At 35.9% G+C, this 72,089-nt stretch overlaps 2 protein-coding genes and 1 pseudogene across 2 annotated transcripts; all 3 read left to right on the top strand.

Moving 5' to 3' along the window:
• Positions 1-27,182: 27,182 nt before the first annotated feature.
• Positions 27,183-44,945, top strand: LOC148938518 (inactive serine/threonine-protein kinase TEX14-like). The gene is made up of 2 exons (XM_089107732.1): positions 27,183-27,313; positions 44,576-44,945. The coding sequence occupies exons 1-2, from the start codon at positions 27,282-27,284 to the stop codon at positions 44,943-44,945; spliced, it is 402 nt and encodes a 133-aa protein (XP_088963858.1). The 5' UTR covers positions 27,183-27,281.
• Positions 34,603-34,807, top strand: LOC148938519 (U2 spliceosomal RNA; annotated as a pseudogene).
• Positions 44,946-44,991: 46 nt separating the features above from the next.
• On the top strand, positions 44,992-65,977 carry LOC148938517 (uncharacterized). Its single transcript, XM_089107733.1, has 2 exons — positions 44,992-45,125; positions 65,711-65,977. Exons 1-2 carry the CDS (start codon positions 45,012-45,014, stop codon positions 65,975-65,977), a joined length of 381 nt encoding a protein of 126 aa, XP_088963859.1. The 5' UTR covers positions 44,992-45,011.
• The last annotated feature ends 6,112 nt before the right edge of the window (positions 65,978-72,089 follow it).

Here is a 72,089-nt window from a genome sequence, read left to right as displayed (position 1 = left end):
GTCATTATTGTTATTTTTAAAGCAAAAACGACAGCCAGGCATTGAATTGAGCCATCGTGCAGAAGTGATAGCAAATTAAACGAGAAAAAATAAAATAAAGCAACAATACTAAAATGAATTGTTATTTATCTTAAAAGGGATTGATCCTAAAAAAGATTGGTAATATTTTTATTTTGTAAAAAGTGTCCTTATTTGGTTTGCTTTTACTGTACCAAAACTCATATATTATTTTATTTTTTCAGTAAAGCGCTAGTTTTCTATAATCCTAGAAACACAGGGAAACATAATTAGTTGGTTTATTTGTACTAGTTTGATCGATCTATATTAAATAGGCTGTGAAGCAATAATTTTTGCCTGTTTTAAGTTTCAACTTTGCTCTTTACTTCTCTTGGAAAAACTTAGTTTTTTTTAAATTAATTCAAAACAGAGGCTTGCAGCAACATTAGCTTATACAAAATTGTAAAACAAGAGACAATACAATGAACAACGAAGACAAACTTAAAGAAAAACATAAATTAATGAAATAAAAGATTTTTGCCATCCTCAGGCCCTTCAAAAGTGTACTCTCATTTGCAATTTTTTGAAAACTAAACACATTGCTTGAATTTATTTATGTTTAACAGTCATTTCTTATAGCCAAGAAATGAATAAATTCAAAAGAAAGAAACTATTGTGAAGTATATATTACAAATCAAACAGTTCGTGGTAACGAACTGTAAGTAAGGAGCGACCCGGCTCAATGGTAACCGAAACTCAAGAAAACGGGGTTTTGATATCAATAGATACATCAAAAGAATCAGATTTTAAAGCTGATTTCAAATATATAAGTTTCATCAAATTTAGTCCGACCCATCAAAAGTTACGCGCCTGAGAAAATTTGGTTGATTTTCGAAAAAAGGGGGAAAGACCCCCTAAAAGTTATAGCCCTTAATGAAAATCCCACCATCATATTCAGCGTATCAGAGAACCCTACTGTAGAGGTTTCAAGATCCTATCTACAAAAATGTGGAATTTTGCATTTTTTGCCAGAAGAAAGATCACGGATGCGTGATTATTTTTTTTTATTATTATTTTTTTTTTCCAGGGGTGATCGTATCGACCCAGTGGTCTTAGAATATCGTGGGAGGGCTCATTGGAACGGAAATTAAAATTTATAGTGCCTTTTTTTATTGACCAAAAAAATAGAGGGCAACTAGGCCCCCTCCCAGGCTCATTTTTTCCCAAAGTCACCCGATCAAAATTTTGAGATAGCCATTTTGTTCAGCATGGTCAAAAACATGATAACTATGTCTTTCAAGATGACTTAATCCCCCCCCCAAGTCCTCGGGGGGAGGGCGGAAAGTTATGAACTTTACCCAATGTTAACATATAGTTTTGGTTATTGGGAAGTATACAGACGTTTTCAGGGGGGATTTTTTCTGGTAGCGAGGGGGGGGGTCCGGGGTTATATGGGAGGATCTTTCCATGAAGGAAGTTTTCATGGGGGAAGGGACATTGCTATGAAGGGGACGCCGTATTTCCCAGCATTATTTAAAAAAAAAGATCAGAAATTAAATTTAAAAAAAACAAATTTTTAAGCTGAAAGTAAGGAGCAACATCAAAACATAAAACGAACAGAAAAGTATAGGATTGGGTTCGCCACCTAGGCAATACCTCGCTCTTTAAGCCGAAGATTTTTCAGTAGTTTCATAAGAGCTATTTATTCTAATTACCGGCCTCTGTGATTAAGAGGTCATTTTTAAAGAATTGGAACAAAATTCGAACTTTAGCTTAAAGAGCAAGGTGTTGACTAGGGGGCGAACCCCTTAATATACGTATTAAAAAAAATATGAATATAGAAGTTCGTTACGTAAGTTAATTCATAAGTTACGTATACTTATTACCAGTTAAAACGTTTTTAAATAAAATTAAACAACTTTCAAGAAAGACATTTAACCAAATAAAAGTAAAATTAATATGCAAATTTTGTTTTAATTATTCATATGCGGTGAGCCACAATCAAAACCTGTATTAATTCAAACATGTTTAAAAAATTAAATAAAAAAAACAAGTTTTTTTTAACTGAAAGTAAGGAATAACATTAAAACTTAAAACGAACAGAAATTATTCCGTATATGAAAGGGGTTGTCCCCTCCTCAACGCTTCGTTCTTTACACTAAAGTTTGACTTTCTCACAACTCTGTTTTTTCTTTAAATAAAAAAATTTAGCGTAAAGAACGAAGCGTTGAGGAGGGGACAGCCCCTTTCATATACGGAATATTTTATTTTCGTTTTAAGTTTTAACGTCGTTCCTTATTTTCGCTTAAAAAACTTGTTTGTTTTTTATTTATCGTACTAATAAAACTAAATTGATCATTGGAAAATGTAATAGCACAAAAAAAGAGAATTTTTGGCTGTTTGAACAGCGTTTTGTTTTTCTTTTTGAATGCTACAGTGACGAAGAAAAATTTGCACAAAGATATGTAGAGATGATTTTTTTTGTGGCCAGATAATCCCAGGATGGCAATTTTCCAAAAAAAAAAAAAAAAACGGAGATAATAGATGCGTTTCTGAAACAAAAAATTGCCATGCTGTACTGATATATATATATATATATATATATATATATATATATATATATATATATATATATATATATATATATATATATATATATATATATATATATATATATATATATATATATATATATATATATATATATATATATATATATATATATATATATATATATATATACGTTTCTATTATCTTTGAAAGTTAACTACCAAGTGGCATCTATAAAATTTCATTAAACGTATTATACCCATATAACCCTGGCCAATGAAAGGTGTCGATCTGCTTTATATGTTTATTTACAGTATACAGCCTAAATTCCAAGTCACGGTGATGAGGATGATGAGACATCAAAAAATGACAAATTGTTGGTGAATGATATGGACTGTCAAGTTAAAACAAGTATTAAAAATTCTAACGGAATATGGTGATAAATATGACACCTTTGGTCAAAAGTACACGTAGGGGGTCCTTGGGTATCCCCCCCCCCCGAAATTTCGAGATTTTTTTCGATTAATCCGATTCTTAGGCCCATTTACAATATTCTACTTTTTACATTTTTCTTTTGCCTCAATTCCCACAAATGCCCCTCGTAAGTGCTTCGGGTTATTTAGTGGTGGACAGTACTACTATTTTTGGAAATTGGGCACCACAAAATCTAGCTATTGATGTTCCATATTACTCAGAGCCTCACTAAATGGTTCTGATTATGTTTACGACAGAGATGAAAAAAGTGAAAAAAAAATCCCTTTAGAACTTGAACTCATCCTAAACTAAAGACCAAATTATCAAAATACTAGTCAGAATAATTCTTGTTACAGTTGGTTTCTGGGCACCTTTTTCTTTGTTAAATCGAACTGTTAGTTTTTAATTTGTTATTGTTAGTTAGTTAGTGTTAATGTTATTTAGTTTTATTGTTATATTAGCTAGTGTAGTATGTTATTGTTAGTTGTTATTTAGTGTTATTTTTCTTGGGAATACTTGGGAGTATATCTTTTTTTCTGAACTATCTTCTTCTCAGTACAAGTAAGCAGGGACCCAGTTAGAGAAAAATAATGGGTTTACCGCAAATAGGTGAAAACTCATCCTCCATACTTTAATGTACAAAATCCAAGGAAGAAATTTATTGAGAATTGTGTACAAGCTTAGGCTCTAGCAAGGCCGTACCCGGGGGGGGGAGGTGGGGGGTTTAGGGGGGTTAAAGGGGTTTGAACCCCTCTCGAAATGTATTTTTGACTTGTAAAAACGTAACAAAAATGGATATAAACAAATTTTGTATGCGTTTTTGAGGGTTTTTTGTGTACCCCCTTCTGAGGGGCTAATATTTCACCGTCGCGGGTGTCCCTTCCATGGTGCCTCCGGCTGTGCCTCCGTGCCTCCAGCACACCTGAAACAGCGTGTTCCTGGAAGCGAAGGAACACAGTTTTATCTTTGACTTGTGGAAAGCGTACGGCGCATTTTTTACGACGGCAAACTTTCTCCTCTTGAGAGGTTATCTTTACTTGGTCGTGCTGTTTACTGCCTGGGTCCTAAAAAGTGGACATTATGCTTTGAACGAGGATTTTATTACCACAAACCTTTACCATTGCCTAGAGATAAATAGGCATTCCCTAGTGCTTCTCATTCGTCGATTCAAACGGCTTGGGCTCGAACGTCTTTTCAAACTCTCCGACATGAATAGCCAACCGTGTGAAGATTTTTTTAGATCAAATTCGCACTTACAGTACTCAAACCAACACTTAGAGTACTGTAATAAACTTTTCGTTCCTCCAACTTCTACATCGAATTCGTCGATATGAAAGTATAATGGAATTTGAAGCTCAATATTATAATGAACAGTTGTCCTTGCCCAAGGCCAAGCGAGTTAGATCCATTGGTGTTGTGTCTGTCAGTTCCGATTTTTCTTTGCCCGGGGATGAGGAAATCAAGCTCGAGCTAGGGCGAGCTCGTATTGAAAGCCAGCGAATAATGAAAGCCTTGATACCCGACGACGTTCTTTCTGCTTTCGGTCACCAAGTACCGGATGTTCGTCTTTCTGTACTTCACGACAGTGACTCAAACGATGACTCAGAGGAAAATACTCTGTCCGATAAGTAGGAAAAGGCTTCCGCGACTGACACTGAATCGGGCTCGGAAAGTGACAGCATCTTTGAAGATTTGCCAGTGATTTCTTACTCTGTGAAACACCAAGTTGAGAAAAATTGGGTTAGTGAGCCTGTGACGAACATGAAGAATTCTAGGTTTTGTCTTGTCAAGACTTCTGACGGCTCCATAACACCAATAAAAAATCCACGCTGTTGTGGCGTCTGAGGGTAAGCTCCGAGAAGCTGAGTAGTGACCGATTAAAACAGGTGATGGTCCAGGGCCGACGAGAAGGACTACGTGAGTCGCCACAAACCAATGCAGAGGTCGGTGTGAAATCAGAATTGCGTATCGGTGAATGGTGCGTTTACAGACCGGTTGGCAGGGGAAAGAGAGTATTAGTTGGCCGGGTCATACAGTTTTGCTACTTGTCTGGGCGAAGATGCCACTCTGTTGACATGCAGAATATGGCGATTCCGTTCCCTGACGACATAGGAATTCTGTGCCAGTGGTTCCGGCTGAATGCCGATCTCAAATTAACTGCCACATTGGTAGACCAGGGTTACCGTGACTCCAGCCTGTATGTCATGCATTCAGCAGAAGCCGTTTCTATGGAAATCGGCACCAACATTGTCTTTGGCTTTGACTCAGACATCTTCACGAAGCTGAATTCATTTATCCAGAAGAAAGGGTTCCACTTTTTTGATGTCTCGTCAGCATCGCAATCATCATGTTAAAAATGGCACCTAAACTCAAAACTGACCTCAAGACAATAACCACCACCATCGCCATGTTCTGTGTGTCAACAGACGGAATTTTGTTTAACATTTTTCAGAGGTAGTTGTTATTTTTTTCTCTCTCCTCCTCCTCTCCAATCGGTGATATTTTAATACAAAAAGATGTAAATCTTGCAACTTTATACATTATCATATCACCTAAACTTCAAAAAAAATAAATTATTATAAACCAGTCAATGTATTAGTGGACATGAAGGCACACTACCATTTCACTTTTTTCTTGCCAAATATCTATCGCTCCCCCCGTTCCAGGGTATCCTTCCCCCTCTAGGAGACGCTTACCCGGTGGCATTTTTACTTCAATTTCTTAAAATGCATATCCTTCAATTTTCACTAATACGAATTTGAATTTTAAAGGTGGTCTTCCAAAAGGCTTACTCTTACAATTTAAAAATTTTTTAACACAAAAAAAAGTATTTGCTCTCCCTTAGACTGGTCGTCCTCGGTCCACAAGAAACCCATTCTTGCTGTGGCACTTTTTTCCTTTTTTTTTTTTCTTTTTTTTTCAGCCCTTTTTACGACCAACCTTAATCAACAAAAAAAAAAAAAAAAAAATACAACCAACCCAACAAAAAAAAAAAAAAAATAACCTTAAAACCGACTTGCATGAGGGTAGATAACCGAACAGAATCTTGAACCATGTCTCCTACGGACGAGGAGGCCACCCACGGCGGGGCTGGTCCTTCCACCTCAATTGCGTGTGCCCCTCGTACCCCATTCGCTTGAGTTCTTGATATAATTTTATGAGTCTCGAATGCATTCCGAGATCTAGGGCAGCGGAAGCGATGAATACCATCGGAAAACTTGTTATGCTCAGTAGAAGACTTAGTAGTAGAAGACTTGTGCTAACCGAGCTTAGTTTGATTTACTGAAGCTCATTTGTCCAGTTTCTTAGGGTTGTCATTTGAGCTGTGATTATCGAGATGATTACTGAAACGTACCAATAAATATCTGAGAAACCAGTTGTTTTTTTTTAGTTTGTTGCTTTACTTAGCGCTTTTTACTAATAACTCGGTAGTAACAGTTTTTCTGACTGTTGCTTTACAGTTTTCTCTTCAAATACCCTAAGGCCTGGGTTTAATACCAAGAAAGTTGGATTCTAAGTACATTCGGGAAAAAGGGATCTGTGTTTCTTCCGGATTCTTTCGTGTCAAAGCAGCAGATTCCTTTTTTTTTTAGTACAATTAAGAATCCGAGATCCAAGGGTGCGTCAGTAGTAACCGTACAATTACTTGAAAGCTTACATACATATCTATGCCTTAGGCGTAAGTTTGAATGTATACTTTCAATGCATTGTACGGTTACCAGGGTCATTTGCGTACAAACAGGTCTACAGGTATTTACACTCTAGGAACGACGTACTTTCAAAGTTCATTGTCTTTTTTTTTTTATTTCAAAAAACCGGTGTCTCTTCTTTTTTACTCACCTATTATTTTCTATATATAATCAGGTTCAATATTTGATTCTCCATCAGTTTCGAGTAGTGTTTTTTCGTTTTATCAATTTTTTTAATAAAAATAAAAAATTGATAAATATAAACATTTTCTTGTGTGTAAAAAATATTAGCATTATTAAAAATAAATTGTCATTAAGTTAAGGAAGAAATTCTTTCCTTACACTAGAACTAAGGGATACTTATACACTTAGAAGCCTGTTGTTTTTAGGAGCTGAAAAAACCTCTAATTCTCTTATAGGTTGAAATTTACGGTGTGATTTTTTATCAAGATCAGTGGTCTTTTAGATGTTTTTTTTGAAAAAAAAAGTGCTTAGCTTTTCGATCTGTAATTGGGGGTTATAATAAAATGTTGATTTTTTAATGTATTAATTTTTACAAAATCTTAATTTTTTATAAATATAAGTGGTTTTTTTTTTTATATGAATTTTTTTTGAAAAAATTACATTCCATTCTTCATTTAAGGTGTGTTTTTTTTTTTTCGTGATAAATTGGTATTTTAGATGTTTTTTTGAAAAAAAAGTTCTTATCTTTTATTTCGTTAATTTTGGAATTATAATAAATTTATTATTTTTTTATTTATTTTTTTTTAAAAAAGCTTCCTTTTTCTATAAATATAAGTGGCTTTTTTTTTTATAAATATCAGTGTTTTTTTTTTTTAGGTTTTTTTTTTAAAATAATTACAGGCCAGTATTCATTTTTTGTTTTATTTTTATAATTATAATTTAACATTTTTTGGTATTTTTTTTAAAAAAAGTTATTATAAATATTTAAAAAAAAAAAATTGTTTTTAAATAATTTAATTTAAATAAAAAAAATTAATTATTTTACAAAGCAAAAAATGCATTTTTTTTTTTCAATGAATTGGAAAAATGCAATACCCCCTTATGAACAGAGGGCCCGATATAGCGAAGGTGTACTAATGCAAGCTACAAGACCTTCAGTTATCAAATTCTCTACTAGAACTACACAAGACCAGCCAATGCCTGCGAATCTTTTAATGACAGGGACCTCTGACCCCCGTGTTAGCTCCATATCAGCTGGAAGGAACTTGAAAAGTGAGTGGACTGCCTTATATAATGCCTCAGCTCAACCTACTGAAGATTGTGACCTTAACCCCCCTCAAGTATTACAAATTAGTTCAGGTATAGAGGACCAGTCAGAATTTGTATGTATATACATATTTTTTTTGTTTCTATACCTATTTTCAAAAAATAAGACAAAATTTTCTCAGGGGCATAGCTTTTTAAAAACTTAAAATTTGTTTTTAAGCTATTTAATTTTCTTTCATTAACCAAATTAGCGATATATATAAAGTAATGATTATCATGAATTTCTATAACAAAAAAAAAAACCTTACATCTTAAATTATAAATAAGATGCTTTATAATGAAATATTAATTTTAGACAAAAAAAAAACAAAAATTTTAAAAAAAAAAAAAACGAAATTTAAAAAAATTTCTACTAAAAAGTTAAAGCGCACTTTTAGACTGGTATTTTCGTCCCTAATGCATGTGAATACATCCGCTATACTTATCAGATCTATCATCGCCTTTCAATCCGATATGAATTCTAAGTAGGGTCGTATGCAAATTGGACTTTAAATACCAAGAAGTATATCTTCAATAAGCAATTTACACAGGGAAAAAGGTTTTTTTGATAATTTCCAAATATGTCTTCGCGGTAATGTTAGGAAACATTATTTGGGTGAAGCCGGTTTTGATCATATCATTGAAACACTTAGGTGTTTACGAAAAAGAATTTGAGGTTGTTCTAGTTGAACAGTGTTGTGCAGGCCAAGACCTCATCCCCCAACCTCGACAGTGTATCGATCTTCCTCCATCGAAGGAAGCTCCCGGGTCCCAAGGGTCCGCCCCGGGAGAGGGGGAGGGGAGGGAGGGTTCTAAAAAAGGACCATCCAACATTTTAATTGCACTTTAATTGTTGATATGGATGGAGAAAAAAGTTCTTCTCTCTCTTACAAGCATTTATTCAGCCCAGGTCAACTTCAAACAAATCCATTGGCAAAATACACAGGAAAATACGGATTATTGAGAAGGTAGCACCATCAACCACCGACATATGGAGTTTATACTTTTAAAAAATACAAAGTTCAATATTCGAAACTATCTTCAGCAGGAGCTTAGGATAGTAGTGATGACAAGTGAGATATAAGGAGCACTTGCCCCCTATTTTTGAAAAAAATAACAATTTGTGGCATTTATACTTTAAAAAAAAATAAAAAGTTCAATATTCGAACCTATCTTCAACAGGCGCGTAGGATAGTAGTGGGGGCCATTGCCCCCCTTTTTTAAAAAAAAACGTTTTGTTAAATTTATAATTTTAAAAGTGAAAAATTTAAATATTATAATGGTTAGTAAGACGGATCTTTTTTTATTTTGGTGTTAAATTTATAATTACTGCTCATTTTCCCCCTATTTAAAAAAAAAAAAAAAAAAAAAAAAAAATACCTTTTTTTGTATATTTAAATTTAAAAAAATAAACTTTTAGATATTCAAAGATATATCATGACGGAGATTATTTGATTTGTGATTAATTTTGAGTTATCTGTAGCAATTTCCCCCTATTTTTTAAAAAATACCTTTTTTTGTCATTTATACTATTTAAATATAAAATGGTCAATATTTGTATCTATCGTCAGCAGGAGCTTAGGATAGTAGTGGGGGTAAAACAATCGAATTGGAATCATATTTTTCATTTTTTTTTAAAAAAAATAAAATTTTTTACAAAAAAAAAAAATTTTTTATAAGAAAAGGAAAAAATTTTCCTGACTAAAAAAAAAAAAAAAAAAAAAAAAATATTTTTTAAAATTTTAAGTTTAAATTATTAAATAAAAAATAAAATTTAACTTTTTTTCTTCTTCTTTTAATTTTTTAGGTGATGGTGATGGTAGTGTTAAAATGACTATGAGAAATTGACAAAGTTTATTAACTATAAAAAAATTTACATAAAAAATAAAACTTTTTTTTTTCTACAGATTAAAAATATAGCACCACCACAAGCGACACCATCGAGTGATGGGGCAACTATCTTTACAGGATCAAATCTGTCACCGCTAGCAGGGTTCAGGGATGAAGCTACACTGGTCCTAGAGAATATGGAGTGGCAAAGTGGATTCCTTAACGATGTTTTTGGGGAAATGGCCAGCCTGGAGGACTTAAGCTGTGATATTGACATGGTTGAGGACCCAGAGTGGGCTGATAATTTCATACGTGAATATTTAGATGATGATGTTACAAGTAAATCTGAACCGGGTCCTCAGAACTAAATTAGATCAGAGGACAATACAGGCTGGCTCGACCAATTGTCCCCAAACACCTTGGAATATGTGCTAGGGGACCTCATGCCACATCCCCCCAATATGATTGAACAGACTGGGAGTGGTGTTATTGACAATTCTCTGTCACCCGCCACCGCTCCACTTAATGCTAGAGATAGAAGTAGTAGTAATACAGCAGCAACAGTATCCCCTCTTCCGGATTTTTTTCTCTCCAACTATGCCTTGCATCACACATTTGTCTACAGCGCAAAATTCGGTGACCACTTAAACTCTTTTGTGTCGTGGGATATAATAAAAGGTCCCCGTGCCTTTACAAATTCCTATCCTTATTAGAGTCGATAATTTTTTGAACAATAAATGAGGGTTTGGGGGGCGGTTTATAGTTTAACATCATAAAGAGAAATAAAATAATTTTTTTAAAATAAAAATGCAGTTGAGAGATATTTAAAGTACGTTAAAAAAGATATTTTGTCAATTCACCTGCTTGTCTTGAAGTACTGGGAGGTTTTTCTAACTTGGACTACGAGTATTCAAAGTAAGTGGGATATTATAACGAGGGGGGTAGTGGATCTGTGGTTTTATTTATAGAAAGTTTAAATTTTAACATTTTTAGGTTTAAAAAGGATTTTTTTGTAAGAGGTGGTGGGGGTGGGGAGAGGGCTATAGTTTTAAAATATCATTCAGATTTAGAGGGGTGTAGGGGGATACAACGAATCTGTTTCGATACGAGGCTGCAGTGTTTCAAGTATGCGTTTTTAATTGCGGCATACAGACCTCTGCGCGATGATGCATCTAAGAAGAAGTTGGATAAAATGTCAGTTAATGGTAGGGAGGGTTCAAAGTTCCCCAAAGTGGATTTTAATTGTTTAAATGGTCAATACCCCGGGAGACTAAAATGAAGTAATATGTTGGAGCGAGCCGGGGTACGTTTAAAGATTGATCTCATATCGCTACATTCTGACACTGACTTTTAAGCGAGCCACTATTCTGAGAAGACAGGGGTATTTTTTCTAGTGCAAACTCCTTCAATTGAATATGTACAACACTGGGCATCGCTTCTATACATCCCACCCACAGACTCCGATTCAATTGGTCATTTCAATCCGAGTACCGATATGAGTTCGGTTCTATGTGAGGGTAAAACGGGGCGTGGGGGTATGTGTTTTTACTATCCATCATGCTTCTCAAGATTTCGCTCTGATTTAAATTTACAGCATCATATGAAACGCTGTAATCTTCATGGATACCAGGCTGTGAAGACGGTAAGCGCAGATAGAGCGATCTTACGTTTTAAAAATTTTCAAAACACGCTCCTGCAGAGCAATAAGATCGCTTTGGACTGCGAGGCTAAGCTGACAGACGTGTGCGATCTGTCAAATTCAAATCATGGTAAAATACATGAAGCCATAGGGGTCTCTTACGCTCACGCGCAACGAGATTCCAATAATACCAGGCAAGTGCTGGAGGTAGTGGAGATGTTGAGTGACGGTGAAGACTGCATGCGCTCGGCATTGGTCAGTCTAGTCAAAACAGCGAACGGTGTAATTTCGCGCCTTCGTTATACAAACTATCCTATGCTCCTATCACCAGATGACATAGTTGCCATTAAAAATCGTAAAATGTGTTGGGTTTGCAAGGGAGAATTTGATGATGGTGTTGGGAATGGGGGAGGAGGAAGGTGATTAATTATTATCATTTGTGGCAGGATAGTACGTCGAGTGGAAGTGAATTTAGAGGGGTAGCTACCCAGTCATTTAATTCAAACGTTAGAAAACAATATTTCGTACCTGTTTTTACACACAATTCTAATTACGAACTAATTTTCGTTATACCGGTGTTGGCCCACATTGCCAAGGGGGGAGTTGTAGATGACGCATGGATAGATGGTTCTTTTTCATATAATATCATACCCAAATCATCGGAGAAGCTACTTCTGCTAGAATTCATTTGGAAAACAGTTGACAAGGGTAACAAGTGCCTGAATAAAATTCGATATTTAGACTCTTTCAGCTACTTCCCCAAATCTTTAAGTCAATTGATTCAGGTGCAGAAAAGTGACAATTTTGATAGCTTCCCCCTCATCAAACAGCGCGTCCCCGATGATAAAATGTATTATTTATTAACTTGAAAGGGTATATATCCATATGATTATTACAACTCTGGTTCGAGGCTAGATGAGATGTCACTACCACCCATTGAAGCTTTTTAAAATTCTCTTACTGAGAGTGAGTGCTCCACTAGCGACTAAGAATTTGCTAAGAGGGTTTGGGTAAAGGGCAGATGTAAAGATGGGTGGGATTATTGTAAACTTTACTTGGCCAGTGACGTACTCACTCTTCTGGATATTGTGTGCAAAAATACGGATAAAATCTATGGGGATTTTGGGTTGTATTTTGTTTTTTATTTTGCCACTCCTCATTTGTTTTTGTACTTTATAATAAAAATAAGAAATAATTATTAATTCCTATCGCATATATGTATATGCATATTTTTTTATAGAGATCAATGAGAGTTGGGTATATTTTTCATGGGGATCGTATCATGAAAACTGATCCGAGTGGAGAGCACACCGATGAAAAGTCGGACGCAGTTTTTTTGGATATGAATTCTCTTTACCCATCGGCAATGTCTCACTACTGTTTATCGTGTGGCAATTATAAATGGATTGACAATCCCTGTGCTTCGAATTTCCCCGACATTGCTAGTGTTGAGGATAATGGGCGCAGGGATGGTATTTTGAATTTGACGGTGAAAAACCCACGGATATCCATGACTCGGTAAAATAATTTGTTTTTCCATGCATAAATAGACCGGTGGATCGGGACTCTCTGAGCCCCTAAAATTTATCTTTAGTTGAAGATGGCAGTAAGCACTGGGTAACTTCAAAACAAAAACTAATTGCCGAGCTCACCCCAACACAGAAGCTCGCTGTTCAACACGTAATCTTGATGTGGATGGTTTTTAATGATTTAAAAGTCAAAAAGATCCACAGAACACTCCAATTCGATAAACAGCCATTTTTGAAAATTTTTGTTTATGCTTTTGTCAGTAAACGATCAAGAGCAGACACAAAGCTTGAATAAGAATTTTTCAAGCTCATATTCATCTCAGCTTTTGGTAAAAAGTGCAAATGCAAACGACATAGACGTTTATGTGACGTTGTAAACCACCCCACAGAGTGTGCTCGAATCATTTTGAATCCAAACTTCATATCGTGCACAATCATAGACTCCCATATGGGGCTCCTAAATCGCAAAAAAAGAAACATTGTATTAAATAAAAATATTGCGGGCGGAAGTGCAATAACCGAAATATCCAAGAAACTCATGTTGTCATTTTATTATAATGTATGTAGGGTACAGTGGCCGATTGAGGGACAAGTTCAAGTGTACTACGGGGACACTGATTCACTCCTGTTAAAAGTCAAACCTGAAAATCTTTTGAATGATTTGGAAAATGGCGAGTACATAAGCTCACGAATGGACTACACTAATTGGGACGAATCCCTCTACCCAGAGCTAGTGAAACGCCAGGCCCCAAATCAATTGTTAATGTTAAAATCTGAAACGGGTAGCGATCTGATATCCAGTGTTGTGTTTCCTGGTCCGAAGGTATACTGTGTGGAAACGCACAGCCAGGATATCAAACAAGTTTGCAAGGGGGTACCTACACACTTTGTAAAAAATAATTTCGACATGAGTGTGTATAGAAACTGTGGGGAACGTAGTTTAGTGCCAAGGGCGAAAGTCATGGCGATTCGCTCTTTAAAATTTAAAAACTACACAGTTAGAGTCGAGAAAAACGCCATGTCTGCCATATCGGACAAAGTATTTGTACTTGAGGTTGGTGTTAAGTTATTGCCACACGTTAATTATTTAATTTCATACCTTTTTTAATTTACATATTAAATAAAACAACTCGGTATAAAAAAATTAACTTAAATTCACTAAAAAAAAAAAAGTATAAATTGGGTGGGAGGTATTTTTTGGGTAATTAGGTTTTTTTTTTTAATTCTTTTTTTTCTCTATCACAATCATTTTTCTATGTGTGTGTGTGTGTGTGTTGGCAAGGCATATAATTTTCCTGTATTTATGGCGTCCCCCGGCCGGGGCCAGCCCCAGCGGGCCCCCGGCGCCGCGCGCGCCCCGGCCCCCCCCCCCCCCGCGGCGGGCCCCCCCCCCGGGGGGAGGGGGGATTCCAAAATTTAAAATGCTGTAAGTAAAAGTGTATGATATTTCAAGCGCACATTAGTCCAATAAATGTTGTATTTTTTTTATAAATAAATAAACAGAAAAAAAAAGTGTATTTATTTAAGTGTTTGTTTTTTTTTTTCTAGTGGTTATGTAAATGTTTTTTTTTTTTTATAAATAAATTAAAAAAAAGTTTATTTTTTTTTTATTCATTTTTAATGTGCCTTTTTCAATGTAGTATTTTTTTTTTTAAAGTATTGTCACCTTTTTTATGTATATAATAAAAGAAAATATTATTCTTTATTCTTCTTCTTCTCGTTATTATTCTTGAGCGGAGTAGTAGTAATAGGGAAATTATTTAGTCATCAGACGGCCATAGTCTACAGTTAGTTGTCCGGGTGAACTGTTGAAGGGAACATGTATCAATTTAAAACACCATTCAGATCGTTTCTGTGTGGACCGTCAATGTCGGGCAAAACAACACTCTTAACTAAAATAATTAAAAATTGTGATAAAATGTTTGCGAAAAAGCCTAAAAAAATCTACTATTGCTTTAGTATTTGGCAGGAGTCATATGATAAAATAAAAGCAATTGCTACCACGATCGGGTTGGTGCAGATACAATTCATACAGGGACTTGATGTTTTCAGCACTATTGAACAAAACTCTTCGTTGATCATTGACGATCTGGCTGAATCTATTGAACAATGGTCCCAGGAAATGCTACAACTGTTCACTGTTCGCTCTCATCATGAACAGATTTTAGTTACTCTGGTTCTACACAATCTCTTTCATCAGAGCAAATGTATGCGAACACTTGCATTGAACTGTACCTACTATAACATCTACAGAGTTGTTCGTGATTCTAGCTCGCTCCTCACTCTCCATAAACAAAACTACCCAGGAGCCCCCAAATTTCAGCTCTCCGCATAAAAACAGGCAACAAATAAACCCTACGGCTACATCCTATTGGATTTTAATCAAAATACACTCGAGGATCTACGTGTAGTCACAGATATTTTTGACAATGAAAATACAGTATATCTCCCTGTGAACACCAAAAAGACCTATTAGGTGCTATCATGACACTGAAGAAACTACATGAAAATAGACATTTGTTTTCAGTTCTAAGCACTTTAAGACCTCCACTCAGAAAAGCAATACTCAAACATGGTATTGACAATGATTTCATTAATATAATATCCGAACTTTGTTTAAATTTGATCGACGGTAATGTTCAAGTGTCAGAAATAGTTAAGCAGCATGCAAAGCACCATCGTACCAGTGTACGTACATGGGCCTCTAAAAAGAAAGAAAAGAATTTCAAAAGGAAACGACTTCTTCAGGCGGGCGGTAGCTTTTTCACAATTTTACTGCCAATAATTGCAGGACTTGTAAACAGTTTTCTCTAAAAGAGAGAGAGAGAATGGCAAAAACCTATAAATTGACTCCAATATAACTAGCTCTCTCGCCCCTCGAACACTTTGAGAACACTCTGAGTAAATTCCTTGACAATGAGAATATTGAGGATGATAAAAAAATACTTTTACTTCTTCGCCAAGTGGAAAAACACACTTCCTATCGGTCGAACACCACTGTTGATGCTGCTGACGACCCCAAAAAAAAATAATCTCCTCAGGATTCTGCGGCTGCTGAGACACACTAGCAGAAGCTGTAATGGTATTCGTTGTTCTTGACATTTGGAAATAATAGGCCCCAAAATTATGTCGACACAAGAACACGAGTCAGAGCCTCTCTCCTCGCCCGTGATCGGAGTAAAGTGGGGAGCAACGGTACAGGCATTTTAAGTCGGGACAAGAGCTCTAATCCACCTGATTTGATCCGTGATCTGGTAGCACATTGCAGAGGACTATTATCATTTGACACTCATCTATAAAACTTTATAAATACATTAAACTTCCAAAAAAGTATTATTGTAAATATACAAATTATAAAAAAAATAAATGAACCGGCATCATCGTCATCAATAACAACATTGAAACCAACAACATAGACAAAATTAAAAAATGAACTTGAAGAAGAATATTTTAAATAAATTTTTGAAAATACTAGCACACCACTGATAGCTAGACACAAGCGAAGACGCATAAACTCATCATCATCACCACCCTCCCTGATCCGTATACAACAGGGGAGTGGTCGTTACACAACGTGTTTACGTTCAAAATTGTTGAAGTTCTGGTAGGTGTTTATGAAAGTCTTGGTGAGGCGGTGAGTTTAAGTTCACCCACAACTCTTTCCAAAGTCACTGGTGTTCGCACTAAAAATGTACAAGACTATCTGCAGAATGAATCAAGTTACACTCTGCATAGAAATCATAGACTTCGTGCCAATCAATATCGAAAAACTAAGGCCTTTTACCGATTGCATATAATGCAAGCAGATCTCCTGACTCTAGATGAGGTTCAACGACGTCACAATATACCGTACAAGTACATCCTACTTGCAATCAGTGTTTATAGTCGTTATGCATATGCAATTCCATTGCGATCAAAGAGAGGTGTTGAAGTTGCTCAGGCCATTGAAAGTATTCTCCAACATGATACGTATAAAAAAAATTCACACGGATCGGGGTAGTGAATTTGTTAATCCCCATGGTGCAAAAGTACTAGAAAAATATAGTACACTGCTGTATTATAGTCACAGTCCTATAAAGGCTGCATTGGCCGAACAATTGATAAGAACTATTCGACTTTTAATTTCAAGATATTGTACATTGAAAAATACATCGGCTTTTATTCATGATCTTGATAAAATCATGTTGATTTATAATCAACGACCTCATCGATCATTGTCCAACTCTACGCCAACGGAAGTTCATCATTCTGATCATGATACAATTTACACCTTTTTAAAACAGTATTCCAACGAATCGTCGGCTGTCAAGAAGAAGAAGAAGAATAAATTCACTGTTGGTAATACTAGTCGAGTTAATAGAACAACTAATACTTCTGAAAAGGGAACTTACTTGTGGTCCACCAAAATTTTTAATGTGGCAAAAATCCTAGACACTAAAGCCATCGTCTGCGTGATACCAAAGATGAGGATAGTCTCGGCGGGTTTTATGAATATGAATTGCAAAAAGTTAAAAATGTTAGTGAAATCTATCAAATTTAAAAGATATTAAAGAGACGTTCTCGTGGGGGTAAGAAACAGTTACTTGTTCGATGGCTAGGATACAACTCTGATTTTGATTCTTTGATCGGTGTTGAGGATATTGACAATGCCCAATGATTTCTATGTAACTTTCATGTCCAACGTTTCCGATCCTCTCTACAATGACTTGAATACGACAAGTGATTTTTGGACAAAACTTTCCCCCGCCATCAAATTTGACGGTGCATATGAAGTGGCTCTTGTCTAATGTATTCTCAAAAATAACTATGACATCCTGAGAAAGGACCTTAAATATGAAATAAAAATACGACCGTTTGAATTCGGTGATGAAGGTGCAATGGCAACTTTTGACTCTAATCAGTACCCTATTGCTAACATCCCCTACAGGGAATACAATAACATGCATGACCTGTGTCGAGTCATCAACAAAAAAATTGCAAGTCGAAAAAAAGGTGGTTTCACTTTCAATTACTCGACGGAACAAAGGAGAATTTATGTTACCAATCCAATTGAGAATGAAAGAATTTTCCTCAATGAGAATGTACGAGAGTTTCTTTGTTTTAAAAAACGTATTATTAAGACAGAAAATTTCAGTGGTGTTGACCATGTTATCTATGCAGACTATGCATCCAGCTTCTTCACAGACACTTGTATATTTCTCTACGCTTCATTTGTTGAAAGATCTCGGGATGGTAATTCAAATGTTGCCCTCCTACGAGTTCTTGAACGAAAAACCAATCAAGAACATGTTCACCACTACAATATAAAGCATCTTCAGTATAGTCCCGTAAACACTTCCTATTTGGAACTCTGTCAGTTAAAACTAATAACTGAATTAGGTGATCCAATAGCAATTTCAAAAGGCTTAGCAGTGATTACATGTCTTTTTCGACCCATTGTCAACGACAACGACGGTACAACAACCTAAAAAATGAACAATAGAAGAATTCCATTTGTCTGTCCCGATATTGACTGTTATGTTGGTGCTTTGAGTCCACGTCAAATAGGCAATGGATTGGACTACTACAAGGGACGTACTACAATGTCTGGCTACGGCCTTGGTAGCTGGTTTGCTAAGCTATTTCGTTCTGCACTACCCCTTGCCAGAAAATATCTTATACCTGCTGCGTTGTATTTTGCTGCATCTACACTACAGGACTTGGGGTCGGGAAAGAATTTTAAGGAGAGTGTTAAGGAAAATATTAGATCTTCAGCAAGAGCCGTTGGTGAACAATTAAATTCTAGACAAAATTGGGAGGGATTGAAAAGGATGCGTTCGCGTCATTCACTCATCAGTCTCCACCCAGGCAGGAAGCAAAGGACATCAACAAGGACTTTGAGAAATAAAACAACGAAGGCCAATAAGCAGCAGCAGAAGAAGAAAAAGAAAAAGATTGTTAGATCAAAGAAGGATTTCTTCTCTTAAGATGACTTATCTCCCCCACAAGGAATCATATCCATCAATTAGGTCCTCATTGAATCTATTCAATGCTGAAAATGTTGATGTCAGTGTCAAGTATGGCTACTATGAACAATTTCACCCCCACCAACCCCTCTCGGAAAATAGACACGTTCAAATATTTTCCAATGAAGACTAGTTCATTGATTTGTCGTCAACATTTATTGATTTAAATGTTGTGGTGAAGAAAAAGTCAGATAATACAACTCCGAATGCCGGCGATGGTCTCTCCTATGAAAACTGTATTCTACACAACCTATTCAAACAAATTAATGTATTTATTAATGGAACATTGGTGAGCACTAGCAATAATTTATCCAACTATGCAAGCTACATACAATTTATGATGATGACACCAAAGGCATACAAGGAGATGAGAGGACAATCACTGGGCTATGAATATCGAACAGGTGTTGATACAGACGTTGAGTTGACTACATCAGTGACCCAGGAGCATCATCTGGTTGGAAAATTAAATCATGAGATATTCAATATATCCCAATGGCTACCACCCAATTTCAAGATTGACATAAAGTTACAGATGGCCCCATCGAATTTCATTTTGAGAAAAACACTTCCTGCAGCACCCGATGCAAATGTCATTATCACATTGGCAATTCTCCACGTCCGAAAACAACAGGTTATGAGCTCTGTTGCATTGGCAGTGGAAAAACTAAGAGCCAATGGTAGCAACATTAAACTTCTTGTCCCCCATACAATCACCAATCAACGTCACAGTGCCACCGGCTCTCGTAGCTATAGCGATTCATCATTTATCGATGGAGAAATCCCATCAAAATTGGCTTTGGCCTTTGTGAAGAGTGGCAGTTCCGTTGGATCCTGGACTGAATCCCCCCATGATTTTAATTTTTTCGGACTATCTAGCCTCGTGTGCAAAGTGAATGGTATTCCACTGTACTCTCTATCGTTTGAAAAAAAATCCTATAGAACTCTGTACGAGTTGACCATGCAATCCCTAGATCATGACTCTCAACTATTTGAAAATGGAATAACCGATTCAATGATTTCAAAAAATCATGGGGTTATTGTTTTGGATTTGTCAGGCATACAGGATATGAGCATAGTACGAACTGGGAATGTACGTTTAGAGTTTACATTTGCCAATGCTCTGACAGAGAGTATCACACTACTATCAATGAGTCAATTTGAAACCTATTGGAAAATCACACCCGACGGCAGTGTTCTACTAGACCTAGCACCATGAACACAAACCAAATAATCAATGTATTTAGTATGGATCCAGACATGTCCCAGTACAAGTACTAGTTACTACCTTCGGACTTCATTGAAAAAATTCCAAGTGTTAACAAGACCCTGATCATTGTTAATAGCAGTCCGTCGACTTTGACGACCGGTCATTGGCTAAGCATCTTTCGAACAGCGAAGAATATTGAATTTTTTGATCCTCTTGGCCTATCGTATAAAGTCTACGCTCCATACATCAGCAACTTTATTGAAAGCAGTGGGAAAACCATTATTCAAAATCAACGAAGAGTACAGGATTTAATGACTAAGACATGTGGCTTTCATGCACTACTCTTTTTCATGTTCAGATGTCGTGGGTACACCTACAAACAGTTTCTCAACATCTACGTTGACTTACCTCAATTGAACGACTTTATAGTGGATAATATACTTACATGTTTATTTAATTTTGATTTTTGTGCCCTAATAATAAAATGTTCTAAAGATGTATGTTAAATTGTTTATTAATAAAAAAAAAAAATTATCTACATGATAAAAAACGAATATTATACTCTTTAGATTTCGTCCACTACTAGGTATTTGTCGACAACAACTAGTGCAGGTCGATTATGTGAATTAAAAGTATACTGATTCTGATGTAGTGCAATTTCAGGGTCACATTTTCTACAGTAGATTGTGAGTTCACTCTTGTCATATCTCTTTGTATAGTCAATGATACTATTCACATTCATTCTAAAGAATTCACATGTTTCAATTTGCCTATTTGAAGCAATTTCACAAACAGTGTCCTCAAGTGTCGAATCACATTCCGTCACAGCCAAATAAAAATCAGTGGGCTTATAATCATAACACCCATTATCTTCACAACGATGACGTAGAAACCCTATTCTTTTGTTGTTCCAACAGTTGAATCGTTGACCCGGGTCCTCCTCCCAGAACAATCTAAAACCACGACGATACCAATCTCGTAGTAATAAACTGACATCACGGTTAGGATTCTTTCCAATCATACCGGTATATGTACTCTCCCACTGCTTACATTTATCATAATGACAATTGGAGCATAGGTACCCTCTAGGATGAGACTCACACACCTCTTCAAGACAGGAATTACAACCTTTAATTTGTACAGCATATCCTCTATGCAATTTACACGGGTTGCATAATCTACACTTTTCATCACACTCATCAATCATTGTGCAATTCTCACATGATGACCAGCTGCCCTGTGTGTACATACATAAAGGACATGTATGGAACATTTTGTCATGTGTTATCGCTCTCACTGCGACAATGAAACTAAGCTAGCAACAAAAAAAAAATTGCCTGAGATATAGAGAGAGGAGTAAATCATCCTTGAGCATTATCTTTCTTATGAAAAAAAAAGTCTTAAATTTATAAACTAATGTTTAAAATCATATACACAATGTAATTTTGTCGTGTCGTGATCAATATATCAATAAATTTTGTAAATGCATTTGGACCACAATGTAGAAGCTTCATGCAATAGTCTAATGATGGAGAATCAGTTTTCATTATATCGACAAGCATTCCCCGAGAAAATATCTTCCTTTGAATATAAAACTCTAGAAAATCATCATCTATAATTAAATGTTTTTCCATAATAACTAGATTCCTCATGACTCGAACTTTCTCGAATCTATCCATTTTTTTTTTTTTAGTCATAACTCTATCACCACCAACTTCAGACTAATCAGAATTTATTTTTTCTAATCTAGAAAATATACCCTTGTCTACTATAGAAAGAAAAAAAAATACTATTGATTTAGAAACATTTTTATTGAACATAATTACAATAATAATATTCACTGATGCATTTTGTTCTCATCAATATATTTCGATAGAACATCTAATGCTGACCAAAGTTTATTTATACGGAGAATATTTACTTTTCCAGTAAAACACAGCTGCTCCTCCTGCTTAAATTTGCTTAGTGATATCACATATCTTGCATACATAATGTCCCATTCAAGACATATTCTACAGCCAGCGGTTATTTCCACAGCTACATTAGGTACTCGTATATCACTGCTGCTGTTGCTGTCGTTTCCATCATTAATCCCCAAAAGTGTAAATGAACCACTCATTTTTTTTCAATAATATACAATCAAATAAAATATTATCTTTGAATTAAATTATCTTACTAAGATTAAATAAAACGAAAAATACCCCTTATATCCGAATCCAACTACTAATCAAGTAGTTAGTGTGACCGTCGCTCTCTCTCTCTGGCTGTCCTCCAAAAATGAGTGTCATAATAGAAAACATGTCTATCAACACATGTAGAGTTCATTGTAATAGGCAAATGACCCTGGTAACCGTACAATGCATTGAAAGTATACATTCAAACTTACGCCTAAGGCATAGATATGTATGTAAGCTTTCAAGTAATTGTACGGTTACTACTTGCGTCTTGGCACAGCCACTAAACAGAAAAGCAGGTATGATAAAAGGGAAAAGGACGTGTGAAGACGTGATAAAAGGCGACTTTTACCGCTGGCCAAGCCATATTGAATAGGGCTGCGAAGCGTGACGTCAATTCTTGGGCGGGAAATTCAAATAACGATGAAATGTGGATGCGTAGACACGTTTTTTCAGAACTTTGGCGAATTGTTTTGGCCTAAAATATTTGTCGTAGATCCTACTAATCCACCAGAACGTCTTCACGTCGAAATAATACTAGGAATATTGACAATCAGATGTTAGTTACAACTAGAAACCACGCTTCACGGTACTTTGAATTTCGCACCTTGCTTTTTATGTCATCACCGCGCAGCCCTATGTTGTATAACTTAAAAACCGTGTTCCGGGATTTTTTTTTAAATTTCGAGATATTTTTTTTGAAGAAAAATAGGAATTTTATTTTTGAGCTGGTGGCAACGCTGCATGTGTAATAGGAAAAAGTGACACCATCAGTGCCATCGTAGGGCTACCTAGTTTTTGCATGGATATCAACAACTTGCAGTCCTCTGTTCTTCTTCTTTAGGTACATATCAGTTGTTTTCAGTCTTGGAGGTTCTTTTCCTTGCCAAATAAACCCGTAAATGATTTTTTCCAAGTTTTAAAAGATCGCTTTTAAAGATGCTGAAATATTCGACAGATACCGAATAAAAGGCAAGCTGTTTATATTTAAATATTGCGCCCTTTAGAATATGCCTCCGGCATGCCTCCGGAGGCATGCCTCCCGCGTGCCTCCGGCGTGCCTCCGTGCCTCATGCCTCCAGGTGTCCCTCAAAATGCCCAGTTGTTAACCCCTAGCCCCCCTCCCGAAAAAATCTTTGAGTAAAACTCCCTCCGAAAAAAAAATCATGGGTACGGCCTTGGACTCTAGCGATCACCCAGTAAAATCGGGTTCATTTGTTGTTTATGGGATTTCTTGTATCTTTGAACTTAGTTGAGGTACTTAAGGTCAATGCTGTACCCAGGATTTTTTTTCGGAGGGGGTTTTGCTCAAAGATTTTTTCGGGAGGGGGGTACACAAAAACCCTCAAAAACGCTTACAAAATTCCTTTATATCCATTTTTTTACGTTTTTACGAGTCAAACAAACAGTTCAGGGGGGGGGTCCATACCCCCCTAACCCCCCGCTGGGTATGGCCTTGCTTAAGGTTCACGCACATACAATTATTTGGACGCAAAGAAGCCAGGTTTGCGTGTGGTGTGTGGATTTCTGATAAAAATCTATCCGATTTTCTAAATTATTGTTCTAGCTCATAAATCTCTACTTATCCGATATCTTAGACTGATAAATCGCATCTGCATTACTGAAATAGGCTGAACACAATGAAGACGGATATTGGAATGCGATGTTGAAGTCGTTTTTTTTTTGTCATATCATCAAAGAAAAAAACAGGATAAAAATCATATATGTGTAAGCCCTGATTTAGGGGAACAAAATTTTAAAAAAAGTATCCAGAGGCTAAATATACCAAAGAAATCGTTCGAGGTTTCAACTTCCACACCATTCCCCCAAAGCTGCGGCACCAATTCAAGAAAGTATAGGAGTAAGAGGGAAGGAGTATAGGGAGTATATAAGAAGTATAAGGAGTATATAAGGAGTATAGGGAAGCAAAGATGTTTTCAGTTTTTTTCATGAAAATTTAAACATTTTTTCTTATAAAATCTAGGCTGGTGATTTGTTTTTGTTTTTTACAATTTCTCAAGTAAAAATACAGACAAGAATATTTTCAAAATCTAGAGGGGTACCACCCCTGCCCCCGCCAATACCTTCCATTGTTACAAAAGGGCTGACCCTTAAAAAGTGTATTAAATTAAATAAAAACATCAATATGGCTTCAAGTCCTACTCAAAACACTGATTTTTTATTTTTTCTTTTAAACGTAAAATTAAGACGTTTTGACTCAGATCATTTTTCTGAAGCCAAGTTTTAAATTTTAAGAATTATCTTTTATGCAATCTTATGAACAGGGGTTCCAATCAGGGGCGTAACTTGCTATAGAGAAGGGGGCAGCTATCCCCTCCAGACCCAATTCCCCTCCCCCCAGAATTCAGTTTGCCCCCAGCTGAAATTTAGTTGCTGCAAGAAATCTTGTCAAAACTAAGATAACCCTGCATAATTCAAGTATCCAGATAAGCAGGTCACTTTCCTTTCATGGGCGTACGTAGCTTCTTGTCTAGGAAGGGGGCGGCAGCTGACTCTGTAATGAAGGGCGGGGGGAAAGCTGAAGTTATATTGTCAGTTCACAAAACCTTATATTGCCAGCAAGTTCCATCATATCTATGAAATCTATATTAATAAGTAATTATCATAAATCATCAAAAATCTTCGGCATGAATCTTTTTATATTAGAGATAAGTCTCACCTAGACATTATGGATAATTGCTTCTTATTTGACTTTTATTCTGTCATTCCAGCTGTTTATTTCCAGCTTTATCAACCATCTATCTTTTATCAACTGCTTTTTTAGCCATATACCTTTTTTAAACTGCTTTTTCAACCTTCTGGTTTTTCAACCATTTGCTTTTTTAGCCATATCTAGTGTAAATTTGAACTTCTAGGGGGGGGGGCGAGGAGCCCTCCTCCGTATGCCCATGTTTCTCTTAGTATATCTTTGCCTTTATGGTAATATATGAATCATTTTTTAGTTTTCACTGTCATTTTCACTTGATTTGGGAAATTGACTCCAACTTTGCCCCTCCAGGATTTTGACGAAATTACGCCAATGGTGCCAAAGAAAATGCAAGGGAAGGACAAGGAGTTTTGTAGTATTCTTGTAATGAAGATACAGAAAAGTATTTTCACAATTTAGGGAGATGTTGAAAACACCCAAAAAGGATTTATTTCAGAATCCTCGACCCTAATTAGCAACTCTGCTTGTAAACCTTGGAAATAGAGAAGGAATAGGGATAGGATAAACATGTCTTCCTTCCTGGCCCACAATTTTGGTTCTGAACTATTTCAGTGACCTGGTATAGCCTAGTGTTTAGTACCACGTGGACGTGGAAAGGTTGGAACTAGAAACCTCCAAAGATCTTCCTAGGACATAATTTAAGCTTTGGCTCTATTCTTGAAAGTTTATTTATCTAGCTCAACCACTATCCAAGATAGCAAACAAAAACGATCGTTCTTCATTTGACCCGCCGTACAGTTTCATGTTTCAGCTTTATTTCCATTCCATGAAGAAGGTATAACGCGGTTTTTAGAATAGAAACAGATCTCCTCTAAACTAGACCTATACTGGGTATTTTTATAGAATTTATATACATCATTTAATTTCATGGAATTTTCGACCGCTTAAAATCGGATGTGAATACTTTAAAGGTCCACTATAATCTCATATAATAATCGTCACGCTAACTTGCGATTTCCACGCCTGATTTTTTTTTCTCGCGATATTCCACAAGGAAAAAAAATAGTGTTGACCTATATGTGTGAATGGAGTTTGGGTGTGGTAAATGGAATCCGAGGAATGAATGCAGAGACTAAAATATATCTCAGAAAGGTTGTTCGAAGTATTTATTTCCATGCCTTCCTCTCTGAAGCTATGATACCATTTCAAGACAATATGGGTGAAATGGAGGGGTACAGAAGATTTTTAATTATGTTAATGAAGATATGTTAGGGGTGGGGGCGCGCGCCCCCCACCCCTAACATAGTCTAAAGTATTGTATTTACCTAATTAACGCATGTTTGTATTAATTAAATTTGCTCCTAACGCAAGTTTATCGGATCAACTTGTTTTGCGCCCCCCCCCCTCTAAAAAATCCTGGGTCCGCCCCTGTACATCTACAGCACAAACGTGATCCAAGGAAAGTATATCAAGTCTCATAGCTTTCCTAAATCCTGATTTTTATGATTTTAAGTAACTTGGAAAAAAACATGTCTTAAATTAAAAAAAAAAAAAATATGTATGGCTTAAAATCCTGTTTATATCACTGGCATTATAATTTTGCTTTAAACCTAAAATCAAAAAAAATCAGTTTAAAACTAGAATTAAAGAAAAAAACTGAAGGTCTTAAATCAAAGTTAAAATCCATCTTCTGTGCAGTCTTATCAACAGGGGTGCCAGTTCAACAAAATGCGGGGTAGGTGTAAGGATTTATTTTCGTATTTTTAGAAATGAAGATACAAAACCAATCTTTTTAAAACTTACGCAGTCAGCAATTTTGTTCCTTTTTTTATCTAAAAACCATCCAAAAGGTCTTTTTAAAATTCCCCCCCCCCCATTATCGGCAACTCTCCTTGTTAACCTTAGAAATACAGACGGAATAGGAGCCGGGAAATACCTTCACAAGGCAGGATCTAAGCTTATCTTAATAAAAGCTTATCTTCTAGGAGTTCACCCTAAAACGTTTTTCCCCTAAAATTTTTCCTAGACAAGGAACAATCAGTGACAACCAGTAAACCCGGTTATCACATCCCCATCTTACGTGGTGATTAATTAAATTCCGCCTTGGCTACTTCTTAGGCGACTCTAGCTGGCGAGGAGGCGTAGATGGTCAACATGTGGCGAAATCCACTTGTTCTTTAATTGCGCTTTAGCCGCCGTGATAGTAAAGTCAAGTTTAATGATAAAGGATACTCATTGATGTGAAAAATGCCTATAAGTTCTAATGGTGATGAATATAGGTAAGAAATTTAATATTTTTATTTGAGTATATAACCCTAATGAACTTTCTATGGAGTAAACGGTAATCCTGCATGAAGACTTGCTTACTCCTGAGCATGGGCGTAGGGGGGGGGGGCAGCTGCCCCCCTTGACCTTCAAATTTACATTAGATAGGCTATGGCTGAAAAAGCAGATGGAGGGAAAATAAGTTGACTTAAGGCCCTCCATCACACTATCGACTGCCCCCCCTAGACAATATGCTGCCTACGCCCATGCTCCTGAGGAGGAATAGAGATAGGCCTATATTAGCAAAAGAAAGTAGGGCCATGATTGAATACCCCATTTATCACTATTTCCAAATTTAATCTAAAAAAACTATAATTTACCCCCCCCCCCCTTATGGGACCAGCTACAATCATAGGCGATATACAAAACAATGAAATTTTGTTGTTTTTGTCTAGGCTATAGCCTAGCAAGGCCGTACCCAGGATTTTTTTTTCGGAGGGGGTTTTACTCAAACATTTTTTTTTCGGGGGGGGGGGGCGGGGAGGTGGCACAAAAAAAGTTCAGAAACGCATAGCCTACAAAATTTGTTTATATCCATTTTTGGGTAGATATTTACCAAATCATATTATTGAGTTACGACTAAAGTGAATATAGGTTACCACTCGATGCCTTTTTTATGCTCTTTACGAATATTATAATCATTTTTGTCGGAAATTAATTTTAGCCCCCACCCCTATATATAGCGAACATGGTAAAAGAAACTAGTCAATCTGGTTATTTCAACGGTGAATTCCTATGCCGAGCATTGTATCCCGAGCGTTCTGGGCGGCCTGCTCTCCTTAGTTCTCTGATATAGTTTTTCATAATTTTTGTTACTAAGCATTATATTTTCATCATATTTTGGTATATTTCATTATGATTGACCTAACTTCACTCCTTGAGTGTGGTCGGGATAACACGTAAGTACCAAAAGATTTAATTTTTTTGCTCTGAGGCCAAAACTAAAGCCGGAACGTACGCAAGGGGCCAAGGGCCTACCCGCGAAATAATAAATCTTCCCGAATTCCTGGGCACTTTTTATTCAAATTATAAAATAATAGTATAATAATAATACTTATACATAATAATAAATATGAATAGTTGATTAATAAATTTTAAAAGTGCATCCCAAGAGCCATCGGTTAAGTGAAAAAGCTGGAATTTATTGTTCGAATTGGAATAAGGTCAAAAATATTCTTATAGATAATAACTGCTAAGGAAGCCAAGATTGGTGGATATGTGAGGATATAACCGACGTAAATTAAGGTATTAAATACCCATACCATAGCTGATCCCCCTTCACTTTCACTTTCCAGTCAAAACCCTCACTTTCTTGTCTTGAATTTTAGCTAGACCATTTTCGCTTATTCACATGTTATCCATTTTGTCAGTTGAAGTTCAATGAGAATTAACCCTTCTAAAACCTCTTATTAGGAACACGGACCACAAAGGTTTAGCATATGAAAATTATCGGTGCCGTGTCAACAAGACAGAACAGACCAAAACCTTATTGACAAAAGGCGAGGAGAAAACATTATCATATAAAGGCATAAAGCCACCAAACTACAACTTCATGATAAAACTGGAGGCGTCGTATTGACATGGCAAGACTTAATGGGTGATTTGCAAAATCATAAGAAAGCTGCAAATGTGATGAAAAATTGTAAATGTTAGCCCAAAGCTATGGCAGCATAAGGATGTTGTTTGAATTAAAAAATTGAGTTTAAAGTAAGGAGCGACATTAAAACTTGAAACGAGCAGAAATTATTTCGTATATGGGAAGGTTGCCCCCCATCCTCAATTCCTCGCTCTTCACGCTAAGGTTTTCTAGTTCTTTTAAAAAAGCTTCTTATTCTAATTAAACGGCCCTTGTGTGTCAGGAGTCGTTCTTTAAAAAATTGGGGCAATCAATCAAAATTTAGCGTAAAGAGCGAGGAATTAAGGAGAGGGGAAACTCCCTCATATACGGAATAATTTCTGTTCGTTTTCAGTTTTAATGTTACTCCTTCACTGTCATCCCTACTGTTGTGTCAACCCAGAAGTTTTAATACCTGATGTTTGAAATATTTTTTATTTTATTTGACTTTATTTATGCATTAAATTCTTATTTGATGCATTTGGGGAAAAAGGGCGTGGAGGGAGGGGGCTTCTTGTCCATTGATCTCTTTTGACTCTCAAAAACTGAAGTAAAACTTACACTTTCCAAACAAATGAGCCCTCTTTGAAGTTTATACAACCATCCCTTCCACAAGAACCTTAAATACCCCCAGGGCATAACTTACAAAGCCTGTCGCGGGGCCCTGGGGGGTTTATACCAATAATAAAAGAATCCGTTCATCAGTTGCTAAGAGATTTCCAACTCTCTTGTTCGCCAAAGCGAGAACTTGGCAAAAGCTATTTGCAAAATCATATAAAGTAAATCTTTGAAGAGGTTTTGGAAAAGAAAATAAGTGTCAACAAACTAAAGTTAAAAAACTGTATAATTTTTTTTTAACAAAATGTCTATCTCAAAATTTTCATCAGATGGCTTTGGAAAAAAAAGGCGTGGAGGGAGGGGGTGTTAGTTGCCCTCGGATCTCTTTTTACTATTAAAAACTGAACTCGAACTTTTAATTTCCAATCAAATGAGCCCTGTCTGAAGTTTATACGAGCATCCCTTTCATAAGAACCATATATGCCCCAGGGCATAACTTATATCGTCTGCCCCCGGGCCCTGGGGTTAGTGCCGACACCTGAATTTTTGTTATCCGACTTTTGAACAATTTTTAACTTAATGGCTATCTAAAATTTTGTATCGGATGCGTTCGGAAAAAAGGGGGTGGGGGGGGGGGGGTTGCCCTCCAATCTCTTTCGACTCTCAAAAACTGAACTAGAACTTTCAATTTACAATCAAATGAGTCATCTCTAAAGTTTTTACTAGAATCTCTTCCATAAAAACCATATATTCCCCCAAGGCATAACTTACAACGCCTGCCCTCGGGCCCTGGGGGCTGTGTCGACCCCGGAGTTTGCGTTATATGGTCTTTGAACTATTTTTAAATAAATGAATACCTCAAACTTCTTATCAGATGGGTTTGAGAAAAAAAGGCATTGAGAGGGATTTGGGCTAGGTCCCCTCCAATCTCCTTTGATTCTTAAAAAGTGAACTCAAACTTTAAATTTCCAACCAAATGAGCCCTCTTTGAAGTTTATACGAGCACCCATTCCATAAGAACATATATGCCCCCAGGGCATAACTTACAACGCCTGCCCCCGGGCCCTGGGGGTTGTGTCGACACTGGAGTTTTTGTTTTATGATCTTTCAACTATTTTTAACAAAATAGCTATCTAAAATTTTTTATCGGATGCATTTGGGAAAAAAGAGCATGGGGAGGGGGCTGGTTACCCTCCAATATCTTTTGACATTAAAAAGTGAACTAAAACTTTCAATTTTCAATCAAACCCTCTGAAGTTTATAAGAGTATTCCCTCCTTAAAAACCATATATGCCTCCAGGGTATAACTTATAACTCTTGCCATGAAGACTGTGGGGGAAGTGTTCTTCTCAAAGATATAATTTCCAGAACTTTCAACTGCGTTGAACAAAATGGCTATCTCGAAATTTTGATGGGATGTGTTTGGGGAAATGGTGGGCGTGGACGGGGTGTTAGTTGCATTCCAATCCCTTTTGACTATTAAATAAGGCACTAGTCCTTTAAATTTCCAATCCAATGAGCCCTTTTTGAAGTTTTTACGACACCGCTTTCTATAAAAAAAACTTACATGCCCCCAGAGCATAACTTACAACCCTTGCCCTGAGGGCTGTGGGGGGGGGGGCGTGTCTACCTAAAAGACCTAATTCCCTGAATTTTCAACTACGTTTAACAAAATGGCTATCTCAAAATTTTGATTGGATGTGTTTGGGGAAAAGGTGGGCGTGAGAGGGGGGTTAGTTGCCGTCCAATCACTCCCGACTATTAAAATGGGCACTAGCCCTCTGAATTTCCAATTGAATGAGTCATTTTTGAAGTTTCTACGACAAAGCTTTCTATAAAAAACCTTATATGCCCCCATGGCATAATTTATAATTGTTGTCCTGAGGGCCGTAGGGGAATGTCCTCCGGAAAAGCTTAATTTCTATCTGGAGATTACCTAAGCTGAACAAAATGGCTATCTCAAAATTTTGATTGGATGTGTTTGTGGAACTGGTGGGCGTGGAAAAGGTGTTTGTTGCCTTTCAATCACTTTTGACCCTTATAAGGGCACTAGAACTCTTGATTTCCAATTAAATGAGCCCCCTTTGAAGCTTCTACGACGACCCCTTCCATATGAGGTGCCTCTAGGAAAGAAAAAATAACAATAAATAATAAAACATTGGAGCCGTATGACCTTTACTATACGCAACGCTATAGCGTTGCCTCTGATATGAGGGGTTTCCTTCCTCCCTATGGAAAGGAAAGATGACATTTGAATAAGGAAATTAAAAACATTTTCTCTTTTATAAAAACAAAGTACCCTGTCTTTTTGAATACCCCCTCCCTTAGGTGTTATTCAACATTTTTTTCTTTAAACAGCACTTGTTTTATTTTTACATCTATTCCTTTGAGCTGCATGGAAAATCGATCGGTGAATTTTGTTTTAATTAGCGGGGAAGCATTTTAATACATGTTGCATTTTCTTGTTTCGGCGTTAACATTTTCAATGCATGCGACTCATGCGTTAAAAATCTAACTTCAAGTTGAATCTTGGTTAAATATAATTTGAAAAACATTTTATAGATAAATGAAAAACTAATAAAGAGTTTTTAATGAAATTTTACATGTGACAATGTAATTTAAAATCTATGTATCGATTTAAATAGTTGAGTATTAAATTGTTATAAATACTGTTAAGGATTCTTATTAAACAATTCTCAGTATATAAATGGATTAAACAATTTTTGAATAGCCTCAATAGGGAGATCCAGTTAACGCCGGTCTCGCTATATTGAGGCTTCGACTAGCACATCCAGGGTCATCACTTACCGCCAGGTTGGACTATTTCCCACCAATTGGGCTATAAAATTTTCAGCTTCGTGGGAAAAGTTACTAAAAACCCGCAAGGCGGGTTTTTGGGCTATAATGTTTTAAATCTCGCTACTTTTGGGCTATAAATTGAATTCGCTTGAAACCCAAAAAAATCATATTTGAAAATTATACCTATTTGGTCATTTACCGTCTTTGTAGGTTTGAACCTCAATATAAATATAATGTGTCTTGACTGTGGTTATCCCCTTCTAATTTTTGGGTACCCCACCCCATATTTTCATCACCATTCCATGAAAATAAAAAAATGTAGAACATCTACTCTACGTCCCAATAAACATAATATATTTTAGTCTCTCGAACTACCAAAGATTTTAGTCTCTTTGGTTCCTTATCTTGTTTCTAGACACAATGCTCTGTGTGACAGGAGAACGCGATTCAAGAGAAAGTGCTCTGTGTGAAGGGAGAACGAGAATCAAGAGGCAATTCTCCATGTGAAGGGAGAACGAGAATCAAGAGAAAACAGTCTGTGAGGAAGGAGAAGTCTGGAGCCTAACTGCAACTAACGCAAAAAAAACCTGTGATTTACCATCTCAAAGTTTTATATTCGTTGATACATCCAGAGAGTCTGAAGTAGGGCATTTTGAAAGCTTCACCAATGATTCGTTGGCCCATAAATTAAAGTCTTTCAATGAAGGGTGAATTCATTGAGTTGATGATTAAAGTGCATTCTTTAAGAGATTTTGGTACAAGGAATTGGTGTAGCCAAGGCTGGCCCTTGTTTCTATTGCAGGCTTTGCTGCAGAACCGTCCTAAATTTTACAAAAATCTATTTTTCCCCAGACGAAGGAGACTTTGTGAGGGCTCATGGGCCTGAACGACATTGGAAGGAAGCGATTCTTGTATTTATTTGTTATGTTCTTAAATGGTGTAAAAACGAGCTAAGTCCAAGCTAAGTTCAGTCCTCTTTTGTTTCGTCTTAGAAAGAAACTATCGCTGGAATTGTTATCCTTGAAGCAGAGCCGCGTAATTTATCTAGGCTAAAATGTAAAGGGCAAATCGTTGCTAAAAAAATATGAACAAAACTAGTACAAGTCCATACAGAAAGATAGCCCATAAGGCATTACTCCTCTGCATTTGAAAAATCAAAAGATAATACCATCTTGGAACGTAACTTCCCTCGTACTATCTTGTTTCTACTAAGTCTTTCTACTTCAGCTCCAGTCCATCTTTTTCCATGGACTGGATTTTTTTCATCTCCAGGACTTTTTTCCATTTTCTTTTGCTTTTCCAGGGTTCAAAACTTAAGGTGCTTAAATAGGTTTACACTCAAATTCTGCTATAAAACTGGAATTTTACTTGAAGGCCATCTATTCTTCAATACAGTCGACTGGTTACATTGTTCATAACAAGATAGAAAAATAGAATTAATCAAGTAAATGGAATCATAAAAGGATACATACTAATAAAATTAAAGCAAGCAATCGTTTATCTGAAGTCTCACTGCTTCGTGTTTGTGTATTTTGCTTATGTGATTAAAAATTCAGCTTTTGTTTCCAAATTTGAAGCAAATTTAATGATTTCATAATACAACTTGCATTGTTACCAAGTAGCTTATACGAATGCCAGTGGCTTGTGTTTTTCCTGCAGTCCCCTTCTTGGATTAAAACAAAATCTTTTCGAGGTTTTATCATTGAAATGGGGCTTGTTTTTTTTTTAAGTATGTTTGTTAAAGATATTGAAAAGAACAAAATTCTCCTCCCTGGACTCTGAAAAATACTCTGTTGACCCCCCCCCCTCTCCCCAGGGCCGTGTCTATAATATTGTTTTTAGGGAGGGATACAAAATAAGTTTAAAAAAAAACATCGGAAATTTGTTTAAATGCATTGCGTTTTAACGAGTTGGACAAAAATATCGGGGGGGGGGGCACTAGATCCGGCCTTACCCCCTAATTTCCATGATTTGACGCTCTTCATCAACACCAGTGGTATCAACTGGCGGAGTGACAATTTTCATTGCAAATGAGCGTGTTTTCTTGGGTAATTTTGGGACAATTTTGTCCAAGTCTTAATTGGAAAATTTTCCGTCTACCATTAGAATTTTGAAATAAACTTTGATATTATTGGAAATATTTTTTGCTGTTTTGAAAAATCTAAAGACAAATTGATAAGTTTGTATAATGAGTATTGCAACCGAAATAAAATTTGCGACAAACTTTGTTACTCGTGTTCTTATAAACTCTTTGACAATCCTTGTTAAATTATTGTTTCTTGGCCTTTTGGCTAAGATCCAAGTGTAACATCTGTTCCTATCAGCTTAATTTCTGATACGGTCCCTACATGGGGCCCAGAATATAAAACCGATTTTTGGAAACCGGAGGGATGTCGGGGCTTGCCCCGCTCCCTACACGCCTTGGCCCAGTATTGCAGTCTGTTATATCACTTATACCGCGCTTTGCGTTAAAATACCGCAATTTGGAAAGAAATGCCGCATTTTTTTCTGATTATACCGCAATTATACCGCAAAATGACTTTGATCAGCGTATTTATACCACGAAATGACTTATCACTGAATTTATCTTAAGTAATGTCACCGTACGGGAAAAGGGTCAATTGTTTGCTCTTTACTTCTAATAACATATGGCTGGATAGGTTACTGCGGAATTCGCGAAAATTCAAACTAGTAATTAACGTGCTTCCAAGAGCAAATATTTTACATATCAGTCAGGTGCCAGAATGAAAGTAATTTTCAACCATTAGTATGGTAAAGGTGTACAGACACTGCAAAGCAGAGCGAATACTATAGTAGAATTTAGTAAATAAGTAGTCCCGGGCTATCCTATCTTGCTTCTTTTGGGCATTGTCTTTCCATTTTTACAGCCCAATAGACTGAACAGTATACAGTAAAAGAAGTTAAAGTTTATAAACAAATAAATAAAGTTTCAAACAATTATGTTTTGGGCACTTATGTAGACAAGGGTGTCACTACTTTCTTTGCTTCGGGGCGAGGGGAGGAATAAAAACATGCTGACAAATTAAAAACCGAATCATGCCGAGGATTGTTTAAAGCAAGTAGGCTAAATAATATGCTCTCTCGAGAAGTTGAAAATTGTAGAAAGGCATCATTACAAATTTTTATTATTCTTTACATTAGTTTTTTTTAAAATATATTTTAAGGACATAAGTTGTGTAAAAACTGCTTCTGTTGCGCAAAGCGTCTAAAATTAAAAAGAAGAAAAAACGAGCATCTGGTTCGAAAATGTCGTTTGACATTTTTGAAATGTTTTGACGTTTGACGTTTGACGTCAAACGTCGTTTGACGTTTGAAATGTCGTTTGTCGTTTGCTGAGCCACTAAAAACTTTTTAATCTAGCATTCTCGCCTTTTGGAGTGTGTCCAACTGTCTACTTTCTTTAAAAGAGAATGTGGCGAAAGACTGGAAGTGTAGACTGGCACATTTGTCTCTTTTTTTCGTTTTCAAGGCCGGTAGCCTATATCAGAGGATCCAAAAATAGAAAATTGGGACAAAACGACGGAATACACAGTACTTCTAGAGAAAGCGCCAAAAATAAAACAAATATTGATAAATTAACATTTAATCTAGTTTAAAACAGAAAAGAGTACATTATCCTGCTTATTATTTTCTAGAGAACGGATGGTCTGGACGAGCTATTAGTGATGAAGAACGGGTGAGAGTGCCAGAAAGTGACAAAAGGGTAAAAAATTATCATTAGGGACTATTTTTCCCTTTTTTATATGGGGTGGATATCTGGGGGATGTCTCTTTTTATTTTATTCTACCTATCTTGTTCAAAGTCCATGGCAAAATCTACCACTTACAAAAATAACAAAGAATAGTATCCATTTGCTAGAAAAGTAGCAAGGAACTAATTGCTTTTCAAAAGTGAGTTTTTTTGTTGAAACTAGTTACAACGTATCTGCATTACGGGTACCAAAATATACCATAAATTATACCATGTTTCGGTGAAAAGGATACCGCAAAAACACCGTTTTTTTCATTGACCGACACCACTTTTCGGTATCGGTCAAGTGGCAACACTGATTGCAGTACTTCTGGGATCGGCACACCCGTTCCGAGGGGAAACCAGATCTATTATAGGAATATTGCGTTTTTCCAACTTAGAAACCACTCCTGTAATTTCCTAGTTCTTGAATATATTAAAAATCATGTTTTTTCATCTAAAAAAAAGGAGAAAAACTGTTATCTAGTTTAAAAAAGTTTATGGTGAAAAAGCCAATAACCAGATATGCGAAAGTGACAGTTAGAGCGTGTCAAAAAATGAAGACCAAAGACACACGTGGTTAGAAGAGATGTGGCCCCAATCATTTGAGCCAGTCAAAAATGAAAATGAAGAGCAAGGACACACGCGGTTAGAAGAAAAGCGGTGACGTGTCAAAAGTAAAAGAAGAGCAAAGACAAACGCGGTCCCAATAGGAAGACATCATTACCGCAAAGTATCTTGAACATGCATCCTTCCTAGTCACTTGGGGCTGAGGCTGTCGCCTTGCCACAGTGCTGCGGTAACTGTTAACAGATAATGTAACATTGAACATGTGATTAATATGGATTGAAAGAGCAATTGGTGAAGAGTCGAAATCTGTAAAACCTTTTTCTGCAGACAGTGTTTAAAATTTCCAATATTTCAGCGAATGTTATGGCAAGTTAAATTTTCTAAAAATTGAATTATTGCAAAGATTTCAATAACACAATAATTTGGTTCTTAGAAAATTAAACTTGGCATAATCTTCCCTGAAATTGGAGAAATTTCAAAGACTGTCTGCAGGAAAAGGTATTTGCGGTAGTTTTACGCTTATAATATTATTTGAATCTATTTCCGCTCATTTTTGGCTTAATGGAGCTCTTTGCTTTTCTTTGAAAAATATATTTTATGGAAAAAGTTCTTAAATTATTAATGAGTGAAACGGCCACTGGGTTCTCGGATAATAAAAGTTTCGACTATTCAGTCATGTTGATAACAGAGTGAGAAACCCCTGATTTTTTTCTCAAAAAGGTAAATTTGTATTCAAACGATTAAGACGTTTGACTATGAAAATTAACTCAAAAGATCCTTTACTGAATATAGTTAGAAGTCTTCTCCAAGCTTCGCAAAGTCTGGGCAAGTAGAGTCAATCGTTCTTCTATATAAAGAATGCTTCGTTCATGTCTATCTTGAAAAGTTAAACAGAGAGTAGAGACGTGTTCTTTTTATAATAAGTGAGGCAGATTTGGATTATAATCAGTCTTTAATTAATTTTTAGAAGTGTGTTGCAAATTTAAAATTGAAGCTGACAATCCTTCCTTAAATTTTTTTTTCCAATTCTACACTGATATTGACTCGTTTATCTAATTCCAGTGCCGTGGCAGAGCGTTAGTGTTCTGAGTTGAAAATAATAAAAACTCCAGTACGCAATAGACTCAATCCGAAAACCATTTCTGAACTTCTGAGCTCTTGCAAGTGAGGAGAGGGATCCTTAAACCAAGTTTTTGGGAAATCCCGGATACTCCTGTAAGAAAAGCAAGAAAGTGGAAAGACTAAACTCCCTTGCTAACCATGTTCCCAAATTGATCGGGTTTTATCTTCTAAAAATAAAAAAAAACAAGTTTTTTAAACTGAAAGTAAGGAGCGACATTAAAACTTAAAACGAACAGAAATTATTCTGTATATGAAAGAGACTGTACCCTCCTCAACGCCTCGCTCTTTACACTAAAGTTTTTTTATTGTTTAAAAAAATAGAGTTGTGAGAAAGTCAAACTTTAGTGTAAAGAGCGAGGCGTTGAGGAGGGGACAGCCCCTTTCATATACAGAATAATTTATGTTCGTTTTACGTTTTAATGGCGTTCCTTACTTTCAGTTAAAAAAACTTTCTTTTTATTTAATTTATGAACGTTTTGAATTAATGCAGATTTTGATTTTGGCTCACCGTACACGAATAATTAACACAATATTTGCATATTAAATTTGGTTAAATGGCTTTCTCGAAACTTGTTTAATTTTATTTACGAACGTTTTTATTAGTAATAAATATACGTAACTTAGAATTAACTTACGTAACGAACTTCTATATTCATAAATTTTTAACACGTATATTAGGGGGTTCGCCCCCTAGTCAATACCCTGCTCTTTAAACTATAGTTCGAATTTTTTTTCCAGTTCTTTAAAAATGACCTCTTAATCACAATCAGTTGATCAGTTGAAAAACTTGTTTTTTTTTATTTAATTCCTGATCTTTTTCTTTAATAATGCTGGGAAATCCGGCGCCCCCTTCATAGCAATGTCTCTTTCCCCATGAAAACTTCCTCCATGGAAAGATCCTTCCATATAGCCCGCGGCCCTCTCCTTCCCCCACCTACCAGAAAAAATCTCCTCTGAAAAAGTCTGTATACTTCCCAATAACCAATACTATATGTTAAAATTGAGTAAAGTTCATAACTTTCAGCACTCCCCCTGGGGACTTTGGGGGATCAAGTCATCCTAAAAGACATATTTATCATATTTTCAACCATGCTGAACAAAATGGCTATCTCAAAATTTTTAGCGGGTGACTTTGGGAAAAAAATTAGAGTGGGAGGGGGCCTAGTTGCCCTCATATTTTTTTTGTAAATAAAAATTAGACCTTTAGATTTTTTTGGCCTGTAAAATTAGCCCTTCCTAGAATTTATATGCCCCAGTGGTCGTACAGAACCAACCTGGGTAAAAAAAAAAAAAAAAAAAAAAAAAAACAAACACCCACGCATCCATGTTCTTTCTTATTGCAAAAATAGAAAATTCTACTTTTTTTTAGATAGGAGCCTGAAAACTCAATAGTAGGGTTCTCTGATAGGCTGAATATGATGGTGCGATTTTCATTAAGGTTTTATAACTTTTAGGGGGTCTTTCCCCCTTTTTTCGAAAATCAGCCAAATTTTCTCAGGCACGTAACTTTTGATGGGTAAGATTAAACTTAATGAAACTTATATATTTGAAATCAGAATTAAAATCTGATTCTTTTGATCTATCTATTGGTATCAAAATCCCGTTTTTTAGAGTTTCAATTACCATTGAGCCAGGTCGCTCCTTACTTACAGTTCATTACCACGAACTGTTTGATATGGCCTTTACTATTCTTTAAAAAAAACTTTATTTTTCGTAAAGTTTTCGTAGTATATATATATATATATATATATATATATATATATATATATATATATATATATATATATATATATATATATATTTATATTTATATCGGCGCGTACAAACAACTCCTCTCATTTGATCTGCCATTAGCGGTCCAATTACCCTGGAACACGTATTTTGGCAGAAACTTTCTCAAAATGCCTTTGAAACCAACTTGAGACTTCGAAACCTATTTTTAATTCCTAAAAACATCTAATAATAACATTACACTACTAACTACCGATTTTCATGTATGTATTGGAATAAATTAATTTAAAATTAGTTTCTTCAAAATTAGTGTTCCAACGTTGAAGCCAAGTTTCGCGTCCAAGAGAAATCTGACTTGTCTACCCGCGAAAAGAGCTGATAACGCCTATGTTTCTATCTGCAAAAACGTTCTCCGGAGCACTCGCACCCCTGTCCGGGTTTTTATAATGGGAGAGATAGAGAATGATCATACTGCTAATTCTATAAACTGTGGAATTCAGACACAAAATGTCGCTAGATTTATTGGGACTTGACATAGTCTTCAGATATCCACGCTACATATTCTCACTAAGCCTTCTAAGTCGCTTAGTCTGCAGATTAATGTACTCCTGAATATTAAAACGAATTGAGAAATAAGGCCCCTGCCCATTGTTACGGACGAAGAACCTAAATAAAACTTTATTACCCATACATCATTCGCAACCCTCCTTCCCTCAATTTAAAAAGGTAATAAAATTGAATTGTCACAAGTTTGTGAAAATGCCCCTTACCAGTGAGCAAGTATAATATGCATTATCCTATACCATTTATCGAACTACAAAAGAGAAGGTGACAACGTCCAAAGATCCAAACCTTATTAAAAAAAAAAAAAAAAAAAATAAGGTGCTATATGGATAATTAAAATATTTTTTGCGTATAAAAGATACGATTACTCGTCGCTAAACACTTATTACCTTCTCCGATTGGCAGAAGATATTTAATATGGGAGCCACATCATTAGCCACATCGATGAAAGAAGAGACCGGAGAACGACCTTAGGGGACGGAGAGATTTAAGTCAAGCAAGTCAACTAAACATCAGGTCAGGTGGCAGGGAAGTGATAGGGCCATTCCCTTCTTCTTGAATCTCAAAATCTTATAGGATTTGCTTTACAATTTCTTGTAAATACAATTCCCCTTGTTATTTTTGCGTTTTCATACTCTTTTTTTTTTGGCCAAAATTTTGTAATTTTTACACTTCGTTCTGTATTATTTAAAAAAAATATGGTTGATAATGTATTCAATTATCATCAGATGTAAGAGACGTTGAAGTTTTTAACATCGGACAGAATTCATATTTTGTTCTATTTTTTGTTTACTGATTTAATAATCATGTTTACTCAAAAGATCTTATACGGAGAGGTTACTTCTCCTAGACAAGGACAACTTCAGGAGGGAGAGAATAACCCCAAAAATGTTCCTTGGATTCAACCTCCTTACCTTACAGCGTTCTAAGCTGGTGCTTGCGCTTCACTACACTATAACAATTGCACAATGGGTCATTCAAAATACTTTATTGGTTATTCAACAATTTTCATTTTTTCGTTGAAAATATCGAAAGTATGTTATTTTTTTGTACGACACAAGCAACCACTTTAAATTTGCAGAGCATTGAGAGGGTTACAATCTATTCTCTTTCCTTGTTTTCGTGACTGGTTTCCTTGTACAATATATAAAAGTGTCCGTATTACGCACCAGTACCAAAATATATAACGGTAATAATTTTTAGATTCGACCGACAAGAATAGGTCCCTAAAATTATCTTAAATGTCCAAAGAGAAAATCAGATTACGGTAATGATAATAATAAACAATGGTTAACAGAATTTAATACAGTTACATAGCAGACATTGAGGTAACTAAAAGGGAAGGGAGTACAATTTTTCTCTAATTTGCCATTTTGTTCATGATTCACCTTTTGGTGGTTTAAGCTGTCCATCAGTGAAATAAATTTCAGATTATATGCAATGGTGCTGATTAGGGGGAGGGGGAAACATCCAACTAGATTTTGAATGAATTCCTTTTTGTGTTTTTATTGAAAAAAAAATTCATCCCCCTGAGGAAGAATCTCAGAATTTTCCCAATAATTCTTGACATATTTCAATATATTTTGCCCATTTTGATTTTGCCTCCACTCACTAAAACAAAATCCTACAAAGGGTATATAGCGTTGTTTTTTTTTTCCAATACCAAACTACCTTTTCATTGAAAAAACAACAAAGAGCTCCAAATAAGGATATTACAAATTTAGGGTGTTTTAACGCCCTCTTCTCTATTGTAATGGGCACTCAACTTACCCTACTTTAGAAAAAATATTGTCTTTGTTTACAAATGGCATCATATTTAAATAGGGAGCTGAAGTCATATTATTATCTAAATAAATGATTAATATCAATGGGCCTCCATTCTTCTTACGAAAATTAGCGGATGCCCACCCCTGGCCCCATAATATATAAACTAAAAAGTTAACGGACTTGTGCCATGGATCTTAAAGTCTTGGACTTAGGCTTTTTGAAAGCGTCAACCGCCTTGGAAGATCCTGAAGTGGCCAATTCCCGGTAGGATTCAATCACAGCAAGGATTTCCATACGCTGAGCTGGTCTGTTAAGGTACCCAACTGCCCAATCACGGGGAGTTCTTCCAAACTCGTCCCTTTAGCTGAGATCACCACCAGCTTCCACAAGATATGTGAGTACACGAGGGGAGCCACTGAAACATGCTCCATGCACTGGGGTATATCTAAAGAACTGTCCACAGCCTTTATTAGGGTCTGCCCCAAGCTGTAGTAATTTTACCAATGTCTTTTCACTGCCCGAGAAAGCGGCTACAAATAGTGCTGTCTGGTTAAATTTGTTTTTGATATACACTGGTACGCCCTTCTTCACTATAAAGTCTTCGACCTTTTCTGCTTTGTCATCTATGATATACACATGGAGAATTTCTGAGGCATTAGCCGTCTATAAGTTGGAAACTCGTGTGGGTATTATGCACGGCGTTGAGGAAGAATTGTACATCTTTCTACGAATAAAAAAGAGAAAAAACTTAGCTTCTGCTAAAAAAAAAAAAAAAAAAAAAAGTAAAAGATCGAAAGGAACCTTTCTTAGAATTATATGGAAGGAAATATTTTGCAAAATCTAAAAAAATCCAAAGAAAAACAATTATTGGTAGTTTAAAAAATACAGTAGAGCCAGTCTACCGTTTTAGAGAGTCGGTAAGAAAGAGATATGAATTTTACAAGAGCATTGATTAAAGTTCTTCAAAAAGAGAAATTTCAAAGAAAACAGTGATATAAAACTTAATAGTACTAAACACTAAGCGCAGAAGCAAAGAGCCATAGGCCTGTTTAATCCAAAAACAACCTAATAATCAGTCAAACTAAAAACAAACAGAAATTAATACGAATTGACAAATGAAACCCAAATCAAACACAATTAAAGTGAGTCAAACTTAGAGTGAACAGAAATTACGACCAATGAAAGGTGGGCTGCCTTCAAGGTTCTGGCTTTAGAAAAGAGTAACATGTCCATATTTTCTATTATTGTCAATCTACACGTAAAGAATGAACCAATTGAAAAATTCAGAACCTTTATCCTTTGAGGATACCTGGGTCAGGTTTCTTTCTAGGCAACTTTTATGGACCTTTCAAAATCTCGGAATGGAACGGTTAACTCGAAATTTAGAGCCAATACTAATGGGGGCTAGTCACTGCGAGGGCTAAAAATAACATGGGAGGGTCAACTATAACGAAAAGGAAAATGGGATAATTTGCAGAGGCACCCGATCAGGGGTGGCAATCTCGCCCATCCCCACCTAGTGAGCCAAGGTCAGAAAACAATTCAAATATATCAAAATTTTAAGCCAGGCATTCCGTAGCATCTTAGATTTTGAAAAATATAATTTTGTCATTTTCGTTGGAAAAAAAATCATTTCATATTTAAAAAAATAAAATAAACTTATTTCCGCTTATATTCAGGTCAGCTGATGCCCCTGACCCCTGAGCAAGCTTTTGGTTGACCACTGAACAAGCATCTTTCGTCTATAACATAGTAGAAGATGGAGAAACACTTTAACTGAAATGAATTAAGTATATTTTTTATTAAGAAGTGCTTTCAAAATCATTTATGAAGTCAATGATTTAAAAAATAATTAATGAATTAAACTTTTAGTTTTTGTGCCTTATTTGAGAGTCAGTGCTGTAGCATTGACATTGAAAATAAAGAGGGATGAGTCCTCCATATGTTTTCTTTTTTTGGCTCACCACTTCATCTACTGCGAATTGTCCAAGAAAGTATGAAGTCTGGTACTCTTTGCAAGATTGAAAGTAATCGGAAGGCTAGCAGCCCCCTCCCATTTTTAGCCCCGGCAGCGACTAGTCCCCATTAGCATTGGATCCAAATTTCTAGTTAGCCGTTCCATTCAGAGATTTTGAAAGGTCCATAAAAGTTGCCTATAAAGAAACATGACCCAGGTATCCCCAAGGGATAAAGGTTCTGAATTATTCAATTGGCCCATTCTTTACCTGTATATTTACAGTAATAGAAAATATGGACATGTTGCTCTTTTCTCAAACCAGAACCTTGAAGGCAGCCCACCTCTCATTGGTCGTAATTTCTGTTCACTCTAAGTTTGACTCACTTTAATTGGGTCGGTTTTGGGTTTCATTTGTCAAGTCGTATTAACTTCTGTTTGTTTTTAGTTTGACTGATTATTAGGTTGTTTTTGGATTAAACAGGCATATGGCTCTTTACTTCTGCGCTGAGTGTTTAGTACTATTAAGTTTTATATCACTGTTTTCTTTGAAATTTCTCTTTTTGAAGAACTTTAATCAATGCTCTTGTAAAATTCATATCTCTTTCTTACCGACTCTCTAAAACGGTAGACTGGCTCTACTGTATTGTTTAAAATATCAATAATTGTTTTTATTTTGAGTTTTATAGATTTTGCAAAATATTTCCTTCCATATAATTCTAAGAAAGGTTCCTTTCGATCTTTTACTTTTTTTTTAGCAGAAGCTAAGTTTTTTCTCTGTTTTAGTGGTAGAAAGATGTACAATTCTTCCTCACCGCCGTGCATAATACCCACACGAGTTTCCAACTTAGAGACGGCTAATGCCTCAGAAATTCTCCATGTGTATATCATAGATGACAAAGCAGAAAAGGTCGAAGACTTTATAGTGAAGAAGGGCGTACCAGTGGATATCAAAAATATATTTAACCAGACTGCACTATTTGTAGCCGCTTTCTCGGGCAGTGAAAAGACATTGGTAAAATTACTACAGCTTGGGGCAGACCCTAATAAAGGCTGTGGACAGTTCTTTAGATATACCCCAGTGCATGGAGCATGTTTCAGTGGCTCTCCTCGTGTACTCACATATCTTGTGGAAGCTGGTGGTGATCTCAGCTAAAGGGACGAGTTTGGAAGAACTCCCCGTGATTGGGCAGTTGGGTACCTTAACAGACCAGCTCAGCGTATGGAAATCCTTGCTGTGATTGAATTCTACCGGGAATTGGCCACTTCAGGATCTTCTAAGGCGGTTGACGCTTTCAAAAAGCCTAAGTCCAAGACTTTAAGATCCATGGCACAAGTATGTTAACTTTTTAGTTTATATATTATGGGGCCAGGGGTGGGCATCCGCTAATTTTCGTAAGAAGAATGGAGGCCCATTGATATTAATCATTTATTTAGATAATAATATGACTTCAGCTCCCTATTTAAATATGATGCCATTTGTAAACAAAGACAATATTTTTTCTAAAGTAGGGTAAGTTGAGTGCCCATTACAATAGAGAAGAGGGCGTTAAAACACCCTAAATTTGTAATATCCCTATTTGGAGCTCTTAGTTGTTTTGTCAATGAAAAGGTAGTATGGTATTGGAAAAAAAAAACAACGCTATATACCCTTTGTAGGATTTTGTTTTAGTGAGTGGAGGCAAAATCAAAATGGGCAAAATATATTGAAATATGTCAAGAATTATTGGGAAAATTCTGAGATTCTTCCTCAGGGGGATGAATTTTTTTTTCAATAAAAACACAAAAAGGAATTCATTCAAAATCTAGTTGGATGTTTCCCCCTCCCCCCAATCAGCACCATTGCATATAATCTGAAATTTATTTCACTGATGGACAGCTTAAACCACCAAAAGGTGAATCATGAAGAAAATGGCAAATTAGAGGAAAATTGTACTCCCTTCCCTTTTAGTTACCTCAATGTCTGCGATGTAACTGTATTAAATTCTGTTAACCATTGTTTATTATTATCATTACCGTAATCTGATTTTCTCTTTGGACATTTAAGATAATTTTAGGGACCTATTTTTGTCGGTCGAATCTAAAAATTATTACCGTTATATATTTTGGTACTGGTGCGTAATATGGACACTTTTATATATTGTACAAGGAAACCAGTCAGGAAAACAAGGAAAGAGAATAGACTGTAACCCTCTCAATGCTCTGCAAATTTAAAGTGGTTGCTTGTGTCGTACAAAAAAATAACATACTTTCGATATTTTCAACGAAAAAATGAAAATTGTTGAATAGCCTATAAAGTATTTTGAATGACCCATTGTGCAATTGTTATAGTGTAGTGAAGCGCAAGCACCAGCTTAGAACGCTGTAAGGTAAGGAGGCTGAATCCAAGGAACATTTTTGGGGTTATTCTCTCCTTCCTGAAGTTGTCCTTGTCTAGGAGAAGTAACCTCTCCGTATAAGATCTTTTGAGTAACGAGGATTATTAAATCAGTAAACGAAAAATAGAACAAAATATGAATTCTGTCCGTGTTAAAACTTCAACGTCTCTTACATATGATGATAATTGAATACATTATCAACCATATTTTTTTAAAATAATACAGAACGAAGTGTAAAAATTACAAAATTTTGGCCAAAAAAAAAAGAGTATGAAAACGCAAAAATAACAAGGGGAATTGTATTTACAAGAAACTGTAAAGCAAATCCTATAAGATTTTGAGATTCAAGAAGGGAATGGCCCTATCACTTCCCTGCCACCTTCGAACCTGACCTGATGTTTAGTTGACTTAAATCTCATCCCTCCCCTAAGGTCGTTCTCCGGTCTCTTCTTTCACCGATGTGGCTAATGATGTGGCTCCCATATGAACTATCTTCTGCCAATTGGAGAAGGTAATAAGTGTTTAGCGACGAGTAATCGTATCTTTAATACGCAAAAAATATTTTAATTATCCATATAGCACCTGATTTTTTTTTTTTTTTTTTTTCTAAATAAGGTTTGGATCTTTGGACGTTGTCACCTTCTCTTTTGTAGTTCGATAAATGGTATAGGATAATGCATATTATACTTGCTAACTGGTAAGGGGCATTTTCACAAACTTGTGACAATTCAATTTTATTACCTTTTTAAATTGAGGGAAGGAGGGTTGCGAATGATGTATGGGTAATAAAGTTTTATTTAGGTTCTTCGTCCGTAACAATGGGCAGGGGCCTTATTTCTCAATTCGTTTTAATATTCAGGAGTACATTAATCTGCAGACTAAGCGACTTAGAAGGCTTAGTGAGAATATGTAGCGTGGATATCTGAAGCATATGTCAAGTCCCAATAAATCTAGCGACATTTTGTGTCTGAATTCCACAGTTTATAGAATTAGCAGTATGATCATTCTCTATCTCTCCCATTATAAAAACCCGGACAGGGGTGCGAGTGCTCCGGAGAACGTTTTTGCAGATAGAAACATAGGCGGTATCAGATCTTTTCACGGGTAGACAAGTCAGATTTCTCTTGGACGCGAAACTTGGCTTCAACGTTGGAACACTAATTTTGAAGAAACTAATTTTAAATTAATTTATTCCAATACATACATGAAAATCGGTAGTTAGTAGTGTAATGTTATTATTAGATGTTTTTAGGAATTAAAAATAGGTTTCGAAGTCTCAAGTTGGTTTCAAAGGCATTTTGAGAAAGTTTCTGCCAAAATACGTGTTCCAGGGTAATTGGACCGCTAATGGCAGATCAAATGAGAGGAGTTGTTTGTACGCGCCGATATAAATATAAATATATATATATATATATATATATATATATATATATATATATATATATATATATATATATATATATATATATATATATATATATATATATATATACTACGAAAACTTTACGAAAAAGAAAGTTTTTTTTAAAGAAAAATAATGGTCATATTAAACTTAAGATCAGTAGAAATAGAAGCCTACAATAATTCAAACTCAAAACGACCAGAAATTATTATTAAAGAATAAAAAAGGAAAGGAGAATAATTGGTATGGCGGTAACACTGCATATAAATTTATATGAATGTATATATAGTGGGCTGTAATAATTCAAAAGGTAAATATAACATTGGTTTAAGAATGGAAAGAAAGACGATGAATAAATTTACGACGATAATCAAGTTAAAAATAAGTTTTATTTGAACAATGCCATAAAGCGATGACATTTGATTATGATGTTTGGTGCTTCGCATTGATATTTCAGTTTTAAAAGTTTTATTTTAAATGATTTTTAAAAAAATTTACCCCTTTGTTCAAAAAAAGAGATAATCAAATATTTAAACTACTAAAACTAAAATAATTACTTGCTAGTTTATTTTCCTTGATAGGTACGTCTCTCGATTTCTCGATTCTTAAATTTTACTTCGTAATATGCACGTGTGCGCAAAAAAAATCTTATAAACTGTTCAAAGGGGAAGTCCTCGCAGCCAGTTTCCCAATTCATGTCTTTGCACTCAAGCCATATTCGATTGATTATATTTTTCGGATCAACGTATTTTGTGCCCCCCCCCCCTGAAAAAATCCTGGATCCGCCCCTGAAACCATCACACCTACCCCACCAGTTACTAGAAGAAGAAAAAATTCCCTATTTTCACAAATTTCATCAACCCCCCCCCGCCCCCTTTTTTATAAAATCCTACATAGGCCGATCAGTTGAGTCCACGTAAATAATAGATTAAGTCATAATTTGTATATAAATTAATTCCTACCTGTGAGATGGGACGCTTGCAAACCACTTGGCTGGCTCACCAAGTTTTTTTCTGCTTTCGCAATTACGAATAATGCACTTGGTAACCATTTCTCAGTGATTGACGATAACAGACTAATCCGCTAAGGCAGAAACAAGTGGGAGGAGCTTTTTGTTCGCACCGAGACCGAAGACCAGAAATTATCTGCGATAAGCTTACTGTCTATAAACTGTGCTGAATTCTTAGGAGCATTTCTGTTTTCCATTTGAAATTCGCTTAGATTTTACATAAGCTATTTTTATAATAGTAGGGTAGATATCTAATAAAGCGAAATTAAGACAATAGTTGGCTCATAAATCAAAACCCAAGGAAGTAAAATTCAGAGTTTGCTTGTGTGTTTATTACTATATGGCACCACTCAAATTAACTGAATCCTTTGTTACGCGTCCCTTCCCACTGTGTACCTTAGATGATTGGTTGACAGGCTGGTTTGCCTTCTAACTGTAAGTAAGGAGCGACCCGGCTCAATAGTAACCGAAACTCTATAAAACGGAATTTTGATACCAGCAGATACATCAGAAGAATCAGTTTTTTTATGCTGGTTTCCAATATACAAGTTTCATCAAAGTTAGTCTTACCCATCAAAAGTTACGTGCCTGAGAAAATTTGCCTTATTTTCGAAAAAAAGGCGGAACAACCTCTAAATGTCATAGAACTCTAATGAAAATCACACCATCAAATTCAGCGTATCAGAGAACCCTACCCTTCAAGTTTCGATCTCCTGCCTGCAAAAATGTGGAATTTTGCATTTTTTGCCAGAAGAAAGATCACGGATGCGTGTTATTTGTTTGTTTTTGTTTTTTGTTTGTTTGTTTTTTTTATTTTCCCAGGGGTGATCGTATCGATCCATTAGTCCTAGAATATCGGGAGAGGGCTCATTCGAACGGAAATTAAAAGTTCTAGTGCCCTTTTTAAGTGACCAAATAATTGGAGGGCAACGTGGCCCCCTCCCATGCTCATTTTTTTCCAAAGTCAATCAATCAAAAGTTTGAGATAGCCATTTTGTTCAGCATAGTTGAAAACCTAATTAATATGTCTTTGAGGATGACTTAATCCCTCACAGTTCCCGGGGGAAGGGCTGCAAGCTATAAACTTTGCTCATTGTTTTCAGGAGGAATTTTTTTCTAGTGGGGGGTCGGAGTAGGGGGAACGGGGGAGGATCTGTCCATGGAGGATATTTCCTTGGGGGAAGGAACATTTCCATGAAGTGGGTGCCAGATTTCCTAGCATTATTTAAAAAGCGATCATAAATTAAATAAAAAAACAAGTTTTCTTCAACTGAAAATAATGATCAATATTAAGACTATAAACAAACAGAAATTTTTACGTCTATTAGGGGGTTTTATCCTTAGTCAATACTCTACTGTTAGATCTGATGTTTTTTTATAGTTTTAAGATGGTTATCTCTTACAATACAATAATAGGAATGATTCTGAGGTGCGTGATTTAAATAAAATTAGAACTTTAGCGCAAAGAGCATGATCTTGACTAGGGAGCGAACTCCCCAATACACGTAATAAAAACATACGAATGTAGAAATTCGTTACGTAAGTTAATTCGTAAGTTACGTCAGAATAAAATTTCGTGAAAGCCAATTAGTAAAAAAAAAGAAAATTAATATGCGAATTCTCTTTTAATTGTTCATGTACGTTGAGGCAAAATCAAAGCTTCATTAATTCAAAAACGTTCAGAAATTAACTAAAAAAAAGTTTTTTTAACTGGAAATAAGGAGCGACATTAAAACTTAAAATGAACAGAAATTATTCCGTATATGAAAGGGGCTGTCCCCTCCTCAACGCCTCGCTCTTTACGCTAAAGTTTGACTCTGTCTCACAACTTTATCTTTTAAAACAATAAAAACTTTAGCGTAAAGAGCGAGGCGTTGAAGAGGTAAAGAGTGAGGCGTTGAGGAGGGGACAGCCCCTTTCATATACGGAATAATTTCTGTTCGTTTTAAGTTTTAATGTCGCTCCTTACTATCAGTTAAAAAACTTGTTTTTTTTAGTTAGTTTTTAACCAAGTTGACATAGGTCTGTAGGACCTGAGAAGTCGTTTTAAAACAACCAGATCGAATGCCATATATTAATATCACGAGGCCATCATCAACTCGGAGTTCATAGACTGAAATCTATCAAGTTTTCCCCCACATCACAGGTTGTAGTTACAAATAGATTATAGCGACACACATGTGGATTGCAGTCACGCACTGAGATGACGTTGGGAATTTCCTCAAGAGATTCAAGTGTGAAAACCTGTTTCTCGCTCTAGTCCTAGATATTGTCACACAGTTTGAATATTTTAGCCTATTTGCTAAGGTTTTGTTTAAGGACGTTCTCATAAAAAACGTAATGATAGTAAGAAAAAAGATGCTTCAAATCAGACAAGTACGCAAGAGCCTTGGGATCCTGATCCCTCCAAAATCTCACGATGTTTACGATTTTTTCAAGGTTTCCTATAATATGCATTAATTTTGAAGTGTTTTCTGTTCTAGATTACTTCATCCTCTGCAAAAAGTTTATAAATTTGTGACTGTCACCAATTAATTGAATAATCTGCGTCACAAAGCTGCATTTCATGGGTCTTAGAAGAAGCTCTTTTTTTTTTTCTAAAGTTAATTGAAAAGAAATGTATACCCAAAATGAAAGCTAGTTTAAGAAAATTTCAACTTGATCACCAGTCCGGAAACCGTCTTTAAAATCAGCTCAAGCGACAAGTTTCGAATGTCGACCATTGTTAATGTCGTTCACCATTGTCCCTACTTGGTGGGAAAATAAAAAAATGTGGAAACAATTTTTCATCGTCAAACGATACTATGGGAAACAAAGAAGCTTTGTCCCTCCTTGACATTGAATGGGACTGTTTAGTGTGACTGTGCATATTAAAAATCGGCTAAGCCAAAACAAATCAAACCAGAAGGGAGAACAAACAATAAAAAATTATGTAGTTTTGGTACTATCCCATTATCCGGGCCTCTCTGGTTAATCACTATCACAGTTTATAGACAGTAAGCTTATCGCAGATAATTTCTGGTCTTCGGTCTCGGTGCGAACAAAAAGCTCCTCCCACTTGTTTCTGCCTTAGCGGATTAGTCTGTTATCGTCAATCACTGAGAAATGGTTACTAAGTGCATTATTCGTAATTGCGAAAGCAGAAAAAAACTTGGTGAGCCAGCCAAGTGGTTTGCAAGCGTCCCATCTCACAGGTATGAATTAATTTATATACAAACTATGACTTAATCTATTATTTACGTGGACTCAACTGATCGGCCTATGTAGGATTTTATAAAAAAAGGGGGCGGGGGGGTTGATGAAATTTGTGAAAATAAGGAATTTTTTCTTCTTCTAATAACTGGTGGGGTAGGTGTGATGGTTTCAGGGGCGGATCCAGGATTTTTTTAGGGGGGGGCGCAAAATAGGTTGATCCGCCAAACATAATCTATCGAATATGGCTTGAGTGTAAAGACCTGAATTGGGAAACTGGCTGCGAGGACTTCCCCTTTGAACAATTTATAAGATTTTTTTGGACACTCGTGCATATTACGAACTAAAATTTAAGAATCGGGAAGTCGAGAGACGTACCTATCAAGGAAAATAAACTAGCTAGTAATTATTTTAGTTTTAGTAGTTTAAATATTTGATTATCTCTTTTTTTGAACAAAGGGGTAAATTTTTTTAAAATTTATTTAAAATAAAACTTTTAAAACTGAAATATCAATGCGAAGCACCAAATATCATAATCAAATGTCATCGCTTTATGGCATTGTTCAAATAAAACTTATTTTTTACTTGATTATCGTTTTAAATTTATTCCTTGGCTTTCTTTCCATTCTTAAACCAATGTTATATGTACCTTTTGCATTATTACAGCCCACTATATATACATTCATATAAATTTATATGCAGTGTTACCGCCATACCAATTATTCTCCTTTCCTTTTTTATTCTTTAATAATAATTTCTGGTCGTTTTCAGTTTGAATTATTGTAGGCTTCTATTTCTACTGATCTTAAGTTTAATATGGCCTTTACTATTCTTTAAAAAAAAACTATATATATATATATATATATATATATATATATATATATATATATATATATATATATATATATATATATATATATATATATATATATATATATATATATATATATATATATATATATAAATAAATATATATATATAAATAAATATATATATATAATATAATATATATATATATATATATATATATATATATATATATATATATATATATATATATATATATATATATATATATATATATATATATATATATATATATATATATATATATATATATATATATATATATATATATATATATATATATATATATATATATATATATATATATATATATATTTATATCGGCGCGTACAAACAACTCCTCTCATTTGATCTGCCATTAGCGGTCCAATTACCCTGGAACACGTATTTTGGCAGAAACTTTCTCAAAATGCCTTTGAAACCAACTTGAGACTTCGAAACCTATTTTTAATTCCTAAAAACATCTAATAATAACATTACACTACTAACTACCGATTTTCATGTATCTATTGGAATAAATTAATTTAAAATTAGTTTCTTCAAAATTAGTGTTCCAACGTTGAAGCCAAGTTTCGCGTCCAAGAGAAATCTGACTTGTCTACCCGCGAAAAGATCTGATAACGCCTTTGTTTCTATCTGCAAAAACGTTCTCCGGAGCACTCGCAATCCTGTCCGGGTTTTTATAATGGGAGAGATAGAGAATGATCATACTGCTAATTCTATAAACTGTGATCACTATAGACTAGGCAAGGATAAAACCCGTTTTTGACGTCTTAACTATTATAGAGCAGGCAACGATAGCAAGGTTTTCATTGCGTATACGATATTAAACTGTGTTTTTTGGGGGGTTTAGGGGGGGGGAGTTACCTAGGTTAGGTTACGTATTTAATATATGTAATGCTTTACCCCCCCCCTAATGTGCAAATATATAGCCCAAATTTGTTTCTAAACTATTATGTATTCATCCTATTTTATTTTAGTTCATTAGCATTAACCAAACTTGACTTTTTAGAGAGGCCCGGATAATGGGATAGTACCGTAGTTTTTTATTGCTTTATACTTGACTACAACATAGCACCTTACATTATAAATTATTTATAAGTTATATATGGGTAATTATTTACATCTGAAGATAATCACACTAGAATTTGGAAAAATATGACGTACAGACTCTAGACTCTTCAGCACTGGAGAGATGTTTTGTACATGTTGAATATACGGACGTTTCAAGATAGAGGAGCAAATCCATGTGGTGATTTTATGTGAAGAGCCCAGGTTTTGTTGGTACTTCACAAGGCCATATCCTGGGGGGGGTGTTCCCCGGTTTGAACCCCCCCCCCCCCGAAATCTTTGACCGAGTCGAAAATAAGTCGAAAATTAGTAAAACCTAGGTAAAAATCAGTATAATTAGTCGAAAACTGAGTCAAAAATTAGTACCCCCCCCCCCCGAAAAAGTCAAAAATTAGTACCCCCCCCCCCCGAAAAAAATCCTGGATCCGCCCTTGGTACTTCCCCAAACATTTATCCTGTCCCTGTTAAAATGTCATACTGGTCAATGTATTGCGTGGTTGTGGATGAGCTAGATTAAGGGATATAATTTGTAGGGTAAAAGACCTCTTTTCGGAAAGTATCACTTTTTTTCGGCATTCCGGAAAAATAGAGACGGGTTTTTGGACCGCCCCTATTTTACTACTTTATAACGCAATGCAAGTGTAGTAACAATATCCCCGCCTTTAATTCGCCTTCTTGCCGAAAGACATTATCAAAGAAAATTTGTACAAAAATAACCTAGGCTATTCAAGCTAATTGGAAATAAAATCAAAAATATGGGTAAGTGGCAATGCAAATAAATATTGAAGGTAAGTTACAACCACTCATTACAGAAACAAAGTTAAGCGTGTATTCATTTTTTGTTTAGATTTATAAAATCGACAGTGTTTTCAAAGAAACCAACAATTGTACGCCAAAAAGCTAGTATAGTAACGCGCACAAGAATAACACGGACAAATTTTACTAGTATGCCCCAACCCAGAAGGATTTTCCCCGGGTACGGGTTTTTTAAGGGAGACTTGCGTGTAAGTTTATTTTCGTAGCATATGCTATATTTTAATCCAGATGCCGCAAAAAAATAAAATAAAAAGGGTAGGCTTCTTGCTAAAAAAAAAAGGTAGCAAAATTTTCTCATACAATCAAATAGTCCAAAAAATTAATTTCAAATTTCCATCTCTGTGACGCGCCATTGGCTGCCTTAAAGATATATTCCGCATAAGAGTGGGTCTGGTGCCCCATCCTCAATCCCTTAATGTTTATGCTAATGTTTTAGAACTATACAAAACCTTCATTTTTCGAATTATTGGCCCTTGTGTTTCAGGAGTTGTTCTTAAAGTTTTGGGGCTAAAGTCAAACTTATGTGTAAAAAAACAAGGTATTGAGGAAAGGGCGATAGATATTAAGGAAAGGGTGGTTCCATTTGGTGAGATTTTTATTCGAAAAAAAGACTAATTTTTATTGAATTTTGATTCTTTCTTAAATCATACAAGAAAAAAAAATTCCAAGGGAAAATTTAGCCCCATTTCCCCCTTCCTCTGTGATGGTATGGAAAGTTGCTCCCATGAGAATTTATACCTTGGAAATTCTTGCCCTTACAGAAAATTTTCCAAAGAAGAAGTTAAGAGATTTGCTTGGAGAAAAGCACGGAAAGTTAAGTTTTAATCTATAGAATTAAATTAAAAAAAAGTTTTTTTAACTGAAAGTAAGGAGCGGCATTATAACTTAAAACGATCAGAAATTATTCTGTATATGAAAGGGGCTGTCCCCTCCTCAGCGCCTCTCTGTACGCTAAATTTCGACTCTGTAGCAACTCTTTAAAAAAAAAAAACTTTAGCGTAAGGAGCGAGGCGTTGAGGAGGGGACAGCCCCTTTCATATCCGGAATAATTTCTGTTCGTTTTAAGTTATAATGTCACTCCTTACTTTCGGTTACTAAGGATGTCCATTGGACAGTATCTGCTCCTTACTAAGCCTTTCTAAGCCTCTTCATGTATGACCAATGGTTTACGAATTTTCTTTTCAGCTCAGGCAGAAAGTCTCAAATATAGACTAATGTTATCATATAACAATTATTCCAACTAAGGGATGAAAACAATAATTTATCTGTGTCAAGAAGCAAAAAAGTTTTGTTCTGTCCTTTCTAGTAACTGAATCGAAAATATATCCTATGAATGTGCACATTAAGAGCCTGCTAACCGCAAAACTGATTTTTTTTTTGGAGATTGCTTCAAGATAATATGCAATACTGTTGGGTTAGAATTATGTACATAGAAATTATAGAGGAATATTCTAAAGCTTTGGTAATAGAACTTATTCCACTTGAATTTATAATAAATCTTGCTTTCCCGGTGGTTTTAAAGAGGTGCTCTGACTAGCGCCCCCAAATTTTGGGGGCGAATATATGATCCTTGTCCGTGCCCCAAATATCCGCGCCCCCAAATATGAATTTTTACCACGCTATAATAAAAGCTATGTGTGAACAATTGGCAAGTTGTGGAACTTACAGACCATTTTCGATGGACTATGGGGGGGGGGGGTCTTTCGATCCCTAAAGACATAACTTTTGGGCCTTTCAAATATGCAGAATCAAATCAGTATCTTAAATATTTATTTGATGTATTTGGGGAAAAAAGGAGCGTCGGAGGGAGGCTAATTGCCCTCCAATCTTTTTGGTGTCTTATAAAGGGCACTAGAGCTTTTGATTTCCATTTGAATGTGGTTTCTCTCGATCATCTAGGACCATTAGTTCAATATGATCACTCCTGAAAAAAAAGCATCCGTGATCTATCTTCCGGCAAAAAGTACAGAATTCCATATTTTCGTCGACAGGAGCTTGAAACCCTTACAGTAGGGTTCTCTGATATGCTGAATTCCATCATGTAATTTTCAATAGGATCACTTGACTTTTTGGGTTGTTTTCCACCACCACCACCATCCACCACCACAATTTTGGTGGAATATATGATCCTTGGTGGAATATATGATCCACCACCACCACAATTTTGGTGGAATATATGATCCTTGTTCAAGCATTGTGCATAGGAATTTATTTATTTTACCTCGGAAAAAAGAGGCAGATGAAAACTAAAGGAAAGAGTAGGTCTAGTGTTTGATCTGAGAGAGCAAGTTTATACAGGCCCCTCTTACTCCAAGAATGATTTAACTGGAAATTTTTGCTTTGAGAGCCAAAGTATAGGAAAAAGTATTTTCAAGGGGAGAGGAAACTGTTGAAATATTGCCATGGTGGGCTCAAATTTTTCTTCTCTGTGAATTTTCTTCTTTAGCATATATTTTTGATTGGGGGTATGCCTCTCCCCGGCTCTAGGGGTTTGTCCCCCCCCGGAAAATACCGGGGAATTTTCCTTGAGAATTTAGTTGAGTTTTATTTTTTTTTAATTTCCGTAGGGGGATGGAATTTTGGTACTTGTGTATTATGCGCCACTCACTCAAGTTTACACTGTGTAAAATTTGAGAACACACCGTTTTTTTTGTTTGTTTCTTCGTTTCTTTGGAAATAAATTTGCGCTGTATGTTTGCACATTGGGGGGGGGGATAAGCATAACGGGTCTGCGTGCAAAATGTGTTTGGTACAATTATTCTGAATATTAGATAGATAGACAAATAAGTGTATTTTAAAGCCAAATATACGGCCATGAAAACAGTAAAATAACACTGCCAATCTATAGCGCAAATTTATTTCTAAAATAAGGAAGAAACTAACAAAAAAACTGGTGTGTTCGCGAATTTTACACAGCGTAAATTTGAGCGAGTGGTGCATAATACACAAGTACCAAAATTCCATCCCCCTACGGAAATTAAAAAAATAAAACTCAAATAAAATTCTCAAATTTGGAAAGCTTTATTTTCCAAAGGGGGGGGGGGGTAAACGCCGACCCCCGATTACCCTAATAGGGCGGCTGCAGCAAACTCTTTTGATCGGTCCGGTTTACTCCCCTGGACAATTTGAAAATTTTAGGTCTAAAATGTAACATGGCAATTCCCTCCCCCTACCAAAATATAATTTTGTACGCGTATGTGTCATACTGGTTATGAATTGTCAGGTATGGAAAAAGGAGGTATAACCATAGGGGTTGATGGCGTTGCCCTAAACTGCTTCTGCCTTTAAATTTTTTAGCAGCAAACAGGTAAATGAAATTCCTATGGAGTAACCACATGAAATGCAATTGATTTGACTGCGACTTCGAGAGGTTGCCTACGTTCCGCCACCTGATGTACATCCCAGAGCGCTACGTACACCGCAAAGCTCCACCACGCTTAGCACAGTTTGTACAGCCCTTGGCGCACTTTTACCACTCTTGCCACACGCCACCTGGTGTACTGGATTTTTTAAGTCGGTGACCCCTCGACACACTTTCTGCGTGGCCGTTTTCTTGTACAACCGGTCTCCAGGACAGATTTTTATGATAAGAGTCCACCTGCGATAGTTAGTTTTTTTACTCCTTAAAAGCAATTAACTTCGTGTATGTTTAGCACAGTTTATAGAATTAGCAGTATGATCATTCTCTATCTCTCCCATTATAAAAACCCGGACAGGGGTGCGAGTGCTCCTTAGAACGTTTTTGCAGATAGAAACATAGGCGTTATCAGATCTTTTCGCGGGTAGACAAGTCAGATTTCTCTTGGACGCGAAACTTGGCTTCAACGTTGGAACACTAATTTTGAAGAAACTAATTTTAAATTAATTTATTCCAATACATACATGAAAATCGGTAGTTAGTTAGTGTAATGTTATTATTAGATGTTTTTAGGAATTAAAAATAGGTTTCGAAGTCTCAAGTTGGTTTCAAAGGCATTTTGAGAAAGTTTCTGCCAAAATACGTGTTCCAGGGTAATTGGACCGCTAATGGCAGATCAAATGAGAGGAGTTGTTTGTACGCACCGATATAAATATAAATATATATATATATATATATATATATATATATATATATATATATATATATATATATATATATATATATATATATATATATATATATATATATATATATATATATATATATATATATATATATATATATATAATATATACTACGAAAACTTTACGAAAAAGAAAGTTTTTTTTAAAGAATAGTAAAGGCCATATTAAACTTAAGATCAGTAGAAATAGAAGCCTACAATAATTCAAACTCAAAACGACCAGAAATTATTATTAAAGAATAAAAAAGGAAAGGAGAATAATTGGTATGGCGGTAACACTGCATATAAATTTATATCACTGTATATATAGTTGGCTGTAATAATGCAAAATGTAAATATAACATTGGTTTAAGAATTGAAAGAAAGACAAGGAATAAATTTACGACGATAATCAAGTAAAAAATAAGTTTTATTTGAACAATGCCATAAAGCGATGACAATTGATTATGATGTTTGGTGCTTCACATTGATATTCCAGTTTTAAAAGTTTTATTTTAAGTAAATTTTAAAAAAATTTACCCTTTTGTTAAAAAAAAGAGACAATCAAGTATTTATACTACTAAAACTAAAATAATTACTTGCTAGTTTATTTTCCTTGATAGGTACGTCTCTCGATTTCTCGATTCTTAAATTTTACTTCGTAATATGCACGTGTGCGCAAAAAAATCTTATAAACTGTTCAAAGGGGAAGTCCTCGCAGCCAGTTTCCCAATTCAGGTCTTTACACTCAAGCCATATTCGATTTATTATGTTTGGCGGATCAACCTATTTTGCGCCCCCCCCCCTAAAAAAATCCTGGATCCGCCTCTGAAACCATCACACCTACCCCACCAGTTATTAGAAGAAGAAAAAAATTCCTTATTTTCACAAATTTCATCAACCCCCTCGCCCCCTTTTTTATAAAATCCTACATAGGCCGATCAGTTGAGTCCACGTAAATAATAGATTAAGTCATAGTTTGTATATAAATTAATTCATACCTGTGAGATGGGACGCTTGCAAACCACTTGGCTGGCTCACCAAGTTTTTTTCTGCTTTCGCAATTACGAATAATGCACTTGGTAACCATTTCTCAGTGATTGACGATAACAGACTAATCCGCTAAGGCAGAAATAAGTGGGAGGAGCTTTTTGTTCGCACCGAGACCGAAGACCAGAAATTATCTGCGATAAGCTTACTGTCTATAAACTGTGATGTTTAGCATCCATTGCACGTATTCCTACTGCGTTTATTAGACATCTTAACAGACGGTCGTGCTTTGAAATTTGACTAGATGCATGAAACCTCGTTATATGTTTCGACACCTGTTCACATTTGATCAAGTAGATTATTAAATAAGGCAGGCTTCATCGAATCTATTTTGTATTACTGGAATGAGTCAAATTATTAATTTAGCTGAGAAACCATATTTTTGAAACCAATAAAACGTAACAGTCAGATTTACAAATTATTTACAGCTTCGACGAAGAATGGTCCTGGTAAGTATTGACAAGAGTGGAAGTAGAAATTCGTACTGTTTTCCGAGGAAAACGCTATTTAATGATGATCGACAAAATTTCAAACCAGTTTTTGCTATATTTATTTTTTATTTTTTACTCTGTATCTATGGTACTATCATCCTAACATGCATAGAGAGGAGGAAGGCAGATGCAGATATGTGCGTTAAATTTTCGGAATTTTTCGGATTTTTGCATACTTTGCTTGTATTCGTATATGCAATTTGCTCTTTTTTACGTTTTTTTATAATTTGGTCTCATGGGTGACAGGAGGATAAGGTGATTACCCCCTCATCTGATTATGAAAAATGCTTTAGTTCTATTTTTTATTGAAAAAACGGTACTTTTCAATTAGCTGGAGCCCTCGCAAGAAGTCAAGTTTGGTTAATGCTAATGAAATAAAACAAAATATGGTTACTTTCCCATTATCAGGGCCGCTCGGCTTGAACACTATAGATTGGCAATGATGAAACCCGTTTTTTGACGTCTTATCAAGGAGGCACACTTGTGCCTCTATAAAGAGGTGACCCACCACAATGTTAAGCGATTTCAGGTCCTAGAGGTCGCAGAGAGACGGCGGTAATCGCATTTTGTAGCCCAAGCTCAAACTAAGAAACTTGCAAAATTTCATCCTCCGTCGACTTTATCTTCATGGGGTAAACTGGGCCGGAAATTTCGACCCTCCCACCACAGCCCCCCGGTAACGTTGTCCGATTGGGCTTAAATTTAGAGGCTAAGCTTTCATCGGGCCCGGGAGCTTATCCTCGAAATTTCAGCTCAATCCGATCACTCCTTCCCTGTTTTCAAAAAACCAAATATAGCCACTTCAAATTCATCATTTCTTTTTTTCTCTTAGCCACGCCTACAGGCCACAGTTGGCAACTGATCCGGGTGAATGAGGACTCATTCGAAGCAGAATTCGACCTGTTAGGGCCTTTTGATATTTTGAGACCGAAAAAATTATCCCCCGAATTTACATTTACGAAAAACCTCGTTTTCCTATAAAAACCCGCTATGAGCGGGCTAGCCCGCGAAAACGCAGGCTCGGTTTCCTATCAGAGCCCGCAAGCAATTTCCAGTCCTAGCGGTTACAGAGAGACAGCGGTAATCGCATTTTGTAGCCCAAGCTCAAACTAAGAAACGTGCAACATTTCACCCACCTCAGACTGTATCAAGGAGGCACACTTGTGCCTCTATAAAGAGGCGACCCACCACAATGTTAAGCGATTTCAGGTCCTAGAGGCCGCAGAGAGACGGCGGTGATTGCATTTTGTAGCCCAAGCTCAAACTAAGAAACGTGCAAAATTTGATCCTCCTCCGACTTTGTCTTCATGGGGTAAACTGGGTCGGAAGTTTCGACCTTCCCACCACAGCCCCCCTTTGACGTTGTCCGATTGGGCTGAAATTTAGAGGTTAAGCTTTCCTAGGGCCCGGGAGCTTGTCCTCCCAATTTCAGCTGAATCCAATCACTCCTTCCTTGTTTTCAAAAAACCAAATTTAGCCACTTAAAATTCATTTCTCTTTTTTTATGTTATCCATGCTTATAGGCCACAGTTGGCAACTGATCCGGGTGAATCAGGACTCATTTGAAGCAGAATTCGACCTTTTAGGGCCTTTTGATATTTTCAGACCGAAAAAATTATCCCCGAATTTACATTTACGAAAAACCTCGTTTTCCTATAATAGCCCATGTTAATTTTTCCCACAACAACCGCCCTTTAACGTTGTCTGATCGGGCTGAAATTTAGAGGATAGGTTTTCCTGGGGCCTGGGAACTTATCCTAAAAATGTAAGCTTAATCTGATTACTCCTTCCCTGTTTTCCAAAAACCAAATATCAAGTTTTTTGGGAATTTGCTTTGCGAAAATAGATCCCGTTTACTAAAAAACACTTATAACTGTGGCTCATTAGTCCTGCGGTTGATTCTTCAGTATGTCAGGCGAAATACTCGGGCTCCATTCACCGTCAGAGCAATTTGTTTATATACTGAATTTAAACTTTAAAAAAGAAACTCAGTTCCTTTTTTAAGTTATTTGAAAAAAATTACGTGTTCTAAAGAGTTAAAGAGGCTGAGTTACAAGGTCGACCCTTAAAACGTACAGGGATTAGGAGGCACAGTTGAGGGGGCTGTCAAAGAGGCTGAGTCACAAGTTCGAAGCTTAAAACGTACAGTGATTGGGAGGCACCCTGTACGACGTGATTTGAGTATTCAGGAATTAAAAGCCTTAACACAAGAATGTTCAAGAGCGGGGGGTTTGGGGGCGGCAGCCCCCCAACTTTAACTCCTGACACGATCAGCTAACAGTTAGTCAAGCAATAATAAGTAATAAACTGTACAAAAACGTGCAGAAATTATTTGAAAAAAACTACGTTTTCTAAAGAGTTAAAGAGGCTGAGTTACAAGGTCGAACCTTAAAACGTACAGGGATTAGGAGGCACAGTTGGGGGCTGCCGCCCCCAAACCTCCGCTTTCGCAGCCTTTAAATAAAAAAAAGGGGTTTTTAAACTGAAAGTAAGAAGCGACATTAAATCTTAAAACGAACAGAAATTATTCCGTATATGAAAGAGGCTGTGCCCTCCTCAACGCCTCGCTCTTTACGCTAAAGTTTGATTCTGTCTCACAACTTCATTTTTTAAAACAATAAAAAACTTTAGCGTAAAGAGCGAGGCGTTGAGGAGGGCACAGCCTCTTTGATATACGGAATAATTTCTGTTCGTTTTAAGATTTAATGTCACTTCTTACTTTCAGTTGAAAAAACTTTTTTTTTATTTAAAGGCTGCGAAAGCGGGGGTTTGGGGGCGGCAGCCCCCAACTGTGCCTCCTAATCCCTGTACGTTTTAAAGTTCGACCTTGTAACTCAGCCTCTTTAACTCTTTAGAAAACGTAGTTTTTTTCAAATCTGTTGTAGAGCATGCAATGATAGTAAGGTTTTCATTGTGTATACGATATTAAACAGTGCTTTTTTGGATTTCAGGGAGGGGGGAGGTACCTAGGCTAGGTTAGGTTACGCATTTAATATATGCAGCGCTTTACCTCCCCCCCACCCCCCTAATGTGCAAATATATAGCCCAAATTTGTTTCTAAACTATTATATATTCATCCTATTTTATTTTACTTCATTAGCATTAACCAAACTTGACTTTTTAGGGAGGCCCTGATAATGGGAAAGTACCAAAATATGATGAAAACATAATAGTTTAGAAACAAATTTGGTCAATATATTTGTACATTAGGGGTGTGGGGGTAAAGCATAGCATATATTAAATACGTAACCTAACCTAACCTAGGTACCTTTTTACCTTTTCCCCCTAAACCCCGAAAAACAAAAGTTTAAATGTTGTAAACGCAGTGACAAACCACGGTTAGCAATCGAATTCTCTATTGAAAGAAACCCGTTTGACTAGTTTCTTGAGCAACTTCCCTATACAATATATCGCGTGGGTTCCAGCTAATTGACAAGTGCCGAAAAAACTGCCCCCTCCCCTGATTTTGTAAAATACGTTTCCCCATTTTCGTTAATTGACGGCCCCGTGTTGCCTACGCTTAAATATTATCCCCAGGGATAATATTTAAGCTTCTTCTCTGGGGGGGGGGGGCAGGCGATTATGTGATGAAGGGCAGGGCAGGCGATTCTGTGATGAAGGGCAGGGGCAGGCGATTCTGTGATGAAGGGCAGGGGGTAGGCGAATCTGTGATGAAGGGCAGGGGGCAGGCGACTCTGTGATGAAGGGCGGGGGCGGGGGCAGGCGATTCTGTGATGAAGATTAGGGGGCTGAAGTTATATTGGCAGTTCGCAAAACCTTACATTGCCAGCTAGTTCTATCATACCTATGAAATCTTTATTAAAAAATAACCACCAAAAATCATCTATAGGCTAAGCTTCAGCATTAATCAATGTTCTTGGATTAGAGCTAAATCTTTCCAAGACATTATGGATAATTGCTTCCTGTTTGACTTTTATTATGTCATTCCAGCTTTTTTCAACCATCTACCTTTTATCAACTGCTTTTTTAGCCATCTACCTTTTTTCAACTGCTTTTTCAGTCATATTTAGTGTAAATTTGAAGTTTTAGGGGGGGGGGGCCGTGGCCCCCCCCCTTTCGTACACCCATTATTATCCCTCACCCAAATAAAAAAAAAGACGTCCGTTCCAACCACTTGAAGCTCAGCTGCTTTTTGGCTTTTTGAACGTTTTTGAATTCCGCGCTTATTTTAATTTTCCATTTTGAATTTCGGTTATTTGAAGAATGTAAAAAAAATTTTTAAAAGTTAAAATTCTGTAGATGTTTATGGGGTAAGTGATACAAGCCCACTCCTGCGCAACTTTGTCTCAGACTAGACAAATTTATTGGAAAATTTGATTGAAGGACTTGACCCCTAGGAAGCTAGTAAAATATTGGTTATCGGAATGGTTTAGAGTGGTGCAATCATGGGGGACTAGAGCGTTTTCCCCAAGAAAAGGGGGCTGAAAACACGAAAAAATATTGTAGGGTTGCAGGTTTTTCTCGGAAACCTCCCTCCCATTTTCTAGTTTTGTTTTAGCTTAGTTGACAAAATATGAAGAGACAAAGACGTGGTATGGCAAAGCCAGCGTCGCGAGGGTGAGATTTGGCCGAATGCCAAAACGAGACTGAGGCCAGTTAAAATGATAAAAGACTTGAAAACTTAACTAGTGTAAAGCGAAGATTGTCTCTGTGAGAGGCAAAGCGACTTATGTGCTTGAAAATAGGCTATTATAAACAATTAATTATTTAAGAACAAGCTGCTAGGATTATTAACTAAATTTTAGACAGAAATGTAGTGATTAATTACTTAAAATATAACCCATATTTTTAATGATTTTTTAGAAAAGATGCTTATTGTTTAAATCTCTACAGTTGAAGCTCTTTGTAAAAAGACGCTATGAAAGACAGGAAAAAGTAGATTAACGAATCAATAAAGAAAAAAGAAACTAAAATGAAAAACAAAACAATCAGCTAGGGGAAATACACGGGCTTGGGACTATATATTGTATATGGACTTTTATCATGGGTTATATCTTGTGAAATGCTTGTGTATACAGGAACTTATTTCCGAAATTCGTCTGTTTTTCACGTTTTTTTTTTCTCTCTTTTGTCTTTCAAAATAAATCTTCGCGCACATTTTCGGGTTAAGACTTAGACAAACTCTAGCTCGGTTATTTAATATATCTATTTCAAGCTCCACTGGAAATCGTGAGCTAGGTAAAGAAAACATTTGCTCGAACAATGGTAGCTCACATTTATGCACCAATTCAAGGGGGTGCGAGCTACCCGTTGAAGGTCTACACAATGCCTTTGTCTCTCGTATATACAAACTACGGCCCTGAATATAGATAAAGAAAGAGATGGTAACTGGTTCCACCATTTTACCTATTGTTGCAATGTCAAATTTGAGCCAGAAGACGAAGCCTGATATGTTTGTTTATTTTTTTGTCACTTTCAAACTCTCACCCGATAAAAAGAACCAACTTTTTGAGTTGCAACATTTATTACATGTAAACATTCTGTTTATCTCTAGTGTAACCTGATGTTCTTTCATCTCGTATTCATCGTGTCCTTTTTCCAGATTTTACATCTGCCATATGCGCAACAGGAAGAAAACATCCCTGGGCCTTTGGGCCATGTACAAGCCACTGGATTCGGCAATATCTTTTTTGGCTCAAATATAACAATGGGCTGCATCCCAGTTAGAAGAATCCAAGAAAATGAGTGTGCAGACATCATCAACAAAAATGACCTGGAATCGAACAAGGACATTTATAGAGTAGCTGCCAAAAAAGCTGTTCCCTATAGGTTAGAAACTTTGTTTTGTCTTTTCCTTTCTAATGCTTGACTTGCTTTACAGAGTTCTCGGTTTTCTCCAAGCGACCCTGCTGGGGTCTTTTCTGGGCTGATATTATGGACTAGAATACACTGGTTTATTACATCAACCCGGATAATAAGGTGGCTGCCCTCGAGGTGGTTGCCGACCATTTTTTTGGCGGGAGGTATTTTAATACAATGAATGGCTTTAATAGTTGATTGGGGCTTCGAATCCCACGACTGAACAATTAAAATGGCAAGGGAAGTCAATTTGAAATCCGAATATTTGCATTGGTTAAGTGGAAACTTACAAAACATATTGGAAAAATTAAAAAAAATCGAACATTGCATTTTTGCAATGCTAGTCGAACATTGCTAGTATTTTGTGCTAAGTTAAAAAAAAGAAACTTGAGTGAAACCTCAGCAAAATCTAAGCTTAAAACATGTCACTAAATATCTGAAGAAGGTGTAGCTTTCCCTTGAAGATGTTGTCTTGTTAATCATTAGGTTAATTGCTTCAGTTTCTACCAATAAAAAGCGTTGTCAAATTTAACTAATCAGTATTGCCTTGTTTGTTTTCACGGTTCAACGTGACAAGTCTAGCAAAACGTGATATCACCCTAAAAACCTCATTATTCTGGAATAAAACTTGAAAATCGCGATTTTCTGAAATGGGTCCAGGGGTGGAAAAGGCTTTATATTGATGTCCTTGGTATTTTAAGTAGCGGCGAAGACTTATGATTCTTTCCATCCTACAAAACAGTTTTATTAAATGAACACTTTCAAGACGGTGACAAGCAGTCTGATATATCGTCTCTGTCATGTATAAAGGCTATATCTGACATTTTTGATACTTTTGAGTTAATTGCCAAAACTAATTGCCAAGCCTTGTCAGAGGAATGATCAAAAGGGTAATATTTGCTTGATCAATCTTCGATCCTAATCACCTGCTGATACTCCCTCTGAGAACAACATAGCAAGTGATTTTTCTCAGTTATATCAGAAGTGTGAAAAAGTCAGATACAACCTTCAGGCGTGATATAAAAAAAAATGTACAATGTTCGACTAGGCTATACAACTGTCATCGGGGTCGCCAACTTTTTGGTCCATGAATGTGTCCCTTCGCTTCCAAAAATAAAAATGTGTCCATCTTGAAATCTTAAAAACCAGAAGCTATTATTTTGTTCCTGTTGTATTATTGAAGAAAAGATGCTTTGTAAACCTCTTTCAAAGTGGCCATTTAGCAGGAAAAAAAATGAAAACGAAAAAAAATTTATATAAAACATTCATACAAAATGACTCTTATAAACATTTAAATCCCTTACTAAATCTGGATGCTAAAAAAAAACGAGAAAAAGCACTACTTTGGTGTAAAGTGATTTTTTTTTAACAAAATATATATCCAGTTGGGAAATGTATCGTTTTATGTCACAAGTTTACAAAAAGTGTCACTTTTTTGCCCTTTTACTCATTGTGTCCCGGAACATGGGAATGTGTCCCTTTTGACATAAAATGTGTCTAGTTAGCAACCCTGACTATCATCAGTGAAATACATAAGACTAAACGCTGTAAACCCCATAAAACTAATTTAAAACTAAAAAATTGATTGAAAATTAGCTGTTCGTTGGTTAACCAGTTCCAATGGAAACAATTTACGAGCATATAGGGGTGGGGGTTGGCAAAATGTTGACAAGGTGAAATTAGAGTTATATTAGGGGCAAAACTTTATCACTAAAGCACTTTTTAGCACTATTTCATCATATGTAGCACATGCTTCAATTTGTAGCGCTTTCGTGATAATGTTTTTTTGTCATGGACGAAATAATGATGACAAAATGACTCGTATAAACATGTAAATCCCTTATTTTGGGGTAAATCTTTTACTTACGACATCTCTGGCAATACCTGGATGCTCAAAAATAAAAACCGAGAAAAAACACTACTTTGGTGAAAAGTGACATATTTTTTAACAAAATATATATCCAGTTGGGAAATGTTTCATTTTATGTCATAAGTTCACATAATGTGTCACTTTTTTGCCCTTTTTTCTTATTGTGTCCCGGAACATGGGAATGTGTCCCTTTTGACATAGAATGTGTCCAGTTGGCAACCCTGACTATCATCAGTGAAATAGATAAGACTAGACGCTGTAAATCCCATAAAACTAATTTAAAACTAAAAACTTGATTAAAAATTAGCTGTTCGTTGGTTAATCAGTTCCAATGGAAACAATTTACGGGCATTTACGGATAGGGGTTGGCAAAATGTTGACAAGGTGAAATTAGAGTTATATTAGGGGCTAAACTTTATCACTATTGCACTTTTTTGCACTATTTCATCATATGTAGCACATGCTTCAATTTGTAGCGCTTTCGTGATAATTATTTTTTTGTCATGGACGAAATAATGACGACAAAATGACTCGTATAAACATGTAAATCCCTTATTTTGGGGTAAATCCTTTATTTAAGACATCTCTGGCAATACCTGGATGCTCAAAAAAAAAAAGAAAAAAGAGAAAAGGCACCACTTTGGTGAAAAGTGACATTTTTTTTTTACAAAATATATATCCAGTCGGGAATGTTTTGTTTTATTTCATAATTTTAAAAAATGTTTCACTTTTTTGTCATTGTGTCCCGGAACATGGAAATGTGTCCCTTTTGACATAAAATGTGTCCAGTTGGCAACCCTGACTATCATAAGTGAAATAAATAAGACTAAACGCTGTAAAACCCATAAAACTAACAATTAAAAACTTTGTATTTAGAACAGTTAAATTCAACTATTGATTAAAATCAGCTGTTCGTTGGTTAAGCAGTATCCAATGGAAACAATTTACGAGAATTTAGAGATGGGGGTTAGCAAAATGTACTTTTCAATATGTAGGGAGGTGCAAATTTTTCGTTTCTTCAATGCAAATATCCAAAAAGACATTTTTCGATTAATTTTATCCCCAAAAAACTATATTTCAAAATCTAAAGGGACACAGGCCCCTTTCCGCAATTGAAGCCATTATCAGTATCGATAGCATAACTGGAAAATGTTGGTCTCGATTATTAGGAAAGTTATTTTTTATTTTATGAAAATTTGATAAGATTTTTGTTTCTGTCTTATAATTCAAATTTGCCACAATGGTATCCTGCATCTAGGGCTATTTGCATGAACTAATAAACTCGATTTAATCATTTCCGGATCCTTTAACATTTTGGCATTAATTGCGAGGGGTATCGAAATTTATCTAAACAGGGAAAGATAGGTTAATTAAGTAAAAACTAGGGCATTTGTTTATCATTTGAATTGTTGTGGGAGTCTGTGTATAACCTAGGGATATGTTTTTCGAAGTTATAGCCTATATCAAAGTTAGAAACTAAGTTTTATGCTTCTTAAAGTTTGTTTAGTTTAATAATACGTTTAGAAGAGGTATTTTATTTCATTCATAATGATAATAATTATAATAAAGAAGTATTAAACCATATATAAAAATTATACTTTAACAAGAATATGTTTAACAAGAATTTAACAAGATATGGAAAAATTGTGAGACATCATTTAATGCGACAATTTTTCAAAAATAAAAATTACCAAAGCGACTCATGTAGTGCGACTGTATACTTTTGTGACTGTGAAGTTAAAACAGAGAGAAGTAGATCGTCAACACCAGACCAACAAAATTAAAATAAAAGTGTTTAAATGAGCAAATGAAACCTAAGACAGAAATTACAATGATAAATGAGAGTTTACAAACTTTGTTTGGGCATTCTTGGGCCAATGTTAGAGGTATTCCCAGAGCCGTTTTCTAGGGGGGGGGGCCGAGGGGGCACTTTCGCTTGGTGCAGAAATTTTAGGGACGCAAAATTTAAAGTAAACAATCTAAAGGCTATCGCCATTTTTAATTTTTGGAAATTTATTCTATTAAAATAAAGTAGAGGACGCAGTTGGCAGTAAATACAAGCAAATCGGACATTTTTCATTTTTCACATATTTTCATCACACTATTCCTTGAAAATAAAAGTAAGCAGCCCGAATTTAATGTTTTTGTGATATTTTGTATTCAAATTTTGGTATTAATGAAAATTATATTAACAAATGAACAATTGTTCATCAAATGAAAATTAGGCGTGAAAACTTTTGGGAGGCAGGGTGGCGCTAATGAAGATTTTGCCCCGGGCGTAAGAGAAACCAGAACCGCTACTGGGTATCCCCCCCTCCTCCCTTCGGTATGTATTTCATCAGCGTATTTAACACCAATTTATGGGTACTGTTTATTGCATTTTCTTAAATAGCCAATCTTCTTGTCAACAAGTGGAAATACCCGGTAAGGTGATTAAATAATTCTTTAAAAAGTCGATAATCATTTTCCGATTCTTCGTCTAGAGTTTCATGTAGCGAACAGCAATCTTATTTCCTTTTTTACTTCGTCGTTGCAAAATGATCTGATGCTTTGTGGATTACCAGAAAAGGCGCTTGGCAACTACCACTTTTAAGATTTGTCCGTTGAATATGCAAATTTTGTGTTCAGCAGAAGCATGTACTGATGTTTTCGGTAATGCAAAATTTGAAATAAGAACTTCGAATTAGGTTTAACTACCTAGACCTGGTGCAAGAACTCTAGTGATTAGTAATCCGTATGATACTTATCTGTTATAGCGCCTATGTTAAGTTCTTCATCCATTGACGCACAGTAGAACCGGTTACCTCGTTAGTTTTTTTCAGCTTAGCGTGAGACAAGATAAAGAGAAGTGACAGAATAAATGGAAAATAATAATTTGGGCTATATATTTGCACATTGGAGGGGGGTTTGGGGTATAGTATTTGGACAGTAAGTTATAAAACAATCCTTACTTAGTAATATGCATAACAATTGTACCTAAAACACTTTGCATGCATACTCGCTACACTTTACCCCCCCCCCCCTAATTTGCAAATATATAGCCCAGATTTGATTCTATAGAATTATATTTTCATCATATTTTGTGATATTTGTTTAGGATTAGTCAGAGAAACAGGTTCTACTTTTATGAAGAGCTTGACATAGGTGCTATAACAGAAAAGTACCTTCTGCGTTTCAACAGAATAAAGCCATTCGATTGTTGGGGAATTATGTTATAGATGTTAATGACACAGCAGCGTATTTTGCTTCAAGTGCTCGACAGCAAGGCCGTATCCAGGATTTTGTCCGGGGGGGGGGGGGTAGTTCTTTTTTGGAGGGGGTTTAAAAAAATAAAACTTAGAAAAACGCATCAAAGATTTGTTTATATGCATCTCTGTTATGTTTTACGAGTCTGACCATTTTTATTCGGGGCTGATTTTTCTGGTAACCCCCTCCGTAAATATGGCCTTGCTTGAGAGGGATTTATTTAGGATGCATTCATGATTACTAAGGCATTTTCGCTTATCAATGTTGGAATAATACAAGTGCCAAAGAGAAAAGGAAATTTAAAATAAGATTTGGATCTTCTGTGATTTGACATAAGAAGATAAGGATTAAAATCTCCTAGCACCACAAACAGTTGTAGCGTCTGGTGACCTTATTAAAAATGCAGAACATTCCAAAAAAAAACTTATACAGTTGAGTGGAAAATCGACTACTGACTCGCATCTAACTCTGAATTTAGCTACTAGATTATCCATTTTCTCGCAAATTTCGAAGACTATAATGTCTTGATATATATCTGTTACGGGTCCAAATCGGAATACGAAGAAGATTTTTACAAAATCTGAAAAATAGCGAACGAATTTGTTTCCGTTCAGAAGCGGTGAAAAACTTCCAAATAGGGACTAAAAAGAAAACATGAGGAGCAAAAAAACTCGTTATAAAGACGACCTTTTGTGTTTTCTTTTTGAATTGACCCTTCACTCTGCAGAGAAGTCCATAGGACTTTCTCAGCTTCTTTTGCGATACATTAATAATTAGTGTTCGTGTTGCTTGAATTGCTGTTCTGTGTGAAAGCCCAACATATTTGAGAGACGCGGAAGCAGAAATAGTAGAAGGGCCAGCCTGGTTCTTAGAGTCACGAGGTTGGCGACAACCAAAAACAAGAAATTCAGTTTTTGTGGAAGCAACTGATAATCCAATGGCCATCATAGAGGTTATCCACAGCGATCTGTAGCGACTGCACATCGTCTGATAATATCATCCGCGG

Source organism: Artemia sp. Qi Xiang Cuo, unplaced genomic scaffold (genome assembly GCF_049724085.1).
Source record: "Artemia sp. Qi Xiang Cuo unplaced genomic scaffold, ASM4972408v1 HiC_scaffold_3190, whole genome shotgun sequence".
NCBI classification, from domain to species: Eukaryota; Metazoa; Arthropoda; class Branchiopoda; order Anostraca; family Artemiidae; genus Artemia; species Artemia sp. Qi Xiang Cuo.
Note: the sequence above shows the minus strand (reverse complement) of the source record. Positions and strands in the feature narration are given on the sequence as shown.

What these genes read in the sequence shown, in the direction of transcription:
- LOC148938517 (XM_089107733.1), top strand. Translation starts at nt 45,012, where the DNA reads ATGGAAATCCTTGCTGTGATTGAATTCTACCGGGAATTGGCCACTTCA. An exon ending in CTTTAAGATCCATGGCACAA is followed by an intron (nt 45,126 to 65,710) that starts GTATGTTAACTT and finishes TCCTTTTTCCAG; the next exon opens with ATTTTACATCTGCCATATGC.
- LOC148938518 (XM_089107732.1), top strand. Translation starts at nt 27,282, where the DNA reads ATGCCTATAAGTTCTAATGGTGATGAATATAG. An exon ending in TCTAATGGTGATGAATATAG is followed by an intron (nt 27,314 to 44,575) that starts GTAAGAAATTTA and finishes TCTCTGTTTTAG; the next exon opens with TGGTAGAAAGATGTACAATT.